The sequence below is a fragment of the Muntiacus reevesi genome, chromosome 16, assembly GCF_963930625.1.
Source record: "Muntiacus reevesi chromosome 16, mMunRee1.1, whole genome shotgun sequence".
Classification (NCBI taxonomy): domain Eukaryota; kingdom Metazoa; phylum Chordata; class Mammalia; order Artiodactyla; family Cervidae; genus Muntiacus; species Muntiacus reevesi.
In genome coordinates, this window is record NC_089264.1 from 14,535,183 (window position 1) to 14,607,271 (window position 72,089).

A 72,089-nucleotide genomic window follows, 5' to 3' on the forward strand; every position below is an offset into this window, starting at 1 on the left:
CAAAAAATAATGTCACAGTAAATAAATTCAAAATAAAAGATACAGAAATTACCTTTATCATTTAATTCATCTTTTCCAAATTTTCCCCCTATTTTCCATGGATTTTTTTTCCCCTTCTGTTCTAGCGATCAAATGTTAAAGTTTTCTGAGTGTTGGCCTCATGTACATGAGTTGCCTTTTGCTTTAATTGCATGAGACACATGTGAGCACAGAAATATGAGTTACAGATTTACATGTATTAATCTCTGTGAGAGAGCAGCATTCTCCAAGTAGCATGTAAGCCTCACGTGATGGTCCTGGGTGCCACAGGCAGGCATAAGTTGTTTACATTAGCAAATACATTTCAACAAAAACACATGTTGGCAGTTAGCACTCTCTCAGCTCCTCATAACAGTCACTCTGTGGGGAGCTAGACTTTGTGAGAAGAAGCTGAATTTGAAAAGTTTCCCTTTATATTTGGTTCCTAATGACCATCTGAAGATCTCAAAACATTTTGGATATGTTAGCTTTTCAACCCTCTCTACAACTACAAGGCGTCAATGTGACCAATCCCAAAATCATAGAATAAAGTAAGAAACACAATTCGTAAGCCAACAAGAACAGCCCAAGTTGTGGCAATAGCGACATAAACAGTCCAGATGAGGGCAATTCTGAAGAGCCAAAGTGAAAGTGAAAATGAAAGTCGCTCAGTCGTGTCCGACTCTTTGTGACCCCATGGACTATACAGTCCATGAACTTCTCCAGGCCAGAATACTGGAGTGCGTAGCCTTTCCCTTCTCCAGGGGATCTTCCCAACCCAAGGATCAAACCCAGGTCTCCCGCATTGCAGGCAGATTCTTTACCAGCTGAGCCACGAGGGAAGCCCCTGAAGAGCCAAGGGAGGTCATTAAAATGACACAAGCTAAAAACAAGCAAACAAGCCACCTCCAAGAGGAAGAATTAATACTCAGCCTGCAAGGCCAACCTGCTGGTACGAATTGGAAAGACTTTACATTGATCGGTAAACAGTTGATGCTTTGAGCCCGACAGGGTCATCTGCCTGCCCTGGGCACCTCTGACACTGCCCCCAGCCCTCCTGCCCACCCCATCTTAATCCTGCAGAGGCAGTGCCAGGCAGAGCAGGGAGCCCCTGGGCCCTGCTGACGCAAGCAGCAGTCTCCTCCGGCAGCCGTGCCCACGTCACAGACTCTGCTGAGCGTGTGGAATGTCACCCCTGCATCTGTCTAGGCATCAAAAAATGACTCCAGAGGGATGAAATAAAGTTCAGCTGGTTCACCACATTACTACAGTGTTTACCATTTTAGCTTCACATCAATATACTTCTGTTCTGAAATGAAATGCCCTGACCTGAAACACATACACATTTTTTAAAAGCAAGGATAGATTCCTGTGGATGAGGCCCTATTTCTAACAGTGACTTTGGCCTTGGCAGCGTACACAGGGGTCATTGTGGTCACAGTTGCGGTCATGCTTGCATTGACAGTCCTAGCCTTGCTTCTCTGGTTGCATGCCTCTCCTAACTAGAGACAATCGGGGCCCCCAGACTGCAGGTTCTTCTTCTTCCAGAGCAAGGATTTTAAAAGGCATGTAGTAGCTTGGAGGGGAGAGGGGGGACTCATAAAAATCACAAATTTTAGCATTTGAATATGAAATCTTTCACAGTCTCTTTTTTCACCCTTCTTTCAAAACATTTGCTTTGGCTATATTGAAAGAAAGTTGCTCCCAAGGCAAGTGTATGTCTATCAATGAAGGGCGCTGCAGATTCGAAGCAGGGAGTATCCTCCTGATTGATTATTCCCATCCTTCTTTTCAAGTTTTTTGACTAATCAAGAGAGGAAGGCTTGAGGAAGCTTGTAGCAGTCGAGCACTCCTGCCTGCCTATCTGAAGCAGGCTCAGACACAGTCACAGCCTCTAAAGCCTTTTTTCAAGCCCCCACCTTTCAAACTTGTTTGTTCAGTTTTGCTGTTGTGAGATCCGCACCCATCAATTCTCTGCAGCTCCGCGTTTTCATTCTCTGCCAGCTCCCTTACTGGACGGCTTTACCAGTTTACCAGTTCTCTACTTCCTGTTCTGCCCTTGACCCCAGTGTCCCACGGCATCATGTCCTGCGACTTTGGGACAGTCACTCCCACACAACCAGCCCCAGGTCCCCGAAGTCCAGATGGGCAGAGCCCCACGTCCCACCCACTGTCCCTGCCATTGTTTGCTGGCAGGGAGAAGAGCAGGAGGACATTTTCACAGGGGTGACCTGAAGATCATTCACTCGCCACCACCTTGTACTGACATTTAATCAGCTAACTACCTCTAAGCCCCAGCTCTTTACAAGTTACCTTCTCACTCTGGAATTAGAGCTTTACCAGGACTTAAATTATTCATAACATTAGTGGTGAGTCAGAATAAATATAAAAGAAAAAGACATTTTAAAATCTTTGAAGAAAAAAAGGATTCAAATAAATATGAATACCTAGTTTGCACACTTTATATACTTTCTCAGGTAGCTGCTAATAAAGAATTTCTATTCAAAATAAGCCCCACAGGCATGTATCCTGTGGAAAGTTTCATTTCCCTTTTTCAGGTTATTCATGTTAAGAAACTCTTGAAAATGATATTAATTTAGTGTCCAAGACTTTGCTTTAGCCTTGAGTCCTCTCATCCAATTCTGATAAGGTTTACTATGTAAAGAGGATTAACTTTAACATTTAATTTAAGCACTCTAAGGATTATATTATCCATAAATGTCAGTAAATAAGTATTATCTTTATCCTTTGGTATACAAGATGTAACACTCTTGTACTGCATTTGTTTTTCAACAATTGGAAAGTTTACTGTGGGGTGGGACTTTTTAAGAAACTGGTGTGTGAGCAGCAATACAGGTCAAAGATCCATCTGGCCCTTAAATGTCTTCATTTTCTCCCATTTACTCAAGCCTTATGTAACATCTGTTCTTTAATCAGCCCCACAGCAATATTGTTAATTCTTCCCCAAAGCAGACATCTCTGTCTTCAAACATATGTATTCAGATTTTAGTACTTCAAATACCTTCTTTATACAAAACCCTGCTAGTGAAAAAGAAACACTAAATTAGACCTACCTTTGTTGTTATTTAGTTGCTAAGTCATGTCCAACCAACTCTTTTGCAACCCCATGAACTGTAGCCTACCAGGTTCCTCTGTCTATGGGATTTTCCAGGCAAGAATATTGAAGTGAGTTGCCATTTCCTTCTCCAGGGGATCTTCCTGACCCAGGGATCGAACACGTGTCTCCTGCATTACAGGCAGATTCTTTCCTCCTGAGCCACCAGGGAAGCCCAGATCTACCTTAGCAGCGGGAATATTCAGTCTAAACAACTGTACTTACCAATGTGTTCTTTACTACAGACATTTTCATCTGGCTTCTTCCTGGTTTTATCATGATTCCTGGATATTATAACTCTGCTAAGAACCAATTATAAATTCACCAACTTTAGTGCTCTGGAGAAATTACCTATACAATTCATTATCTCAGGCCACAAGCCTAAATCTCACCTCTACTAAATTACCAACTCATTGAAAAGATCCTGATGTTGGGAAAGATTGAAGGCAAGAGAACGGAATGACAGAGGACGAGATGGTTGGATGGCATCACCGACTCGATGAACATGAGTTTGAGCAAACTCCAGGAGATGGTGAAGGACAGGGAAGCCTGGCGTGCTGCAGTCCATGGGGTCGCAAAGAGTTGGACATGACTGAGCAATTGAACAACTAAATTACAGTACAGAGAAAAGAAAGAAAACATTAGATTTCCAACATCACCCAAAGTTCTTACTTTGTCAAATATTTCATTTTGCAGTTATAGTACAATATTAACACCAGGCTTCTGCTTCACTTACAAAATGCTGGCAGAGCCTCCAGTGATCTTATGTAGAAATAGATTTACAAAGTCAGATAGCATGTTAAAGATGTTGCAAGGCAAAGAACTGGACTACCTAAAAGTAAAAGAAGAGAAAGAAAACAGCCAGGGCTCACTTTCCCAATGTCCCAAATCAAGATTTTTCACTTTTGAAAACAGCAGACTGTAAAGACCTGCTTTTCCATGAATTATCTTTAAAACTGAAAGATTTCAATCAGCTCCCCTAAAAATATATTAATAATAATGACCATTAATTACATCATGGTATCAGCCACCTCTTTCAAGTGTATTGTTTATGCTTCCTCCTGCCCCCACCTGTTCCCTCACTCCGGTTTCCCTAAGATTGTGCACCATTATTAAGTCTATTTAAAAGGGGCCGCCCTAGAGCTTTTGCTTCAGTCTGTCTGCTTTCTGGTAAAACTTGGTACATTAGTGAAGCATTCCTGTGTCACACAGCTATCGGATCTCGGCGGCAAAGGACACGTAGCATTGAGTTTTGACTCGCAGATCCGCCAGGTAGGAGCGCAGCTTCACTTCGGGGCGGGGCTGAGGAGGTGCCTCTGCCCAGAGCTGTGGTTCTGCCCAGGCTGGGCTCCATGTCCCGGGCTCGGCTCCAGTCTTCTGCGTAGATCCGTGCAACCCGGGAACTCAGACCGAAGGAGCAGCAGCCATTGGAGAAAGTTCCTTTCATATCAGTGGCTCAGAAGCAAGATGGAGATTACCCCTGCATGTGTCACATCTCATACACCAAAGCCAGACATGTGACTGAGCTCAGACGGAGACAGACTAACTGCAGGATTACAGGGCAAAGGATGCAGGGGTAGGGAGAGGTGAAGAAATTAGGCCAATGATTCAATCTACTCTACCGGGCCGACGCAATCACTCTTGTAATTTGAAAGGTTATCTCTCGTTCACAGATGAAGAAATAACCACTCAAGAGATAAAGGAATTTTTTCAAAGTCACAGTTAGGACTGAGCCAGAAAGTCAAGCTTATCAGGCACAAAAGTCCATTTATTCAGAAATTGCAAATGAGTGGCCACTGTGTCCCAGGAAGGATATGACAGACAGGGCCCCTTAGGCAGAACTCTTGATTCTTGCTCAGAACAGTCCTCATTTTTCACATTTCTCCACCAGAGCACATTCCTCTTTTCTCAACACAGCATGTTTCCTACCTAACCATCATGTTTGTTTCTCCAGAACATCTGTATAGTTAGAGCTAGGAAGTTCCTGCATGGTATTAATAATATCTCACTGTGTAGGAATAAATGCCTTAGACTCTGTTTATGGGAAGATAGAAATGGGTATTTTCCTTCTCCAACTGACATTAGTTTCTTGAATAAAGAACAAAAGATAAGGTAGACCTTTCTAACACACCCTCATTTTCCCAGAGTTTGGGCTTACATTACTGCTTGTAAGAACAGTCACCAAAGTTACTCTTTTTCAATCCAATGTATAATGTTATTAATTCTTAAGGTAAGGCATTATTATATTGCACAGCGCAAAATGTGCTGCAGATATTTACATCAAGAAAACTTACCAAATATCATGATTTATATTTTTAGCTCTCTTCCTTTCAATTATTGTCATATTTGTTCAGAATACTTAGAATGAAATTATTAATAGCAACAAAATGAAACAAGATATCAGAAGAAAAAGTATGTCCTATTACCAGTTACCAGAACATGCACCAGTGGTTTTTCTGTCCTTGGTCACATAGCAGAATCAGGATTTATAAAAATATTGATGTTCAAGCCCATTCCAGACCCTTGGAATGGGGTCTGGACATCATCATTTTATCAAAGTTCCTTAGGTGATTTTAATGACCAGCCAGAACTGAGAAACATGGTTCTTATATCATCAACCTACATTTTTCTTATTATGACTGCAGTTATTTCCTTAGTCTAAAGTTACAGTTTGAGCTACTAAGGTATATCCAGAACCCTTGTTAAAACTGTTGTTTTCATTCATTCATTCAACAAACATTTGCTAAGTGCCTGCTATTTTAATGGGGATGTAAAGAATACAGACCAAGAGCCACAGTCCCTTCTTTTAAGGAGACTATGAAGCAAAAAGCAAAAATTTAACAAGAAAACAAAGACAATTTAAAAAGTAAACTAAACTATTAGAAGTTATAATAAGTGCCATGAAGCAAATGCCTATCTGTGAGGGCATTGTACACAAGCTGAGACTTAAAGGATAAACAGAAACTCACCAGACAGAGTCGGCAAAAGAGTGCTTCAGGCAGAGGGAACAGCATGTGAGGGAGTCAGGTTCGTTCAGGGACCTGAAAAACGGCGCTTGTGACTGCTGCAACCTGGGGTGAGAGAGAGAGGTCAGACTGAGAGACAGGGGTCACATCATTAAAGCCTTTAAGTTTTATTTTAAAATATGTATTATATTCTTTGAGTGTCTGTGTGTATGAGAGTGTGTGAATGGCTCCATTTATTAAGTATCTTGTATTTCAACTGTTTTCACATATTGTTGTATGTAGTTATAGATTATTTATTCCCATTACCATATCATGTTTTGTTGTGTGAATGTACAATTAATTTATCTACTCTACTGTTGAAGAAAGGCAATGACAAAGAATGCTCAAACTACCGCACGATTGCACTCATCTCACACGCTAGTAAAGTAATGCTCAAAATTCTCCATGCCAGGCTTCAGCAATACATGAACCGTGAACTTTCAGATTTTCAAGCTGGTTTTAGAAAAGGCAGAGGAACCAGAGGTCAAATTGCCAACATCCGCAGGATCATTGAAAAAACAAGAGAGTTCCAGAAAAACATCTATTTCTGCTTTATTGACTATGCCAAAGCCTTTGACTGTGTGGATCACAATAAACTGTGGAAAATTCTGAAAGAGATGGGAATACCAGACCACCTAACCTGCCTCTTGAGAAAACTGTATGCAGGTCAGAAAGCAACAGTTAGAACTGGACATGGAACAACAGACTGGTTCCAAATAGGAAAAGGAGTACGTCAAGGCTGTATATTGTCACCCTGCTTATTTAACTTATATGCAGAGCACATCATGAGAAATGCTGGGCTGGAAGAAGTACAAGCTGGAATCAAGATTGCTGGGAGAAATATCAATAATCTCAGATATGCACATGACACCACCCTTATGGCAGAAAGTGAAGAGGAACTAAAAAGCCTCTTGATGAAAGTGAAAGAGGAGAGTGAAAAAGTTGTCTTAAAGCTCAACATTCAGAAAACTAAGATCATGGAATCTGGTCCCATCACTTCATGGCAAATAGATGGGGAAACAGTGGAAACAGTGGCTGACTTTATTTTGGGGGTTCCCAAATCACTACAGATGGTGATTGCAGCCATGAAATTAAAAGACCCTTACTCCTTGGAAAGAAAGTTATGACCAACCTAGATAGCATATTAAAAAGCAGAGACATTACTTTGCCAACAAAGGTCCATCTAGTCAAGGCTATGGTTTTTCCAGTGGTTATGTATGGATGTGAGAGTTGAACTGTGAGGAAAGCTGAATGCCAAAAAATTGATGCTTTTGAACTGTGGTGTTGGAGAAGACTCTTGAGAGTCCCTTGGACTGCAAGGAGATCCAACCAGTCCATCCTGAAGGAGATCAGTCCTGAGTGTTCATTGGAAGTACTGATGCTGAAGCTGAAACTCCAATACTTTGGCCACTTCATGTGAAAAGTTGACTCATTGGAAAAGACCCTGATGCTGGGAAAGATTGAGAGCAGGAGGAGAAGGGAATGGCAGAGGATGAGATGGCTGGATGGCATCACTGACTCGATGGGCATGAGTTTGAGTAAACTCCAGGAGTTGGTGATGGACAGGGAGGCCTGGTGTGCTTCGATTCATGGGGTCGCAAAGAGTCAGACACAACTGAGCAACTGAACTGAACTGACCTGAACTGATCTGGGCTTTGGGTCGTCTCCAGTCTGGGGGTGTTTCCTATAGTGCTGCTGTTCCTGTACAACCTTTTGTTTTGTTGCAGTTTTTTGCTGTTGTTGAAGCATCATTGATTTACAACATTGTGTTATCAAAGGGGAAAGAGAGAGAGGGATAAATTCGGAGTTTGGGATAAAATAGATAACCAACAAGGACCTACTGTATACCCCAGGGAGCTCTACTCAATATTTTGTAATAACCTATAAGGGAAAAGAATCTGAAAAAGAATGTATATACATATATATATATATATATATATATATATATTTGGCTTTCCAGGTAGCAAAGTGGTAAAGAATCCACCTGCCAATGCAGGAGAAACAGGAGATGTGGGTTCCCTGTTGGAAAGATGCCCTAGAGGAGGAAATGGCAACACACTCCAGTATCTTTGCCTGGGAAATCCCATGGACAGAGGAGCCTGACAGGCTACAGTCCATGGGGTCACAAAAAGTCAGACACAACTGAGTTACTGAGCATGCACACACATTTATGCATACATATACATATATATATATTCAGTTTATATATGTATTTTCTATATAGCTTATATATAACTTATTTATAACTTATGTATAGTATATATAGAATATTTATATATATAACTGAATCACTTTGCTGTACAACTGAAAAAAATATGTATTATAACCTAATACATACTAAATTCAAGTACTCTTGGCTGGAGAATCCTGTGGATGAAGGAGTCTGGCAGGTTACGTACAGTCTATGGGTCGCACAGAGTCAGACATGACTGACTAACACACACACACATATACTAAATACCATAGGAAGCAATTCAGATAGTGGGGAAAGGAGAAGAGAAAGGTTTATGAGATCCACTTCATCCCAGTTACCAGGGCAACAAGTCTTCCTCCCTAACCCTACAGGTGACATTTTGAGAGTAGAATCCTCACAAACTAGTGAGTCTCTAGTTGGTGGAATAATAGAGCGTTTATGAAAACAATGCACATATTTGTAAAACACAAGCACACGGAGCACCTAACTAAGGTTCATCCCTCCCAGTGGCAAGTCAGTTCAATATACTTATTGGCATGTCAATATTCAGCTATCCTGTTTCTTTTACTGTCTGTCTGTGCTCAGTCACTCAGGCGTATCCAACTCTTTGCAACCCCATGGATTGCAGCCCACCAGGCTCCTCTGTCCATGGAATTTCCCAGGCAAGAATACTGGAGCAGAGGGCTGCCATTTCCTACTCCAGGGGATCAAACCTGCGTCTCCTGCATTGACAGGCGGATTCTTTACCACTGCGCCAGTTGGAAAGCCTGTTTCTTTTAATAACTGACTCAATATAGTGTTTGCCATCCTGTAAGATTAATACATGATATTCATAACCATTCTCTTTACTGCCAAACCTGACTGTTGTTTCTTGTTGCTATAGAGCCTGAGTTCCTTCTGAAGACAGTGAAACACTTCATCCAGTGCCCAAAAAAAGCAGTATCATTTTAAGTGAAAGCTGTTAATTTGATTTTCATTGATGAACATTAGCCAGTTGATAAATCTTCAAAGACACACTTATACCTACATATAAGTACAATGGATTTTTGATGTGCTAACAGGAAGAATCCCAGTAAGGATAAATATACTAAGGGAGAAAATGACTTTTTTCTAAATGACAGATTAATGGCTTTAATGACTTCTTTCAAGTCTGGCATAAACACAATGTTCAAGAAGAAATATCAGGTCTGTGTTTAAATTTCATTTTATGACTTGGATGAATCTTCAATTTATTTATTCAAAAAAATGTGTTACATGAAGCATATAATGTTATAAACCAGTGGTCCCTCAATAAAAAATAAAATTGAATTCAATGTTTTAAAATCCTTATTCTTTGTATTAGTTTCTCAGGACTGTCATAATAAATCCTACAAACTTGGCAACTTAGAACAACAGGAATGCATTCTCACCCTATCAGCAGACTCGAGGGGAAAGTCCTTCTAGCCTCTTCCAGTCCCAGTGGCTCCTGGCTTTCCCTGTCGTGTGGCCGTGTGACTCCAGCGTCTGCCTCTCTGTGTATCTGGCCCCCTTCCCTGCGTCTCTCTGTGTCCCAAGTCCCCTCTCCTTCCTCTTATAAGGATACATCATGGGATTTAGGGCTCAACTTAATCCAACACAATCTCTTCTCGAGATCTGTAATTTGATTATATCTACAAAAACCCCATTTTCAAAATAAGGTCACATTCATAGGAACTATGGGTGGGACTTGGATATATGAATATCTTTTCAGAGGATACAGTTCAACCTACTGGGCTTCCCTAGTGGCTTAGGAGTGAAGAATTCGCCTGCCAGTGCAGGTGTGAGTTCGATCCCTGGGTTGGGAAGATCCCCTGGAGAAGGGAATGACAACCCACTCCAGTATTCTTGCCTGGGAAATCCCACGGACATGTAGCCTGCCAGGTTTGTCTATCTATGGGATTACAAAAGAGTCCGGTATGACTTAGCCACTAAACAATAACAATTCAGTCCACTACACCTGTGTAATCATCATTATTTATATTATGATTAGCTGCAAAAGAAAGAAATCTCAAAATCACAGTAGCTTAAACAAGAAAAGCTTATTTTTTGTCAAGGCAAATCTCAAGCAGAGAGGACAATGTTGATCTAGTTCCCCAAGTTGTCAGGGACCCAAACTGCTTTTATCTTATTAGTAAGAAGATGCCCTTGATCCTTAAACTTACCTCATGAACCAAGATAATTACTCTATCTCCAGCCATCACTTCTGCATCCCAGCCATCTGAAAGGTAAAAAAACAATAATAAGAAGGAAAAGAGTATATCCTCTTTCTTTAGCAAAACTTCCCAGAAAAGTTTCAGACTACTACTATTTACATCCATTGGCCAGAATTTGGCAAACCAAATCATATAGCAAACCTAGCTGCAAGAGAAGCTGGGAATTACAGTTTTTATTTTGGGCAGCCATTTGCCTTACTAAAATTCAAGAATTCTACTGCTGAAGAAGTGGAAAATAATATTGAAGGATACCTAAACATCTGTGCCCCAAGGGCAAAATAATCTTCCAGGATTTTTTTTCAAGAGCTGAATATCCTGAATTGCTAAATTCTAAAAAATCAGTGCCTGCATAGAACCTAATTTTACTCTAATCTTTGAGATAACCACACTTTCCCCCTTCACTACTTTTCTCTTCTTTAGTACTGTTTGTTTATTTGGTCTCTATAGACAACTGTGATGTCTATACCAAATGCTCCAGTTAAAAAGTTATTACATTTATTGACTATTACAAAGTCATCAATACCCTTGATTGCTAAGCTATTACTAAGATAAAATCCCACTATACCTTATCATTGAAGTTGCTCTAAAAGGGCTTCCCTGATAGCTCAGTTGGTAAAGAATCTGCCTGCAGTACAGGAGACCATGGTGGGGTTCCTGGGTCAGGAAGATCCACTGGAGAAGGGATAGGCTACCCACTCCAGTATTCTTAGGTTTCCCTTATGGTTCAGCTGGTAAAGAATCTGCCTGCAATGCAGGAGACCTGGTTAGATTTCTGGGTTGGTAAGATCCCCCGGAGAAGGAAAAGGCTACCTAGTCCAGTATTCTAGCCTAGAGAATTTCATGGACTGTATAGTCTATGGGGTCGCAAAGAATCGGACATGATTGAGCAACTTTCACTTTCACCTTATTTTAAAAAAATGTTATGAATGGAAGGTGCCACAAAAGCAAAGGAGCATGATTTGAGTAATAGCGGACTGCATCTAGAAGAAGGAAACGAGTAGACTTGGGAGGGTGGGGATGGAAACAGATAAGCATCACCAGCTTTCATTTCAGCAGGAATTGAGCAGTCCATTTCACCTCCAAATGTGCAAAAAGAACAGCCATTCAGAAAGAATAAAAACACAAGACCAGTCAGTAGTGATCAGAGGGCATCTCAGCTGAGCTGATGGAACAAAAAAATGCTTCAGGAGTTGCTATAGTGATAATTTTCAGAGACAATTACAGACCACAACCTTGACTAGAGGAGATACCTTAATGCAATATGAAGGAGATAGGGAAGGAAATTTAGGTCCAGGAAATAGAGATTATATAAATGAGACCAGGAAACAAGCCTCAAAAGTCAGTTGCCCCAACTTGCTATTAGAGACCAGAAAGCTAAGAAAAAGAAATTCAGAAATGAAAGAAGACCTGAGCAGAAGAATGATAGACTGTCAGATGACTTTACCAAGGACAGATTCAGAAAACCCTTATCAGATACTGCCAACCTCTACCACAGAACACTGTATCCTCTGGAATTATGCCCCAAGGAGCAAGCAAGCAGAAGATAATAGTCAAATACTAAGTGGGGGAAACATGTCTCAATACTTTGATAGGGGAAGTTCCAGCCCAACCTGCTGGTGACATCCATTTACCAACAATGAGGTAAGAAATTGACCACTACTTTCTAAAATACATGTACATTTGTGATATAAGCACCATATTAATTTATTTACTAACCCACACCTGAGGACTCCAGTGTAAATCCTGAAAACAAGATTATTTCTGTGATAAAACCCACAGCTAACTCATTTTAAGCCTTCAAATTTTCTGTTTCTAGTCATAACATCTTCCACCCTTAACAATGGAACCATTCTTTATAACACCCTTGAGTATAATTAACCAGACAATCCTCCTATTCTGAACCACTATATAAAAAGGAGTAAACCAAGTCTCTCGTTAATAAGCCAATAAAAGGAAGTCCTTTGAATTCAGGCACTGGTAGGAGAATTCATGTGTTTTCAAAATGGTAAACAATGAAAAGTTTTTTTCAATGTCATAAGAGTTGGCAGTCATACTCTCCAAGACAGTTAAAAAAAAAAAAAAGAGTAGCTTAAGTATTTTCCCAACCATCACCAAAAGTGGTAGGAACAGAAATGTGATAAAACACAGAGAACTGTCAAACTGTTATCGGATTAGACACCTATCATCTGACCAGCTATAAGTCAGATGATTTTTTTTCTACCTCTCAGAGTGTCCTCTTTTTCCCAACATTTGTTGTAATCCTCTACAAGCATCATATATTTCATACAAAACTCACATAAGGAAACGGATGTGAAGGCATTTTGTGCAGTATAAAGTAGTACGTAGATGCAAGATGTCTGTATTCCTCCCAGCATGAACACTTTTAAAGGAGTATTTTGCTCACTCTGACTCACCACAGGACCAGGGCAATTTCCTGAGTGTTGGGAGGATTTGCTCTATGTTCATTGTTATATAGTTTTTGTCCCCACTTCATCTCTGAGGTCTTTATCTTGATTCTTCAATTTGTTTGCTGAATTTTCATTTTGCTTACTAGAGAATAAAAATCTTCTGTTTATGATCCCTCCACTGTGCAACTTTCTTTTTCTGCAGTATGGAACTGTTGGTACATGCTTAAAGGCTTCTGTCCGGGGAGCACATGGGTTTGAAGAAGTGACTTCTGATGTTCTCTCATCACTGATTGACTTATGAAGTTTTAGAAAGACAAGAGAGCAAGTTAGCTCAGTGGGTGAATTAGAGGTAGAGGAGAGCATGGGTCCTAACCTTGCACTCTGCTTCCAACCCCTGGAAGCACCTGAGGTACCTACTTTTTCCTTAAGTAAGACTCCAGTGACTTCCCCGGTGGTCCAGTGGTTGAGACTCCATGCTCTCAATGCAGGGGACTTGGGTTCCATTCCTGGTCAGGGAGCTAGATACTATGGGCCTCAGGGAAGACCCTGTGTACTGCCAAAGGAATGAATAAAACACTCCATCCATTTTAGCCTAGGTTTTCCTGAACAATGATAGCCATGCTGATGTTTTCAAGGGTCTTCAACAAATAAGAAGCCTGGAACTAATTAGAAGACAAAAGGGTCAACCAATAAGCAAAGCCATCAACTTTATTACTGACACAGACCAGGTCAGAGGACTGAGCTTACTGGGAGAATCAAAACTGACCTGCTCACTCCTGACGTTCAGTCTACTCCTCAGACCAGCTCACTTGAGGGAAGGTTTGAAGACCACAAGGCAGACATACTTGCCAAGTCAGTGTCTCCATTTCTCTAATTGGAGTGTGAGAAAGAAAAATACCACATTCCTGCATGCCCATGGATTTTTCTCAGTCTAGCTCCCCACTATCAAGGAAACTGGAATAATGGCTGTCACTAGGCAAACATACCACCAAAAGAATTAAGAAATTGATCAAAAGGTTGGGAGTATGTAGGGGTGATCCTTCCTCATAGAAGTCAAGAAGCAAAGACATTTCTTTCTAACACATAATGATAGCTAACATTTATAGTCTAAGCTTCTCTTACGGCTCAGTGGTAAAGAATCCAAATGTAAGAGGTGCGGGTTCAGTCCCTGGGTTGAGAAGATTCCCTGGATAAAGAAATGACAACCCACTTCAGTATTCTTGCCTGGGAAATCCCATGGACAGAGGAACTTGGCAGGCTACAGTCTGTGGGGTCGCAGAGAGTCAGACATGACTTAGCAACTTGATAACATCAACGTTTATTGAGTTATCATTATGTCTCATGCACTGCTCTAAAAGCTTTACTCAGATAAACACATTTCATTCTCACAACAACTTTATGACGAAAGCACTATTATTACTCACATTCCAGTTGAGGAAATTGAGGCACAGAAAGGTTAAGTAATTGAATGAGAGAAAAGAAAATCATGTCCACGTATTAGTAGAAGGCTCTACAGGAGGTAAAGCAACGTTATATCACTTATAGAACTCATGAGAAAAATACAGCCATGATGGAAGAGTTTCTTTTCTTCTATATTTAGGATTTCTTCTCCCAATACATCTGGGACTTTAGGAAAACACCTACACAGAACGTTGCTCATGAACTTGGCTGGACTTGAGAGAATTCGCGACAGGAAGGGAAGGAGGAATGTCCCTCTATCTCCTGATGTCTCCCCCTTGGGCTAGCACGGAACCTGCATGAAATCCCCACTGACTTTGCTCCTGAAGTTAAGATCTAAGATGAGCAGTAAAAGATAAGTGTCATTGGGACTTCCCTGCTGGTCAAGTGGCTAAGACTCCAAGCTTCCACTGCAGGGGTATGGGTTTGGTTCCTCGTCAGAGGCCCCGCATGGCCTACAGCACAGCCAAAAATGAAACAAACAGTTGGGGTGGGGTGGAGATTAATATTACTAAATCAGAGAAAGGATGAGTTAGGGGCTTCCCAGATGGCACCATGGTAAAGAATCCACCTGCCAATGCAGGAGACACAAGAAAAACCAGTTCAATCCCTGGGTAGGGAGGATCCCCTGGAGTGGGAAATGGCAACCTGCTGCAATATTCTTCCATAGGAAATCCGCACGGACAGAGGGGCCTGGGGGCTACAGCCCATGGGGTCACAAAGTGTCAGACACGACTGAGCATGCACACACACAACAGAATTATAATCAGCTTATCTCCGTGCAACAAATTCATCTGGGGGTGGGAGTTAGGCCTAGGGAATAAGCCCCGAAGAGGTGAGACAGAGGTTGGAGAAGAATTAGTACAAGTGAGGGGAGTGGCTCAGTGAGAAGGGCTCACAGGTAACCAGTAAGCCCTGCGAGGACACCAGGTTCTGAAAGAGACTGAACACAAATCCAGGGAAGGGTCTCTCCCTCTCTCAGTCCTTCACTTTATCTGACCTGATGTTCCCAACTTTTCTTTGGGTTTTTTTTTTTTTTTAATAAAATCCCTATGTTTTGTGGAAAGATCATTATTGCCTGTCTGTATCACAACAAAAACATTCATCTTTCCCTGAAGCCCTTCCTCTGTCTCCTCCCATCAGCAGAAACCCACATCCCTTAGCGTGTGTCTAGTCAGGAATGATAGAAAGGACATCCATTCTACGATGTTATTTATATAATGTCAGGGCCAGAATATCAGCTCTTCCCCATGTATTTCCTGCGGCTGCTACAACAGATTATCACAGACTAGGTCACTGAACACAGAAATCTATTCTGTCACAGTCTGGGAGGCCAGAAGTCAGATATCAAGGTGTTGCACCTTCTCCAGAGGCTCTTGAATCTTTTCTTGCCTCTTCCAGCTTCGGTGGTTGTCTGCACTGCCTGCCTTCTTTGGCCTATGGCCATACCTTCCCAATCTCCACCTCCATCTTCACCTCGTCTTCTCCTCTGTGTTTACTTCAGTCAGCCTTTGCCCTTGATATTAAGATACTTGCCACTGGATCCAGATCTGCCCAGCTAATCCAGGATGACCTCATCATATCAAGATCTCAACTTAATTACAACTTCAAACACCTTTTTTCCAAATCAATTGACATCCACAGGTTCTAGAGATTAGGATGTGGAGGTGTATTTTAGGGGGCCACCATTCAACTATACTCCATCAGAAAGACAAGTGAGAACACATGGGACAATACAGGATGAAAAAATGGAGTTGCACACTATTTCAGAACTCACCTCGTCAAGAAAAATGCCAAAAGAAGAGGTTGCACAGTGATGCTCTAAAGAGCGTGCCAGAAAAGAGCACGCCAGAAAAGAGCACTGGGTACCTGTCCCAACAATGTGATAAGCATGCACGTGATCTTGGATGATTCTCTTATCCTTTCTGGGTCTCAGTTTTTTATCTAAAAATGAGGGATTGCTCAAATATTCTTTGAGGATTCTTCCAGCCTCAGCATCTTACAATTCTACAGAAAATTCCATGCATATCTGAAGGCCCAGAATGCCTAGTTAGAAAACAGACAAAAGTAATGTTATCACAGCTAGTCTTTCAATCAGCAAACGCTGCTGAGTGCCTTCCTTTTACCAGGAAAAGGAAGGGTATATCGATAAATAAGCCATCACATTAACTAAAAAAATTACATGATGCTGAAATTAACAAGCCTCGGAAATCAAGCTGGTTTATACAAATTCTATCCTGTAGAAAAGAAGAAAAAGGAGGAGAAAAAGGAGAAAGAAAGCTGGCATAACTAATCTGAAGCAGAGCTGCCTAGTTACCACTAGAGACGCTTGATTTTGTTCTGGGCTAGGGGGACACTGTGCTGGAAAAGAATGTGAGTTTTGCTTTCAGCTCAATCTGAGATTGATCCTAACTCTGTGAGATTGAACATCCACTTAACCTTCCAGAATCTGCTTGTTCATAGGGAAAATGAGGAAAAATAATGATAACGCACGACTTCACTGGAAAATGGTGAGGCTCCAACTTGACAAGGTATAGCAGGAATTTAGTAGCAGCTGTCTGGTATGTGTCATTTCCTTCTGTGTGCCCTGCCTGGGAGAAAGTAAACAGATCAGACCTTAAACAAGGTTGTAAAGTGTTTAAAGTTCACTTTTCACCTGCTTTCCAGTACTTTTCTTTTCCCTCTTGTTGGTTACCTTTCCAGGCAAGGAACTTGTCATTGACAGTTGTTTATTGGTTGAACTGAAGTGATTCATCCTAGTATGTTGCCTGAAGCAAATTTCCAATTATTTTGTCTCTAACTGCAAAATGTATGTCAAAGAATATTTGAATATAAACAGAAAGATGAGAGGCGATCGGGATGGGAGCAGAGAAGCTGATTCTGAAGTCCCCTGAAATAAGACGGGCCTCCTCTCCAGTTTCAGAAGAGGAATGTCATTAGACATTTGGGACGTGCGTGCAAAGACTGAATGCAATGGTACATAGACTCTTGTATTTCTCCCCAAAGCCAGGCTGAAAGCTAAACTCTCTCACTCTAAAGATGAGAGTGCTACTAAAGGTGATTTAAATAAAATAATGACAGTTAATGACAGTGCATATATTCAAAGCCTATTCCATTGTCACATTCACATTTACCTATTGTGACTACTTCCTATGTCCCCAAGATATTAAGATGCATAATGAATGTTTTCTGATGTAATTTGTGTTTTGTTAATATTTGATGTTTTTTTCATGCCCAAGCCTTTCCCATAGCTGTTATCCAAGAAAATACCCCCAAGGCTTCTAATTATAATTATGAAGTTCCTGAAAAGTGCGTGAGCTAAAATTACACTCTTCATTGACAGAGGCAGTTGGAGTGTGTACATTTGAATCTGGAGTCAGACAGGCATGTGGCTGGGTTTGCATCCCAGCTTGTAGCTATTTGCTCACTCTCTGTTTTTGCAAGAACTTAGGAAAGTTACTGTCCCTCTTTAAGTCTTAGTTTTCTTATCTGAAAAATGGGAACAATAGTACCAACATAATAAATTGCTTAGCAGAGTATACCCACTACATTTGAGTTATTATCATCATCCAAAGCATATACATGTGAAAAGGAAGGCTGATTACTGCAATCTTGAGGATGAGAGAAGCATTAATCTGAATTAATGAAATATTTAACTGAAAAATAATTAAGTTAAGGAAAAGGACATAAAAGAGTCCCACACTATTGCCTGGTATAAGCAAGACATATTTGGAGATCCGTATAACAGACCCAAGATGGGTAATTTGACTTCAGTGAAACATAAAGCTTAAAAAAAAAAAAAAAAAAAAGTTTTTTTAATGAACTAAGTTGCCAAAACAACAGCCCAATGCAGTTATTATTATCAAAATTGCCAGATAGGTCATTTTCAGTCCTGATTATTTTCATCACAAGGATGGTTTGTCAGTTTGATCCATTTATTCTTCTGTTCCACAACAGCAATTATTTATATCAGGGAATTGTGCTAGGAACACAGAGATTGATAATATTTAGCCCATGGCCTCCCAAAGCCTATAAGCATGTACTGGGCAGCAATAATCATGCAAGTAGTCTAGATAATCATTTGGAAATTTAGGTAATTTAATGTTTTTCATCTTTATAATAGAAATAGTTACATACATTCCTTATTTCTCAAGATTACTGGTAAAATTAAAGAATTTGTTAAACTAGATCTTTAAATCTTTGACCAAACAGCATATGAAGTATATGGTTTATTTTGATTATTTTTATTTTGACACTGTATTAGTATTAAAGCTATTTTGAAGACAATTAAAAATATAGGAAATTGATAAAAATATAAAAATTCTGACTAATTTGAATGAGCTCTCAGAGCTATTGATTAGACTCATGTATTTGCCTCTATCTGCTTATCTACATATTTATTTCTTCTCTGTTACAAAAATTAAGCTGAAGCGGCACAAGCAGCTCCAGGACACAGCCCTTAGAAGCCTAACCCAGGTTACCACATGTATACTTGAAAGAAAATAAAACAGCCTTTCTTTCAAAATATTCTTTAATTTAGACTTTCACTAATGGGCCCTCTCCTTCTACCTGGTGTTTTGTTGTTGTTTTTGTTCTGTTTTTTTACAAGATAGCCCACTTAGCAAGCTGTTGCCAAATCACTTAGGAATTTTCTCTTCATTATGACAGATGACAACAAATCATATTTTTAATTTCTCTTCACATAAATAGATTTTAAAAGCAAGTAGCAAAAAATAAAAAGGAAGAGTAAGTAGCAAAAGAATATAACCCAGAACAGTTAATGTTCTTAGGGAGAAATAAAATTTTTCATAAATTTCAAACTTGCTGCACTTTCAATACAGTTTCAGTACAATACAATAATTACCCAGCTCCTTTGACAGAGTGTTTGGATGAATGAAAAGGGACTATTTTTACCTTCCCAGAGCCAAAACAGTCTAGTGATTGAAACTGGCACATGGTACATCATCTAAAAATATTTCAACATATCATTTTATACTACCAAGACCATGTCACTTATTTTTTTAATTGGCCTGAGACAAGGAGGTTTTCATTACCTCTCACCAACATTATTCCAAAGAAAAGTCAGCTTCAGATTAAAGCCATATACTTTTTTAATTACGTGTAACTATGCCAAGGTGTTCTCGGGGAGGAAAAATAAAAAGCTCCCTTATAACCCTTACTAAGAATCTTACCATGGGGACTTTACTCTTATTTAAATTAAGAGTCAATCCTTTATTAAATATATCCTAACTAGTTATTACTATTATAGGAAAATCACCTCTATGAATGAAGAGATTAGGGGTAGGCGCTGCAGGGAGAGTCTGAACTGGACTGCTTGTTCCCTTACAGTTCATCAATACTTCACAATGCTTTGTAAAAATATAAGGCATTATTTTTACATTTAAGCATTATCCTCTACTAAATGAGGTATGCAGTTAAATTTTGTGCTAGAACTTAAACAAGCATTACACAAGTTCACTAGGGGGTGAGACAACATATTTGATAAATAAATTGTAAGTGATATAAAAGAATTTATATTTCAGTTCTTTGAATGAGTCAAAGAGCTTTCCCAATTTGATTATTATTTATCTCATTCTTTGTCTTTGTTGTCAAAATTATAAGCAGATAGGACTCAGAGGAAATGTTGATATATAATGTACGTATGTATGTACATAAATATTTAGACACACATTTATACAGGGTGGCCTATTTAAAATCATAATACTTTGCATGGACCTCTATTTAAAGGAGGGAATATTTAAACACATATTCATTTCTCTATGTATAGAACACAGAGTAAATACAGGGAGAATATATTCATAATCATGTGACCATTTTAAACCGTTTTTTTAATTAAAAAGGATAAAAATTAAATGAAGCAAAACTCTATCATAAAGTTTAATTGTTTTACTTCTAAGTAGAATAAAAATATCTGATTTAGCTTTCTTAAATGTTTTGTGACAGCTTAATTCTCCTAAGTGTTTTTATGTAGGTATGAACTCAAAAATAAAGGAAAAAAATTCTGACAAGAATAAAAAATTCAGAAAAATCCATAGTTCAAAATAATAATTAAAACCACAGTCAATGACTTCCAACAAGTGAGATCTTTTTCAGTTCAACTAAAACCTAATAGTAAAGAAAAAAAATGTGGCTATTATATCACAGCCTGGTTTTCAGTTGTTTTGAAGATCCAGAATAACATCAATTTCACAGTTTTTGAATATCTGCTTATCACCTGAAGTGGGAAATCAGACATAATGAATCAATTAAAGTCTATGAATTTTATCCAAATCAGTAGCCCATCCTATTTTAGAGATAATATATATATTTTTAAATTTTACAAGGAAATGGTGGCTTTTGCTGTTTTCTCCCACTCTTTGACTCCACATATCATATCTTTGCCTTCCACTGTCTATGGGACGTAGCCAGGCCTGCATAGGACAATGATCCCACCAGTAATAAATAGAATACAGAAGCAGGTTCTTGAGGGGGCAGCAAAGATTCCTGCACCTGGTAATAGAAGAGAAGGAGCCTTGAAGGTCCCTCTACTTCTATCCCAGCTTCCTTTCCCAAGCTCCTCTTTCCCAGAACACTCCTCATTCTACTGGGGCTGTATGACCTCCAGACTTGGAGCGTACAGGATGTACCCTTTTGGGAAGAACTCTCATAAATATCCATATCTGTGTAAGATTCAGGTTTGCTGGTCTGGTAATAAAGCAAAACAAGAGCAGGCTTGAACCCGATCCAAATCCTCCCGCTTGCCATTTTTCATACTCCAGGAGATTTCTGAGGTCAGGACTAGCTCAGCAAATGAACTGTAGCTTTTCAGTGAAATAATCCTTGGAAGGGTCTGGGAGTAGTGTACTTTCTTACTTTTTTTTTCAAATCTCCAAAAGATGTATTTAAAGGAAAAAAACTAAGATAGCAACATTTAAACTAAATCACGGTATTCCTTACAATACAAATAATGTTAAAGAGGTGAGATGTTAACTTCATCTGAAATTAGAAGTAAATTTTCTATTTTAAAATGTAATACTATTTAAATTTAATCTGGGAAGGGAAAGACTCAGCAGTCTCCTAAATCACTTTGCAAAGCAGCCGCCTCTAATATTCTCTCATCTTCGCCCAACCCTGCACCCTACCACATCTGTTTAGCCATCTCTCTTTTCTTTTTCTGTGATCATTTGCATATAATTAAAAGATTTGGTTGGCCTTTTTAAACTCAGTTTATGCCCATTAAAGATCTAGAAACACATTTCCATCATCCAGAGCTCAGCTTAGCAAATTACCACAAAATGAACCTACCAAATTAACTGAATCATCTTGTTGAACCACAATCTTAGATTCCTCCTCTCCTTTCTTTTCATTTTAGTTTAATCATTCCTTTTCCTCTTGTGATTTTTTTTTCTCTGTATTCCACATATTCTTGTCGATTTGGAAAAGGTGGAAGATGAGGAAAGAGTGTGATTTATGTCCTCTTTCTAAAATATAAGAAAGCAATAAATAAATTCTTCCAGATAAAAAGCATTATTTTCCTTTTCATTGACTTTTGTAGACCCTAATTGATTTCTGTAAATCAGAAACCAGTTGAATGACATTAATGTTTTGGAAAAAGAAGTATGAGTTGCCAACTGTGGCAAAGAGAATAAAGAACTGAGAGGAGGCAGCTTTAACCCATGCGATTCACAGCTGCTCTCTTGTGAGAGAGGAAGATGCTCTCTTCCAGGGAATCCATCTCTGAGATAAAGAAGAAATAATTCAGGGGAGAATAAGGAGAGCAGATATCAAAAAAGGAAAATGAAAGGACTTCTCTGGTGGTTCAGTGGTTGGGATTCCATGTTTCCAATGCAGGGAGCACAAGTCTCACCCCGGTCAGGGAACCAAGTTCCCACAGGCCACACAACACAGCCAAACAGAAAAGAAGGGAAAACAAAAGAAAATGAATAAGAATCCTGGTTACATTCAGGAAAAACAACTCCCCACCCCTCACCAAATTGTGGAATAGGTGAATTTAAAGAAAGAAAGAACATTTCTATCCAGATAAGGAAAATGCATAGAAAATCATACTTGGCCCAAAATACTCCAACATCTTCTTTCAGGAAATTTAAACATTATAAAATGAATCGGTGACTTCAGTATCTTGAAGTCAGGCTTGGGAAACAACACTAAATACATTTGTGAGAAAACACACATCCAAACAAAAGGGCAGTTGTTACAACATCACGAGTGACATGAACGAAACGATCAACATCCTCCCAAGGGATGGGATAAATATCAAACGTGCTAATAAGTGGAGACGGTCCCCTCGTGACAAAAGGTGCGGTGTGTGTACAGTTACCACATAAGAACAGAATCATGGCACTTGAACAGTGGCAGCACTGTTGGTTACATGTGATATTTGAAAAATATGACAACCATCTCAATCTACTCAAGTAGCACTCATGGTAAGGGTGAAATTTCATCAACATTGGTTAACTTATGGGGTATTAAAAAGCCAGCAAGGAGATAAATTGATGGATTAAAAGATAAACTACTCATAGGCAGACAAACAGAAGGACAGATAGAGTTACAAACAGACGTGTACTTTACTCAGATAGAAAGATAATAACCAGGCCCAAGACATGAGGTGCCTGCTAGGAAAGCCTTGAACGTAGAATTTTCTGACTCTCTCTTTAATTTAGTTCTTCCAGCTCCATGCCGCACAACCAGGGATAACTCTCTGAAAGTCTCTATGATAAAGTTATACATCAATTAAATGAAGCTAATAATATTTTCATATCATTTTTTGAGGATAAAAGACCCATGAAACATTTAGAAAGGTCCTCCATTCATGCCCTCTATTCATTGGAGCTACTTGACATGATGTCAGTCTCTTCAGACAGATGCACAGCGTATATGTCAAATTGTGAAGCATCCAAATGCATTACCAATGGACCTTAAAGTGCTCTATGCTGTAAAGAATAACTGCTTATCTTTCTGGGAGTAATTTAAACATCAGAGGAGGGCACCTTCTAGATCCTTTCTAATTCTTTATTCCTTTGAACCCCAATTTCTCTTCCCTGTTGAGGAAGAAAATACTGTGAGACCCACAGGATAGAGATGAAAAATAAGAGTGTGTGTCCTCAAATTTTTCTTTCAAAAATACCACGGCATTTACGGGAGATAGTCTGGATTCCTGTGACAGAGAATGAGTTGAGATCCCGCTTGAAAGGAACTCACATGCCACTTTCCTTTATATGAACTTACTCTTCATGCTTCTTTATTCTACACACATCCCAAAGGAATGAGACGTTCATTGCCAAAAAATAGGAAACTGGATTGATTCTTCCCTTTTTTTTTTTCCTTATATAAAATTGGGACTCCATGCATACACTTATATGTATGCATATCTCCCTTCTGGAAAAGGCCACATGGAACCAATGGTGGCTCATTTTTGACCAAGAGACAAACTTGAATTGGGAATAACCTTTGGGGTCAGTAACAGGCCTGAGGTGATGAAATGGTCCTGGTGGAAGGTTTCCGGGCATCCTCTCCTGGCTAATGTTCTACCAGCAACTGGTCCAGTGTTGTTCCCACAGACAGTGTCCTTGGGATTGTTATTTCTCCCCTTCATGTCTCCTGACACCCCTCCATTCAAGCTTTCTTCTTCAACACAGGAAGTCATTTCATTTAAAATTTCAAATGACTTGACTACAGTAATAGAGCTCTTAGGATACAAACCAGACAGAGGCAGGTAAAGATAGGTAGAAATCCACTTCTTTGAGCCTGGCACAGTTTAGCACATTAACCAGATTCCTAACAGGTTTTTCTAGATGTCACTCTCACCCCACTTGCATGCTGTTCTTATTCTTATTACAACATGGATGCTCTTATTACTCAATCCTTACATTCATCTCTCTTTGGTTCTGGGATAAAACTACTCAAACCTTAATTTAGATATTTTATACTCCCTTGGAACCTCCGGGGAAAGAGTTCTTATAAACTAGATTCCTAGATCTTATTAGGCTCAGACTAACCTAAGTATTAATTTTCCTACTGCTCACAAACATCCCTGAACTTCTTTCTCTTTCCTGGGATGACTTGCCCATGACAGATACTGGAGTTTGGCCTTCCTGCTGTCTTTTATTCCATCAATACTCTTTTCCTCCTCTCTCGTACTTCAGACATTTCTTTCTCTATCCCCCAGGTAATACATTTGCTTTCCTTGTTTCTGCAGTTTCCTTTTGTTTTCTGAAATATTCCACATGGAAGTTCTATATTTCTTTCCCTCAGAGGCTTCTGACTCTCCAGTTATGATTATCAGTGTACTTGTTAACATTTGGAACTCTGAAGACAGACAAATCTAGATTCAAATTCCCACTGTGCCACTTACCGCCTACGTGATATGAAGTATATTTCCTACTCACTCTGCACTCTGATGCTTAGATACTCTTGCTCTTTTCAGGTGGGTGACCTTGGGCCAATGATACAATCACTGCAAACTTCACTGTCCTCATTTGTAAAATGACAGTACATACCTTACAACATCAGTATGGAAAATAAATGTGATGATCAATACAGTGGCAAAATAAACTAATCACTCTATAAATATTAGCTATTACCATTATTAGCAATTCAATTTGCCAGACCCATTTGGTATGTATCAGGCTTCCTGACTTCATTTTGTTCTCAATACAAATGCTATTATTTCTTAAATGTGGAATTTATCAGCCCTCATTAGCCAGAGGCATTTTCTCATGGTCCACATGAAGTTTAGAGAGCTGGGAGAGCCAGAAGCTTTTACACAGTTAATACTATTTAAACGTGTCTGAGTCCTGGTGAGTCCTCACTTGTCCCATTTCTTCTGTGTGCTAGAGCTTACTAACAGAGCAGTTTTCACCCAAATGCATCAGAACCTAAATGTGGAGATTATGACAGTAAGTGTGAGAACTACAACCAAAGAATATCACTGAACCAGAGACCTATAAAACAACCAGCCTGGTGCAGACCACGACGCAGGACTCCACACACATACTGAGTGCTTTGGGATCCCAGAGTGAGCAACTCAGTGCTCCAGTTAAAGAGAAAGTCAGGGTGGGAGACCTGACCGCTGCATCAGTCACTCCACTTGACTCAGGCTTATTTCTGCTGAAGTGTCTGATGACCTCCAAAGCCCCCTTCTGCCTTCATTACTCTAAAGGCCACTCCTCCAGAAATGAGAACCCAGCAAACAGCATATCCTCTGTGAGAAAAGCTATTCCTGATGCTGCAAACTATAAGAAAGTTCACAAGGTACATTTGTAGGATGACACTAAGCCAGATGTATTTCAAGTACCAATTATTATACAAAAAAGAGCTTACTTTTTGTATCTGTGGTGGTGGTGGTGATAGTGGACACAATCCACTCCTCAAAAAGGAAAAGGAATGCATATAGTAATACTAATTATTATTACTTGCAAAATCAAAACAGAAGTTCTCAAGGAAGTAAAAACTGAGGGCTTTTTTATATTAAATTAAAGATTTCTGTTATTTGAAAACCAAGATTATCCTGGCAGGAAAGTCTACTTCAGAACAGTAATTGAACTTGCACTGCAGTGAAGGTAGATTCAAACAATGATGTGAAGTCTGGTGAGAACGAACAAACCCCAGCAGAGAGTCTCAAAAGACCATACGCAAACAATATTAAACCCCTGAGCTTACAGAAAGCATCAACTTAAGGGGTTTACCCCAGTTCACCATGTCATATGGCCCTACTTTCTAACGTTGCTATAAGAAATTAAATTCTGTATAGCTGCTTTAAATGGGGACTCACATCAGTAGGTGTACACAGAACACATAAGGCATTTTGTGTCTTATTTACTCCCACTATTATAAACAAAATCAAACCACTGAGATTTGTAGACTTTGGGGCATCTCTTTTTCACTGTTGAGCCCAAGGTTATTTCTCCTCTTTAACACCAATAATGATGTTGACATACTTTTCCTAACTCTGCATATATTGAAAATAGGTGGTTGCCAATAAAACTCAGAAACATCACTAGCATTCTAAGAAAATGACCCTGAAATTATTCTTTTCACTGTGGCTTTACCTGATGCTCCATGGTGCAGTCTCCTGAGGGTCTCCTGCTTGGAATGATTGAATGTAGATGATAACCAGAGTTGAATGAGGAATCCTGAAATTGGGGATTCTGACTCCTAATGCAATCTATACACCAATCTACAGCAGGAGTTCCTCTTTATTTACCATTCGGTAAAGACTGTAGGTGGAGATGTTGTGGGCACATGGACACAACCGTTCAAACTGCTTTGAAAGAGGAATGCGTAAGAGAGAGAGATCCAAGTGCAAATAGGCAGGCATTTCAGATTTCAAGAGAGAACTGAACAGGGAACATCTGTTGCATCCCCTGGGTTTGAGGGCAGTCTGTGTGACTCTTCCTATCTCTGAGAGTGTGCACAAAGTGGAGAGGGTGGAGACTTCCAACCTCAAATCTAAAAAAGATTGAGAGATTTCGGAAGGCCCAGAGGCGCCAAAGGTCAGGGGGATCAATATACAGACCCTACCGAGGGGGGCGGGAGGGGGAAGGGAAGACTCGTATTGAAAACCGCTGCAAAAGCGAAGCCAATGAGAGGGAAGGAAGTTTCTGAATAATTAAAAAGTTCAGAATAAGCAAACTCAGTTGCCACGGGGGAAGGAGGTGGGATGGGGGGATTTTAAAAAAGCGGTTGATGTGGTAATTAAGAATTTTGGTGAGAGCCTGGGCAGGTCACCTCCTTTCTCAGATCAGAGCCCCATCAGAAATTCTTTCAAGTGTCCTTCTGCGTCGCCAAAGATGACAACAGCAAATCAATAGCGCTTGAAATGAAAGGAGATGTTGGCGAGCCCCCAGGCTACAGATTTGCCGCCGCCAGCCTGTTCTGAACTCCTAGCATGCCTCTGCACCGCCGCTCTTAAGAAGAGCTACCTTTTATTCCAATTCTCAGGACGAAGGTAAGTGCTCAGTTAGCATATCTATTAAAAGTCGGCTCTATTTCCAGCTCTCTCTTCGGGCCGAGAGAGCGCTGCCTCAGTTCGCCAGCCGGCCGGCGAGGCGGGAGGAGACGAGCGGGCTGGCCAGGCCGCCGGCGGGGCCACACACGCCCGCGCGGGCCCAGCTGGCCCCAGGATGGAGCGCTTGTAGGTCCGAGCTGGAAAGTCCTGCCACAGCAAACGGCCTGAGCGACGGCGGCCTCCGGAGCGCTTCTTCCACTTCACTTATTTACAAATAAGCACAAAATCATTAACAACAGAGAAGGGCCCGTGCTCCAAAATTACAACTTGGAATCACCGGAAACTCCGTTCTGAGTTCCAGACCTTGGTCTGTTCCCCTTCCAATAACCATCTCTCCCCTAATATGCCTTGATTTAACAATCTTTCCAGAGCCCAACATCAGGAGACGTTTTAATTAGGTAATTCATTAGTGAGTCAATACAGACATTGATATATTCTTTTAGCTCAAGTGGTTAAGTACTAATTTCGAAATGATTATAAAACACCGGAATAGGCAACGCATTGTAATTTTAATTTATATGCAAATCAATTGGTTCATCTTTAACTCCCTTATAAAAAAAAAAAACAATTATTGTATTGTAGCATCCGAGGTAGGATCAGACCTCCTGAATAAATTTGGAAACAAGACCTGGACTGGGAAGAAAATTTAGAACCGCCAACAAATCAATAATGTTTGAGGCAGTTAAACATCTCTAGCCATTGGTATTTACATACTTGCTTGTTTTCAGATAAGGAGCTGGGGGAATTGCTTGCCAGAGCTGAAATCATAACCCAGAGTGAAAAAAGTAAATGGTAGCATGCAACCAGTCACCGCGGGCTTGAAAATAATACTGTACCTTTCCTAAATCCTAACTCCTGGGTGAGAGGAAGTTGGCAGAGGTCACCCCACACTTGTCCTCGGTTTTGCCCTGCTTTGATTACAAAATGCTATGTTCTCCCTGAGTTTCACAATATACTCTTTATTCTAACAGTTCTGTCACTTGCTTCAAAGTGTTAGAGGGAGGGGCATAATTCAGAATCTCACTAGAACTTTTCTGAACCCATGTAACCAGCACCACTTTTCCTATGCTGATTTATTGGGGGAAATTATGTCTAATTCTCTGTCCCCCCACACATTAACCCTGATCATCAAAAAAGACAGAAGGAATGGGTGGTGAAAAATGGTGCAGTGCACAGGTTTAATGGAAGGTTATTATCTTTAGTCATAGTTCAAAATTTTGGAAAATTGAAAAGAACATTTACCTCTGGGGGGGAAAAAATTTAGGATGTTCTACAACAGTGAATCTCACCAGGCGATCTGTACTGGAGTTGTTTATGTAAAAGTGTAACATCCTTGAAATTCACTGATACATAAGGTCAGTGTCTCCCCACCACTGCTCCCAGCCAGGCGATCTGGCCCTTAAGGAGCTGGTACCTTTGATGCTACAATCTTGTTTACATCTGCAGGGCAGGGAATTGCTTGCTTCGCTTGGATGCTCCCTCCACCCCCTTCTAATTTGAAGTAATCGGAATCTAAATACAATCGCCAAGGCCCACTCTTCCATTTCTGCTCCGATGAGAGAAAAACCTAAAATCCACGTCTTAGATTAGCTCGGTGGTTTGTAGCGTGCGCGCGCGCACGAACACACACACACACACACACACACACACACACACACACACACACACACACACACACACACACACACACACACACACACACACCAGCACCCTGCCTTTCCTCTGCATGCCTAATGTATTCCCTGGTGGTTCTGGGCATTAATTAGTTGTTTAATAGGAGTATGACTAAAAATGTAAAAGAAGGATTAGGAGCGTGAAACGTATGTCCAGCTCCTTCCACACACTCGAGGAGGGAATGAGAATCATTCTGTATCTTCTATTTCTCCAGGAGCCATTTGCATTTCCCACCAGCTGCTCACTTCAGCTGCACTGGCGCTGGGCAAGGCGAGGACCCAAAAGCTCGGCGCGGTGTCTGCGGCGGCCGGGACTGGGGTTAACCAGCCCCTGGCGGGCGAGACTCCAGACAGAAGGGGGGGCGAGGGATGTGTGAGCTTCCCAGAGCCCCTCCATCCCAGCCCCAGTTTGCAAACCTCGGAATACTGAAAGGGGGAGGGGGTGGCACGCGCTTATCTGCGCGTCTCTCCAGCGCAGTCCCTTTCTCTTTCCCTCCTCTCCCCGGGCGCCTCTGCCTCTGCCTCTGGTTTTCTCACTCTTTTCTCACTTTTCCGCGAGATTCTCCATCCTTGCCTCCAGATGAAGGCGAGGCTGTTCTGCTCTGAGCATCTCTTAATCTTTATAGAAATGAAAAGAAAAGAAGGAGGCAGACATTAACCCATAACTCAGGGGGCTGGGGAGGCGGCAAAAAATCTTTGATGGGTAGAGAGGAAAATGTCTTTCTTGGACTAAATTATATAGTATGTTGTGACCTTAGATTTCAGTCATGGGACTTGGAGAAATTTGATTTTCTTGCCTCAGCAAGATTTCAGAAATCAGAAATAGAAATCCTCCCAGACAGAGGGGAAATAAAAGTAAAAACAGCACGTGGGCATTTCCCCCTCATTTCTCTCCCCTTAAATAAAACTGTCTTGAATTTCCACCGGTAAAGAGAGAAAGTTTGAGTTTTCACGGATGTTATGTGGAGGTTAGAAATGGCTTAAAAATCTAGACCTCTCGTCAGTTTTCTTCCTGGCTGAAGAGGCTAACCCTTTCCATAAAATGAGTCCATCTGTCGACTGTTAGCTATTTCAAAGTGAAGGGATTTAGCACTCAAAACAAATTGAGCAAGTTTGTTTGCCTGTTTTTACTGCTAACTCAAATGAATTCAAAACACGGAGTAATTCAAGAAAACACATAACATATTCCAGACAGCTCCCAAATGTAGGGAAAGCCCAGCACCTATATGGTGACCTGGGTTATTTTAAACGCCACGTTTTCAAAGATGTACATATTTCACACACATTCTCCGGGCATCATTATATTTTCTTAAAATTGCAAGATTTGGTATATTGATGTAGGGAGAACAAAACAACTTTTAGAGGGGATTTTATCCTCTCCTGAAACCCAAAGATGGGGGGGCCTCTCTAATGCTGGGCCTGGTTGAGTTTTGCTCCTATGCAGGAAATAATATTGGTGAGAATGAATATAGGACCAGGAGCTGTGGTTATTTTCCCACACTTTCCAAAAACCTACATTAACAGGATGCCCTAGAGACTGAAAGAACTTTGTCCAATATGCCTGGCAGAGCCTTCCCACCTGGTCTTCCAGCGAATCATGTTTATAGTCCTACCACTCAAAGGCAGGGCACAGCGAAAATATCTTCTGGCCACCAAAACACAAGCCCTTGCTGAAGTCAAGAAATCGGAAAATCAGGGTTTAAAAGTAGGGCACGCTTCGGGGAGCGAGGGGCAAATGCCCCTTCTGTTTTCACACGTTCTTCGATTTTTAGGAGCAAATGTGGATTTGAGGGGAGCTTCCCTTCCCACCCCCACCGCCATCCCTTGCAATTTAATACCAAGCCCGCCAGGAACCTTAACCTCGTCATTTTAAAAAATGAGATAGCCGTGACCCGGAGTGAACTTGTTGAGTGTAAGTACAGCAGAGGAAATTCTAGACTCCACGAGCACCCGAGCCTGGCCCAGCGCAATGCCTTAGTGCACGCCGGCCGGTGCGCGGCCGTGGCCACCTGCGCGCAGACACCGGGCTCTGTGCGCCCGGCCCACTCGCCTTGACCTCGGCACGGTGTCGCCGCCGGCGGTGCCGGGCCAGGCGTCCTGGCCTTCCGCGGAGGACGAGCCGCTAGCTCCCTTCTAGCTGTCTCCCTCCTACCCTCTTCCCAGACCCAGTCATCCACCGACCCCCTGCTCATCCCACTTTTCCAGATTTCTCCTGTCATCCTCTCTCACCCCTCGCGCAACCTTCTCTGCAGCTTCCTGCCTTCCTCCGAAATCCCTGGTATCTAGGAACTCTTTCCTCACCCTTGCAGGCCTGAAAGAAGGTCACAGAGAGGCATATTCGAACTCACACCCTACAAGCCTCGCCCCCAAACAAACCCAGGCACAGTCCTTTGTTCCATTTCTTAGGCCACTTTCTCTGTCCCTCCCTCCCTCCCTGTCCGTGTTTACACACACACACACGCACGCACACGCACATACACACACACTCCAGGAGAGCGTTTCTCCCCGACGTCTCCCCGACGCCTCGCCCTTCCCCTCTGATTTATGAGAGCTCCTGATCTGGCGCAGGTTCCTTTTCCTTCTCCTCCTTCCCATCCTCCCTTCTCGTCCTCCTTTCCCCAGTGGGAGTGCTCGCGCCTGCTGCGCCGTCTGCTCCTGTCTAAGCGCCCTGCCCGGCTCCCTCGCCTGGTTTCCTTCCCCCGCTCCTCCTCGGGCTCCCGGCTCCCGGGCCCGCTGGCCTTCACCTCCCGCTCCCGCCGGGCTGCCCGTCGCCCCTGCGGGCTCCCCCCGCGCCCTCCCGAGCGCCGCGCTCGCTCCTTGATCGGCCGCCGCGCTGCCGGCTCGGCCGCCCGCCCGCCCGCGCGCCCGCCACTGTGCAGTGGAGTTTGGTGGAATCTCTGCTGACGTCACGTCACTCCCCACACGGAGTCGGAGCCGAGGCAAGAGAGAGGGATGAGAGCGAGGGAGGGGAGAGAGCGTGCGAGAGCGAGCGAGAAAGCTGGAGTAGAGCGGAAAGAAACTGCCAGTGACGGCTAGATTCCGGAGGCCGCTGCGCGCCCTTGGACCCCCCTCGGAACTTGGCACCCTCGGGAGCCCCGCAGTCCTCTCGGCCCGGGCTTCTCGGGCGCCGGCGGTGCAGTCCGCGTCTCGGTTCGCTGGAAATCTCTCCGGGACGCGGCGGGACGCGCAGACTGCAGCTCTCTCCCGGTAGCCGGTAAGTGGAGGCCGTCTCTCCCGCAGGGATGTGAGATAATGCGAGTTTGGAAATTTGTTCCACTTTGGAGAATCTTCACCGAAGGTGATTTGTGGCTCTTGGGGGCTGTCTTTCCCCCCGAGGTAACGCAGTTGGCAAACAGACCTCGCAAAGCCCTGCTCCTTTGGTCCCCAGCCACAGACACTAGCAATCTATGGGGTGCTGAAGTCGAGTGGGAAGCGAGACCATGGCTGGCATTTAAAAGGAGGTATCTTCCCTTAAATCTTGGTGCCAACACTGCAGGGACAAATCCTCAGACGGAGGATTAGCATTCTCAAGATAAAGGGCCGGGTACAAAGTTTCAGCTACTGGAAGATTAGCCCCCTTCCCATTGTTACCAATTGGAAAAAAGATTCCATCTTAACTGGCAGTTAGTGACCTCTCAGGCCCAAGCGAATTACCTGGGAGCCAGGCCTGAATGCCAAGCTCACACAATTACTTCGGATTATAAATCCTTTAAATTGATTACCAGTCAACTCCAATCTTGCACTTTGGGAGATATATTTTAAATGGATACAGGGGAGACGACTATTTTCCAACCATCCAGTAAGGAAAAAATTATGATTCTAAATCTGAGAAATATGTTCCTCTTTTTATGACAATTTGATGATTTTATTTTCCTTAGCAATTTAGAAGTCAAACCATCATAGGGTCCTGTGATTTTTATTTTATTTGTGCAAGCAATATGTCTTATTAAACTAAATTTTTTAAAAAACTTTTACTACCATGAATTAAAATAATATTGGAGTTCATACATTCTAAAATATTTTATGAAAAATTAATTTGATTTAGAGATATTTCCTCACATTCTTTTTAGGCCAGTAATAAGAATTAAAGTTGCTTTTAACATCATTTTGGAGGAAATCCATCTAAAAATACAAATACCAGTTATGTAAAGGAAACAAAGCACTTAAGCAATACAGGCTGAGGATTTCTGTTGATATCACATAAAATAAGCATACAAAGTTTCAATAATCAAACTTTGCCTAAAAATGAAATAGCTAATTCATGTATGGAATGTTCTGCTCTACCTCAGCAAAACAACACTTAAATTATTCAGGGGCTTTGTTCCTCAAGTTGAGTATGTTTGTCCCCAAGTGTTCCTAAATCACCAATATTAATTGGTTTAAAAGAAGGCTTAAACTGCTAAAATACAGAACTGTGTTAAGCAGTATTTTAATTTTCTTAAATGAGTACCCACTGCAAATTAATTTACTGACTAATCTCACTAATTTAGTTCATTTAAAACATATGTTCTTATCATGTTTATTTTTAAACTTTCAGTAAAGATTTTGCTATAGGATAACAATGTGAATGGAAAGAAGGGAAATGTGAAAGAATGTAGAATTATTAGGACGTTTCATTCCTACAATTTCATCTTATGGCAATCATCAGAAATTATTTTTAAGCAAATTGTTTTATTTCTTAGGACTTGCCTGCTTGTGTTAGCCAGTGTGGTTCAGGGTGTTCCCATTAGCTGTGTTGGGCTTTTTAGTGAGCTCACAATAGAAAACTCAAGTTGACCAAAACAAGATTGCCTGGCTTATACCTTCCAACCAGGACATGAACTTTTGGGGTGAGAACAACTTTCCAACAGGAAAAGTTGCTCATCTTAATTTGTGAGATTAGCCACTGAAGCCCATCTCTAAATCCTGCAGCCAAATTTGTCTTGTAAGACTTGTCTTGACAGGGCAAGTTTAAGGATCAGCAGGCAGGAGGGAATTGGAGGTCTCTTTTAAAAAATTACCTTCCCCAGTTATTTAGATTCAATTCATCTAGCAGGTTTGGTCATTATATGAAGGGAAAAAAGTGCAAATCTCAGGACTCATTTTGACTGCAAAATAAATCCCCAAGTCACAAGGACATGTAGGAGTGAGCTAAGGAACATGCCTTGACCTTCTTTTCAGTCTTTAGAGAGGAGTTCTTGAAGATTTGTTTTGTATTGCTTTGTTTGGTCTTCAGCACTGAAGCGTGGGAGTTGGGGGGGGGGGCGGAGAATGTGTAATAATCGACTGACTTTACACTGAGCAATCCGATCTTTTTCTTTTGTAGATTTTACTATTTTAAAAAATAAAAACTATCTGCGGTTACCATCTGCAAAGCTCTGACTACCGGCTAATAATGCAGCCAATTCAGAAGTTTAAAAAAAAAAAAAAAGATTATCGAAATGATGATGACATGCAAATTTCCCCCGAAATTATCATAAGTAAACATTTGAAGTCTGGACTAATAAAATCCCATCTGTGTTACTTCATATCGAGTTAGTAGAAAGCTGTGATAATGAATTTTGTAATATCTCACGAACAGACATCTCAATCAGGGACTAATCCTGTGATTTTACTGCAGAATCACTAAATCTGGAACCGCCAAACTGCTACTTCTGGGCCCCCGGGCCCGCCAGGATCCGCAGAGCCCCCGCCCGCGTCCATCCGCGTCCCCAGGCGGGTGGGGGAACCGCCTGGAGATCCCCACCCCTTGGATCCCCAGGCCGCTGCGCTAGGCAGCGACCTTGGCCCGAGGCCCCTGGGTCCCGGCTCCTTCCAGGAGAGGCCGAGGAACCTAGAAATGCGACTTAGGCCAGAGCCAGACCCCCAGCTCCCTGGCCAACCTATGCCCCTCGAACAACCCGGCAAACGCCCGCCCGAAGCCCCAGCCCTGGATCCGAGCGAGAGGTGCCCTCCCGCCGCCGGCGTACCCTGGTTAGCGTGGAGCGAGGCAGGCGCCGGGATCCGAGGGGCCTGGGGAGCTGGGACCTTCATTCTTTTCTTCTGTCGTTAAAGCAGCCGCCGCTCTTCTACCCACCCCGACAGAGCCCCCTCGCCACCCACCTCTCCCGGTTTGCCTGTGGCGGAGAAGGGGGCGCGCATTAAACGCCTGGCTCGCTGCGTTGTGGTTGGAAATTTAAAAAAAGATTTGGTTTGCCGGGGAGGAGAAGGGGGAGAACTGGGGGGAGCCGTTCTCTCAGAGCTATTTCCCTACCCTTGGCGGGCAGTAAACCCTCCGGGGACGTTTGCCCGCTCTCCCCAGTCTAACTCATTCCACCTCGGTTCCCCTACTCTGCGATCTTAAATCATACTTTAGGGTAAATAAATGACCGGGTGAGTATCTCCAGGGGAAAGTGTGGCTAAATATGGAAAAGTGGCTTCTGATAGAGGAGAGGCCCGAAGCCAGTCCGCTCTGGAGCATCCTAGGCCTTGGAGTCCTGTTTGAGTCAGAATTATAGAAAATCGAGGCGGGGGCTGTGTGTGTGTGTGTGGGGGGGGGTCTATCTAGGACAGGAGCAAGGTGACTGACACTAAATGTTTACTGAGCTTCAACCAACGGACAAGCACTGTGCTGGCCTTCGCACACAGCTCCCCACGGAGAAAGTCCTCTTCGCCCAGGTTTTGTATCTCCCCCCAAGGTTATCCTCGTGTTCAGGGCTTTTAACCCGTGACACGGGGACCCCTGTGAGGAGTTGCACAGCTTGGGTTCCCAGAACGCGGTGGCTTTATCGGCTACGAGCCCCTGGACCCATTGGCGGCAGCTCTGTAGAGAGATCCAGCCCCCCCACACGCTTTGGTAAACAGTCGGAAGTCCAGGAGCCGGGGCAAGGGCGGGGATGAGGCCGGGCTCGTGCTGCCGGAGACTGTCAGGTCCGAGAAACACTCCTGAACCCCAGTGCGGAGGGGCGCCTGATGGCTGCTGTTGAAGTCGTCTGCCCCGCAGGTCTGCCCCTGCGAGCCCCGTGCGCCCGCCCGCCGCCGCTTCTCACAGCCCTCCTTCTCTTGTTTTGCAGGTAACGGGGAATGGAGACCAACTGCCGCAAACTAGTGTCGGCGTGTGTGCAATTAGGTAAGAGGCGCTTCTTCCGCCAGGGTCACCCGACCTGAGACCGCGCCACGCGAGGGCGGCGAGAGGGCACGGGTCTTATGGCGAGGCCGCGCGAGGGGCGCTTCCCGGAGGGCCCGGCCAGGGCAGCAAGGAAATCGGAACCTGGACGCCGGGGGACTCTCCTAGTGGGGGGCTGTGGGTGGGGAGGGAGCCGCGCGCCGCGTCTCCAAGCCTCGGGCCTCCTTTTCGCCGGGGCCGCTGGTAGCCCGGGAGGCGCGGAGACAGAACCTCGCCCTGCGCCGGGTGGCCAGACGGTCCGGGAGACTGGCCCGTCCTCCGCTCTTTCCTCTAACTGGGTCTCTGCTCTTTGTCCCTCTCTCTCCTCGCTCCTGCCTCCCTCCCCACTCTCTTCGACACCCCGATACTTTCCCCCGCCGTCCGGGGCGTCTCTCTCCCTGCACGTGGGGCGGGCGCGCGTGGCCCAGGCGTGCAGCCGGCGGCCGTTGAATGCCTCTTCTCCAAAGACTCCGAAATCAAAAAGGTCGAGTTCACGGACTCTCCGGAGAGCCGGAAAGAGGCGGCCAGCAGCAAGCTCTTCCCGCGGCAGCATCCCGGCGCCAACGGTAAGACCTGGAGCGAGGCGCAGGCCGAGCGCTGGGCTCCCGCCTCCCGGCCTCCGGGGCTCGAGTGAGGCGCACGCGGGCGAGGCCGCCAGACCCGGCGCGCCTGCTCGGAACTTAAGACACTTGGCCTCCGGTTGGGACGGGAAGCAGCCGTCCAAGGAACGTTAATTCCTTTCCCCAAATTATACTGCACTCCTGAGACCCGTCACCTCTCCCTCTCCCTCGCTCTTTCCTGATGATCTCCTGATGTGTGGCCTGATCTGCGCACACCCCGAGCTGCCTCTGCGCCTCTAGCTGGCGTGGAAAAGTGGTCCAACAGCGACCTCTGTCGCTCACTACGTCCCACTGCACGCAGCACTTCGGGGCCCACCCCGTCCCGGCGGCCCTCGGCCGCGCCCCGCCCAGGCTTGTGGGTGCGGGGTTTACCGCGGGAGGCCGGCGCGCGAGGCTTGGGTTAGCGTAGGTTCGCCCCGGTGGCGAGGTGGAGGAGCTGACAACAGCCCTGCGGAGCCGGAGGGCAGCGACCGCGCGCAGCAGCTGAGGGTGGAATGGAGTGTGTGACCCCGTGGCACCGCCGACCTGCGGTGCTGGTGGCAGGGTCCGGGTTTTGGCGGTGCGATCGATGGTCTGGTTTCACTCTGGAAGAGTCGAGGGCTATTGCTGCTCGAAGTCTGCACGCTTGTGTAAAACTTAAAACGTCCTCTGCGCACAGACCTTGTTGGATTGAATCGTGGTCTTTAGGGGTGTGTGTGAGAGAAAGAGAGAGACAGAGAGGGGTTGAAGGGACAACCTTTCCTTAGGAATACAAGAAAAGCTCACCTTTGCCGTTCGTCTATTCTCCATGTTTTCCAGGCTCCTTAATAAGTAAGTGCCTATTCTTAGGAGGTTGTTGACCTTTGATTGTGTGAGGACATAACCACACACACACACACAGAGACCTCCGCCCCTAACCACCACTTTCTGGATTAAAATGTAAAGATACATATGTGATATGTGCTAGACGAGGACGAATTGGGACCCCCGCCAAGTAAACTTGCCAAGAAGAAAACAAAGGCTCCGCATTGGGCTTCCCAGTGAATCGGAGAGAAAAGCACCATTTGTTGGAATAAAACGCTCAAAGTGGTATGAAGCTAACCGGCCTCGACACCGCGAAATATCCCTAGTTCTCCTGCTGGGCCAGTTAAACGCTCACTTGTCCGGGATTAACCCCATGGGGTTAAATGGGGCCTTGCAGAGATAACGTCGGGTGATTTCTGTCATTAAGATTGTGTTAAATTCTTCTTCTGTTTGATAATCGGTCGTAAAAATAAATTATTACACCGGAGTATGTTTGGGATATGGTTAAAAATCAAGAGCAGCGATGCCTCCCGGAGAAAATGCTTTGTGCGGGTTGAGCCCTGCCTGGCTCCGGCCAGACTAGGGGAGCTTCCCAATGCGGCTTCGCACAGCGCGGGCTGGCCGCCGCCCAGCGAGGCTGACATTTCTCCTGCTTTAGGAGCCGAGAGATGTCTCCTCCTCTTCTCACCCGCATCTACCCGTTTCTTGCCCCCGGGAATGGTTTTCAGGACAGGTGGTTTCCACGGGAGTTTAGGACCTCTTAACCGAGAAGCCTGAGGTGGGCTTCCTAGGTGGGCAAGAAGTGGGGGACAGCCGGGGAGTCCAGTTTGCTGCCGTCACATCCTGGGCAGGTGGGCCTGGGTGTTTGCTTTTAATAATTAGCAAGTAAATAAAGAGCTAGAAATAATAAACAATTTTTCTTAACCCTTACATTCAGGCTTGGATTATTTTAGTGCTAGGAAAGGCTCTTCTCCACACAGTCAACACTGTGTTTTCTGCCTTTTGAACTTTAGAAGAAAATTGCTGCCCAAACATGTTTAATGCCATTAATTAAGAGACACGTGATAGGGAAAAATGCTGAAAATCTTGATGTTATTGGCTTTTAGGGAATTGGGTAGACCAAAAAATGTCACACGAGTGGGCAAAGCTATATAGTACCACTGAAGGAAGGTTGCCAGAGTCCCCTTACTGAATATAAGTAAATTTAACTTATGGAATATGCAAACTCCTAGCCACAGCTTCCTTTTAATAAAAAGAAAAGAAAAAAGAAAAGATTTTTTTCTCCTTAACTTTTTAATAGGTTTTATTTGCTTTTAAAAAGAAAAAAAAAATGTTTATAATGACATGCGATTTTCAAAAAGGGCCATGATATCCTATTATTGGCACTACCCTCTCATTTCCCCAAAACAGGCTGTCCTCACTGAAGACTGAAAACGTTCTCTGAGTTGACAGGGTCGACCTCCTGGAGGCCCCGACTCTGTGTCCCATCTCAGTTGAGTCCCCATTCTCTTGATGCCCCTAGGAATGACCCAATGTCTGGCTCGAACCCTTAAACGGGAGCGGGCAGGAAGTATGCTGGAGACCTCCTAAAGCCAGAGGTTTGAGAGAGGGTGGAGAGAGGAGTGGCTAGCTGTGCTAAGTGGAGAGAAGAAGAGTTGACAAGTTAAACAGGACCCTCCCCCCTTCCCCATCCCCACCCCGCTTACAGAAGGGGCAGAGGCCCGCTTGGAACGTCTCCCTAGGACAGACGCCCTTGGCTTTCCTTCCCTTTGGGTGTCCCAAAACGAGTTTCCGTTTGGAGGAACTCAAAAAGTCGTCTTGACCTTCAGGAAGAGGATGGGATGAATAAATTTCGGGGTAGTGACCCTGGATTGGGGGCTCTAATCCACCGACCTGCCGAGATCGGTCCCGGGGCCTGACTTCGAGACCAGACCTGGGGCGGGTATCTTCCCCGGGCCTCCCTCAGCGACTCGATTAATTTTTAAATCATTCTGGCAAAGCAATTGAGCTGAGAGTGTTCGCCCCGGGCCTCTGGTGCGCGCAGACTTCCTTCCCTAGGGACGAGGACTCCAAGGCCCCAACCGCGATACACCGCCTCCCGAGGCAGCAGCCGGGCCCGGTCTTCCTCGGAGCACCCGGGGTGACCCCGACGCCTCGACCGCCGCAGAGCCCCATTCATTCAATCACCAAGCGCTAGCCAAGCACATTCACCGCTGATTCCTAATGCCCCGCAAAGCAAATCACCCGATTTCTCTACGCCATTACCAAACGACTTTAATGCTAACAAGCAGACCCGCAAAAGCAGCCCAGACCACCTCTAGCAAAAAGCAAAATCCTGCTGCGTGGGGCGGCGCTTGAACCTGAGCTTGGTCGGAGAGAAAGGGGAATAATAAAAATGGGGGGGGGGGTAATCTTGGTGCTAACAGGGGGCAGGGGACCAGGACGCGCTGGAGGACAGTGAGGAGGAGCGGAGCTGGGGAGGGAGAGCATTCCTTTTTGTTTCTACTAACAACCCACCCCGCGCCAAATCTGCAGTTTATCCGCAGAGCTGCCTCTCCTTTGTGTATGTGGATGTGTTTTCCCCAAGAGGGGAAATTGTCCGAAAGTAGGCAGGCCCCAGCGGTAGGCAGCCTTGACGGGTCGCGTTCTTCGGTCCCGCCGCGGTGCGCGCTCCGAGGTGCGCGGGGCTGGCTCGGCAGTTAACCCGCACCGCCCGCCGGTAATATATGCAGGTTGTTAGAGACTCCGGGGAAAAGGAAATGTATAACGAAAGCTTATTCGTGAGCAGGAATATACTAATGGAACAATCTGATGTCTTCTTAATCCTATGTAAAAAGCTTTGTCGTCTTCCTAATATTGACTGAATGGGTAATTAATGGCTCTTCATCTAGGCGAATACCCTATAATCCAAAGATAGGCGAAAGACAACAAGCGCAAGGTAGAAGACAAAAGGCCCAACTGCGGTCGCCACCCTCCTCCCCCCCACCCTCCACTCAGGGTCTTCAAATGGGAAAGTTTCCTCTCAGGAGAAAAAGGCAAGAGTAGGAGAATATACATACCTTTTCCGGGCTAGACTGAACCACAGAACCTGGCTGCCCAGCTCCATACTCCACTACTCCTCTCTCCCCCACCAGCCCTTCCCTCTGCGTTTTTCTTCTCACTTCCTCTAGAAAGTCCCCCCTCATTGTGGCCCAATCCAGCACCTTTCCCCCCAAGGCACCCATTTTTCGTTTAGGGAAGCGATTGATCACGGAGGACCAATATACGAGGTCCTCTGACTCAGGCAAAGAATTGAGTGCCTTTCGGAAAAAGATAAGAGATTCCATTCTTTTACAACCCAAGGCAGACAATCAGTGAGGACTAAGGTAGTTGGGAGGGGAGGAAAGAAATGAACAGAAGGAGAGGTAGTAGGCAGAATTATGTATACATGCTAAAGAATGATCAGGAGTGATGGAGTCAACTCCACTGTGAGGCTTTGACATGAAGAATGTCCAAGATTCTCCCAGCGTGTTTTTAACAGGCTGACATTTTAATTTAAACCTTTAGAAGTAATATATTACTTGGGTTACTACAATGAGGTGGGTTCCTTTTTTTTTTCTTTCTTTTTTTTTTTTTTTTTTTTTGGTCAGCTGACAGCTTTTAAAATATTATTTCGCTAGGGAAATAAAAGCTTCATCTCAGATTATAGGTGGGTATTTTTGGATTTATGTGATTTATGGTCACCATGACAACTAATGCTGAATGTTAGCTACCAGCATGTCTGGGAGAGGGGAAGACAGAAAGAAGGGGAACAAGAGGAATAGAAAGGGATACAGACATGAGCAGGAGAGGGAAAAATAGAGAAAAAAATAAAGAGAGAAGCATTTCAATCCAGTTTTTTAAAAAGTGACTTTAGTTAGTCCCATGTCACTTCTGTCTCTCTGGACCTAGATATTGATGTTTATTCATTCCTTGTCTCTCTTATATCCCACACACAAGTATACCATTCTCTTTATTTTATTTTCCCACCCGTAGTTGTGTTCTGCGATTAAATGAGCACCTAATAAACCTGTAGCATTAACAGTCTGCTGTGGAAAGGCACCACAGCTTGTGGGTTTAGTGATTGCAGCATCCCCTCTATAACATAACCCAGAGCTTCCTCTAATCTCTGGCTCTTCTCTTCCCCTGCCAGTGTGGGGTGACGAGAACCCCCCAGCCAGTTGCCACAGACATGAAGTGGTTGTGTGGGGGACAGAAATATGGGTACCCTTTGCAGGGACCCAGAGAGGGTGGGTGTTACTCAGTACCTCTACAGACTTCTGATTCTGAAAGAATCTGCCACTTTTTGCAAACCTACACTTTTAAAAATTGCATTTAGGGAAGTGGGGTGGGGGGTGGATCCGCCACAATAAACCTTGAATTTCTGGGTGTTCCAGCTGCATGGCTCAGGTCAGGGAACAGCAAAGAGGCCCTTTCCAGCATGATTTGTGTGCAGAGAAAAGCCAGGCAGGGGAAGGAAGCGAGGCAGAGCCACTTCTCGGGCAAGGTGCAAGGTCTCCCTCTGAGCTCTGCACCTTACACTGAATGCTCATGCACACACACACACACACACACTCATGCCTGTCATGAGCCTTCCAGCTGAGTCCGGTAGGATCTCATCCTTGAGCTAACCTGGACCGTAGCAAGACTCCCACCCCTCTATGGCCTGACAGCACAAGGAGACATCTAATTTCACTATTTTCCAGATGAACTTTGAGGACAAACTCCCCCCTCCCCCCAAAGTCTCTAGTCACTCGCTTGGGTCCCAGTTCACATCTCTGCTGCCCGCTGCGGAGAGTTTAGTGGTGCTGCCTAACCCCTCTCGTCGCGATGGCCAGAGGGCCTTTGTGCAACTAACACTAAAGAGTGTGAAATTAAATAAGACCTTAAGACTGGTAATCGGTGGCAAATACCAGCTAGAAACATGCCTAACCCTGTGTCACACATCTCCCTCCTCAAGGGTCTTTCTTTGAAAGAAGAAGCAAGAAAACCTGATCAAAACGATATCTTCTGAGTGGAAAATCCAAACCCACACTAGGCTTCCTGTCCTCTCCCCACCCCAGCCGTGCAGCTTCCCTGAACCAACTATGCTGATTTTTTTTTTTTTTTCTGGAATAATTTCTGTGATGGCTGCTGAAGACATAGTCATTTCTTTTTAAAAAATGTTTATTTGTTTGGCTGCGCTGAGCCTTGCTTGTTGTATGTGGGATCCGGTTCCCTGACCAATGATCAAATCTCAGCCCCCCTGCACTGGGAGCACAGTCTTAGCCACTGGACAACCAGGGAAGTCCCACAGTAATTTCTAGAACCAGCTGAAGAGTGGGGTGGGGGATAAGTCATGTAATAATAGTGTTGAACTTGCAACATGCCTAAGATTCCCTTACTTCCAACTTCTTTGTTACCTATACTGCCCATACCTGTGCACCCACAAGCTTTTTGTAGACTAAATCTAAAAATTGCCCACCACCACTAGAGTTTTAACAGAAAAGTGTTTCTTGTACTACATACTTGCTTTTCCTCTTCTAGACTTTTCATGTTGGAGCACCCCTACCAACCATGGAGTGAATGTGTTGGGCCTGGAAGGGGTGTCACCCAGTATCAATGTGTAAAGTGATTTGAAGATTAGGAGGGAGTTGAAACTCTGGCTAGAAAAATGCAAAGAAAATACCTCCCCTGCTCCATTAGCGGGGAGGGGAGGATATATTTTGTACATTCATTTCTATCTGTAGAGAGGTATATGCATGATTTTGTTTTCACTTAACCAGAGTTATTCAAATAATTTATCTTTCTTTATTCTCCACTTGACTTTGCAGTGGATCAATACAGTTTAAGATTCCTTATCTTTTTAGGCTTTCAGGCTGATCACCAGCACTTGCAACATCTCCTACATTTTGGCACTATGAGGAGCTCTCACTCGCCCTTGGGTTTTTCACCCACTTTGGAGTCTAGGTTAGGTCCTTCATATGTGTGTATTTGCCTTGGGGAAAGTTCTGTCCATTGACAAAGCCAATGAGCTTAAATCAAAATTCCATGCATTTAATGAGAGATGGGCTTAGAAATCTACATGGCTTTGTGAAACCTCTCGGCTCTTCTGAGGAGTTTTGAAAACCATTCAGAGCCTTCACCAAAAACTGTAACTCCAGGATTTGAAACTTGAAGAAACAAGGAAGAGAGTATGTTCACTATGGAGGAGAATCTTTCATTCTCTGATGTGATGGAGTTTCTTTGTGATATGAAGGCATGAGCATGTGCTGTTGTGGGGACTGCAGTTATGCCGGGGTTTAAGAAAAGGTATTGGAATATGATTCGTAAACATATTGGGCAGAAAAGAGCTGGATTCATATTGACTTAGTTATAGGTCATCGGCTGTCAGTGCAGTGGGAGGAGATATTTACTTTACGCATATACTTTATGATCTTGAGGGAATTAGAGGAAATTCAATAAGAAAATGGCTAGAAACATTTAAAACCCTTATTTAAAAGACTTAAGCAAATTAGAGTCTTATCAGATTAAAAACCACTACAAATGTAAGAGCATTGTCTTCGGTGAAACACTGGGGGGTCTGAGGAGAGTCTACCAAATCTCAGGGATAAAACACGTCATTTAAGCACCCGATAATGAGCAGAATGTAAATTAATTTAACCTTCTTTACCAACAGGCTGCTTGTGTAATATGTATAATTTAGTGATAAGATTTAAGAACCTAATATAACTGGATGGATGAGCCTCAGCTAATGCAGACCTGTCACATGGGGATGTGTTCTGCTCTGAGCAGGTGTGTGTGTGTGCATGGAATGGGGTTAACCAGAATAAAAGGTTAAAAAACCAGAAATGCTGATTTAAAGCATCCTATGAAGAAAGCTCCTCCTGTTAGCTAAAATCTTCTTACCCTACAATGATACTTTGGGCAGAGATTAAAGAATTCTCATTTGGTCCTTTGGACTGCTCTCAAGTTTGTTTAAGATGGGGGAGGAGTTGCAGATACCATGAGGTGGGGGAGCAGGGCAAAGGAGAGACACATAAGTTACAAACATATTTGTTGTCCGCTTTATCCACTCCACCTCAAACTGAATGAGTTTCTCAATCTTGGGAACAAGGACAAGGAGGGAGTTTTTTGAAGATACCTCATACTGGCGTTGCAAATCATTGACTGTAATGTCAAACAAATACACATTCGGGGATGATAACACTAACTCCACAATAAAGCAATCGTCAATGCAGAAACCCAGGGGAGATTAGTTTGTGCTCTTCAGCTGACCTAAGCCAGAGGACAAAAGGACTTTCACAAATTATTTTGAATGATATCTTTGGATTTCTTTCTTTAATTTCTGTGGAAACAGTGCTATAAAGATTTACATGTCCCCAAAGGTGTTTTTTCCTTTTGTCTCAAATATATGAACAAGGCTTTATTTTTTCTTGCTGAGTGTCCTCCTAGGCTTTTGCCCTTCACACAGCCTACTGTCTCTGCCTGCTTGGACTCCAACAATTCAAGACAGCCTTGAGCTCCCTAGGAATAGAAAATGACTTCAAAATTATCCTTGAAATTGGTTATTTGGCAACATTCTTAATTGTATGGAAATTCATTAAAAGCATATTTTATATATAATTAGCTCAAAGTTGTTGATTCTACAGGCTTTATGGATTTGAATTTGATTGATAATAAAGTAAACAAGAGAGTCAAATTTAAAGCAAGATTCTCTGTTGCATTAGGAGGTGCTTAATACAGTGTACAAGGAATTTGAAAGCCCTAGGATATGTGTCTTAATCAACGTTAAGTAGAATGGATAAGCTTTCAGCATTTTGAAAATGCTGGGTTAGGGTTTCTATTCTATTGTGTGTTTTCTGTCTGGGGACTAATAAGCATTACAGAGAACGTGATCTGAGGCGACTTTTTATTCTTGTATAAATCCAGAGTGAACCACCAAACAGTTGTTCGTTTAAAGTCAAGGTAATTTTCTTTTGACGGGTCCATTTGCTTCTGATTTCTAATTTATTAGCCTCTCTTCTCAGGGCTCTGTCTTCTTTGCAATTAAAGTAAAGCTTCTTCAGATTAGCGCCGCAGCATTCACTTGACAGGTTGTTTGGAAAATTTAAGATCGGAGAGATGATTTGTTGGGGTTTTAAATTTTTTTTTCTGGTTTTAAGTAGTATGTCTCCTTTCCTTGCAGGGGGAGAAAAACACCTCTCGGTAGGGAAAGGATGTAGCGAGACAGAAGGGGAGGGGCGTGCTGGGTGCCTTGTTGATCCTTGTACCCATCAGCCTTCGACCTTTCCGCTTTTTTCCAACGAGCTTTTTACTCCCAGCCTCGTCTTTCCACCTCCCCGCCAGAACTAAAAGCCGGGTCGTCTTGGGCCGGGCCGGAGCAGAATTCCCGGGAGCCGGCGGGTGTAGACTCTGCGGGCGCACCGAGGTATTAGCCCGGCCCCGCACATCTGATAGGTGCAGAGAGGATGGGCCCTCCGTCACGGCTCGGGGGCTCCTGATTGGTGTGCAGCCACGTCACTCCAGCCGGCGGAGGGTCTGGGAGGAGGCGGAGGCGGGGAGGGTCGGGGAGGGTTGGGGAGGGCAGCGGCCGAGTGACGTCTCGGCACCAGGAAGCCCGCCTCTGGTTTTAAGATGTTAGGCCAACAGGGAAGCTTGGAGCCGCAGAACTGGTCCGTCGCTCGTCTGGGTGCTGGGAGCTGAGCTGCGGCGAGGCCAGGCTCGAGCTCTACTGCCCGAGGGGGTGTGCGTGTGAGCACCGCGGAGGGTGCGCCCAGAGGCCCGCGCCGCCGCCGCCGCCGCCGCCGCCGCCACGGGAGATCTAATATCAGCTACCTGTCCCTGTCACTCTTGACACTTCGCTGTCAGGGCTGCCGTGCGGGGGGCGGGCAGAGCGCGAACGGCGTTAGCTTTCCTTATTGGAGGGGTACGAGGGGGAGGGAGGGAGGGAAGAAAGGGGTCTTTGCCCACTCTTGTTTCGCTTTGGAGCTTGGAAGCTTGCTCCCCAAAGACGCTCCGAACCATTCTCTCCTACCCACATCCCCATGTCTCTCCACTGACCCGCTGACTTTCGGCCGCTGGATCCTTTCGCTTGAGCCTACGGAAGGAGTCGGGGGGCGGCTCTGCTCCAGGACTCCGCGCGGGTTGTGTTCCCGGCTCTGCCCGCGGCGGCCACCGCGAGGAAACTCCGCGCCTGGAGCGGGAAGCGGAGCAGGCGGCTGCGGCGGCCACGGGGCTTCGGCGGGGCAGCAACCCAGGACTCGTAGGGCGGCGCGCTCCTTCGTCCATGAACTGCATGAAAGGCCCGCTGCACTTGGAGCAACGAGCAGCAGGGACCAAGCTGTTGGCCGCCTCCGCGTCCTCCTCCTGTCACCATCCTCAGCCGCTGGCCATGGCTTCGGTCCTGGCTCCCGGTCAGGCCCGCTCCCTGGACTCTTCCAAGCACAGGCTGGAGGTGCACACCATCTCTGACACCCCCAGCCCCGAGGCCGCAGGTAAGGCGCCGCGCGGCCCCGAGGAAGTCGGCCCCTCCAGGGGGAGGCGTGGTGGGAGTGGTCGTTCGGCTCGCTCCCCGCAGAACTTCCGGAGCCAGGGTTGTCTGTATCCCGCGTCCCTTCGCTCTGCATCGACTGCCCGGCTGGGGTGGCGCGAACCACGGGAGTCGTTCTGCACCGCCCCTCCCCCCATTACGACCCTGACCTCCCTTCCTTTTTCTGGGTCACAAAAATCCCGGCATCTCCGTTCTAGACCTTCAGAGGCCGCCTTCCCCCCGCCCTCCCCAACTCTTACGCGGTCCCTGTTCTGCTCTCGGCTTTCAGCTCCCAAGAATCTCCGCTTGTTAGAAAAATAGTTGTGAGACTACGCCTCAGAACAACAGGCGTGTTTTGTTTTTTGTTTTTTGGTTTTTTCCTTCTTCTTCTTCTAAAGGGCCGAGGAACTTGGGTGCCTCGCCGAATCCCAAAGCGTACTTTTCCTAGCCTTTGGAAACCGCATCGATATCTAAGCTTTCTACCAGGGAGAGTTCTGTAAAACACGCGCGTGTGGGTGCCCCGAGAGGTTTGATGTGTCCGCGCAGAAGCGCATAAATACACTTGAAAGCACAGGCTATAAAAATGAATGTGCCTCGCAGTGAGATAAACATGTAAATAAAACGTGCGGCGCTGGGGGAGGGGAGGAGATGGGGCGCGCACACCCACACTCACGTCTGCACACCCCGCAGACGCAGCGCTTTCCGTGGCCCGGAGCGGCGGCTCGCACACTCCTCCCCCGCCAGACAGCCCGGCTCTGGCCTCTGCCGCCTGGTCCAGTTGGCGTTGGGGGCAGCAGGTGGGCATGCTGACGGGGACTTCTGTGTTTCGTTTTCAGAGAAAGATAAGAGCCAGCAGGGAAAGAATGAGGACGTGGGAGCCGAAGACCCGTCCAAGAAGAAGAGGCAACGGCGGCAGCGGACTCACTTCACCAGCCAGCAGCTGCAGGAACTGGAGGCCACTTTCCAGAGGAACCGCTACCCGGACATGTCCACGCGCGAAGAAATCGCCGTGTGGACCAACCTAACGGAAGCGCGAGTCCGGGTAGGAGCCCGCGCGGAGCCGGGGAGGGCGTTGCTGGGACGCCGGCCTGTAGATCGGGAGGGAGGGTGAAAGGCAGAGCCGTCCGGGAGGGCTCGGGTGGGTGCCTTTTCAAAGGCAGAAGGCCTCGCGGCGGCCCCGTTGCGAGGTCACAGCTCCCCCTTCCGAGACCAGCCGCAGGCCGGGAGCAGGCGCCGGGAGCGGCCCCGGCTCACCGCTCCACCACACACCGCTCTCCCAAAGGGGGCCGCGTGCATTCCGCTGCACAGGGCATTGTGTTCCCGGCTTGCATTCGCCAGACGAGCTCTAATAAAATCCCTCCCAGGCCAGCAGCTGAGGACAGGCTCCGACCTGCGCGCGTTTAACAAGGAAAACCCGCCTGAGACACGCAAGGGTTGGCCCTCCCTGGAAAACTTTCGCGCCCGGCCCAGCCGAGCCTTTTCTTTACTCGGCTCATCCTCATCACAAGGTCTTTGCGGTTTTTCTGCAACTCAGTTCTCTCCCACACCCTATCCTCTGGTTTTGTGATCTGCGGAAGCAGTTTTAATACAGAACTGCTATCCTGCCAGTCCTCTTAGAAAGAAAGGAAAAAAGAAGAAAGACTTTTCTATTTGGTTTATTTATCTTCTCTTTGGAGACTGCTACTCACACCCTTCCTCCCAATTATAATAGTTTTATTAAAGAAAAGGCTTACCTTTGTAGCAAATCTGTACTTAAGGAATTGGCAAAAATGAACTTAAATAAATTACACGGTAGCAATATCCTGGTTTGTGCTGGTCGGTGGAAAACTCCAAGTTTGTTAGGATTCTGAAAGTAGAAAACACATAGCAGGATCCAGAGGTTTTGCTGTTAAAAAAAAAAAAAAAAAAAAGCTCTGGATGGAAAAAGAGCCCCCAATTAGAACCGAGAAAGCGCTGTATAGCACTAATGATGAAAAGAATAAAGACCTAAATGGGCTCCCAAAGCAGAGAGAAGAAGGCACTCTCTGAGTGGCATCTGTGTAGGGAATGAGGCTAAGCTAGTGGATAAAGGAACCAGGACGAAGTTGGAAATGGTTTTAGTTTAACAGCGGAGACCTATGTTCAGGCCCGGGCCGCGTGGTTTTTGCGCAAGGTCAGTTTCTCGTTAGCTCTCCTGCGCTCCTGGGGAACGGGCCTCGCACGTACTCTTCTCGCCTGGGCAAAGTTTAGGCGGCCAGAGTAGAAAAAGCAAGTAATTTAAATGAAAACAATCTATGGGGTCTCCGGAACCCTGCGGAAAAGCCCTACCCCACCCTCTTCGGCTTTTCAGCCGTCCCTCGCTAGTCCCCTGCTGCCGCCGCGCTGGGCTCTCGCTCCCTCCGCCTGCCTCCTTCCAGGCCCGCTGCTTGTCCAGCCAAGTGGGGGATGAAGCTTGCTTTTTATAGCTGTCGGGTGCAAAGAGCAAGGGGGATAAAAAGGAAATCGAGAATGAAAAGGAAAAAGAAAAAAAAAAAGCGGATTAGGCGTCTGGGCCTGGCTGAGATGTGTAATGTGAAACATCACCGGTGTCAGCTCGGAAATCTCGGGCCAGGCCTCGCTCCAATACACAAAAGCCGCCGTCTGGGGCGACGGGCGGGCCCGATGTGGATTGAGAACGGGGTTGCGTCTGGGCCATTGGAGGCGGGTGGGGGCTGGCCGGGCTGGGCGACCGCCCGCAAAGCCCTGCAACTAGGCTGGGCCGGGCCGGGCCGGGCCGGGCCGGAGCAGCGCCGGGCGCGCGGGCCTGGCCTGGGTGGGCGGAGAGTATGAAGGAGCGGAGCGAGGGCTGGGGAAGGCTGTAGAAGCGCAGGGTTCCCGGAGATGTACACGCCAAACTCTTGGAGTTTACTGAGCTGTCGGGGAGGTGGGCTTTTGCTTTTTATTTGGTTCTTTTGGCTAGGCGAGGAAGGGGGTCGCGGCCGGGCGCCTGATGAGGGCGCTCGTTCTGTGGAGTAGCGGGGCGGCAGTGAAGATCCGAGAGGGGAGGAGGGCTTGTGGGAGAGAGCGCGGGCCTCCCAGCCCCTTGTCCTCATCCCTGGGTCTGTGGCTTTGAAATGCAAGCAAGTTTGCAAGGTGGCCGGGGAAGGGTTGGGCAGAGAGCCCGCTGCTCCGCATTCATTTTGCAGTGAGTGTTTTTGGCCCCTGAGGAGGACCGGGGTTAGTGAACACGCCACCCGCAGGCCGCCGGGCGTTGGGCTGGGGTTTGTGACGCGACTCTGAGCCCAGACTCGCAAGCCTGAACTGGTCGGGGCCTCTTCGCTGGGACGGGGCTCTGGCAGCTTGGGGCGCGGGGCAGGGGAGGACGGCTGGGGGAAATTGTGGCGGCGAGAGTGTACACTTATGTGTCGCAGGTGGGGATCGCTAGTGCTGTCCGGGATCAATGTTTTACTAATCCGATCTGTGGCGTCTGTTCACTCCTTGCCCTCCATCCCCAGGTTTGGTTCAAAAATCGCCGGGCCAAATGGAGAAAGCGGGAGCGCAACCAGCAGGCCGAGCTGTGCAAAAATGGCTTTGGGCCGCAGTTCAACGGGCTTATGCAGCCCTACGACGACATGTACCCGGGATATTCATACAATAACTGGGCCGCCAAGGGCCTCACTTCGGCCTCCCTGTCCACCAAGAGCTTTCCTTTCTTCAACTCTATGAACGTCAACCCCCTGTCGTCGCAGAGCATGTTCTCCCCGCCCAATTCCATCTCGTCCATGAGCATGTCGTCCAGTATGGTACCCTCAGCGGTGACCGGCGTCCCGGGCTCCAGCCTCAACAGCCTGAATAACTTGAACAACTTGAGCAGCCCTTCGCTGAATTCCGCGGTGCCGACGCCCGCCTGCCCTTACGCGCCGCCGACTCCTCCGTACGTTTATAGGGACACGTGTAACTCGAGCCTGGCCAGCCTGAGACTGAAAGCAAAGCAGCACTCCAGCTTCGGCTACGCCAGCGTGCAGAACCCGGCATCCAACCTGAGTGCTTGCCAGTACGCCGTGGACCGGCCCGTGTGAGCCGCGCCCCACTGCACGGGGATCCTAGGACCGTGGATGGGGCAGCTCTGCCCTTGAAAGACTGGGAACTATGCTAGAAGGTCGTGGGCACTAAAGAAAGGGGGAGAGAGAAGATATAGGGAGAAAAGGAAACCACTGAATTAAGGAGAGCTCCTTTGATTTCAAAGGAATTTTCTCAACGTCTGACATCTTTCACTAAAAGTATTTCCAACAGTTGCGAGGACACACAAATGTTTGACTGGATATGACATTTTAACATTACTATAAGCTTGTTATTTTTTAAGTTTAGCATTGTTAACATTAAAATGACTGAAAGGATGTATATATATCGAAATGTCAAATTAATTTTATAAAAAGCAGTTGTTAGTAATATCACAACAGTGTTTTTAAAGGTTAGGCTTTAAAATAAAGCATGTTATACAGAAGCGATTAGGATTTTTCGCTTGCGAGCAAAGGAATGTATATACTAAATGCCACACTGTATGTTTCTAACATATTATTATTATAAAAAATGTGTGAATATCAGTTTTAGAATAGTTTCTCTGGTGGATGCAATGATGTTTCTGAAACTGCTATGTACAACCTACCCTGTGTATAACATTTCGTACAATATTATTGTTTTACTTTTCAGCAAATATGAAAAAAAATGTGTTTTATTTCATGGGAGTAAAATATACTGCATACAAATTGGTCTGGATTCTTTCTGCCCTCTTCTGTTGCCTGGCCAGGGTTTCTCAGTCACTACTTCCTAAACCAACCAGTTCCCTCTGCCTGCCTAGTTAAATACAGAAGGCAGCAGTACTTATTTAAATTTGGTAGAAATAAATTATAGTCATTCATCAGAAATTCAAAAAAGAGGCACTCAGGGGAAAAAAAAAAGCTGCAAAGTCTGTTCTCTCTCAGATTTTTCTTTGGCTTAAACCCAAGGGATTCCATTATTGCTAGCTAGCAAATAATAGAGGAGAGAAAGAAGAAAGGAGAAAGAAATGTAGAAAGTACCTTAGCTTGGAATGACTCTCAGCTTTGCTCTTTTGGGGAGGGAACCAGCACACCCAGTAAATTGTTCTGGAGAAGTATGTGTGTATGTATACATGTACAGTTTATATACATTCCTCTCAAGAGGAATAGGTCTATAAGTTTACAAGGAAACACCTCCAGTTCAAAATATTTAGGCCTCCACGTTTATCTTTCAGGCTTAAGTAGAGAGATTCTTCATGTTATATTACATTACTATTTCCAAATCCTTTTGAGACATTAAAAGAAACAAAGCCCATTTCTAATAACCACAGCCCTTTAGTTTCTCAAAGAGCCCAGGGGTTGAGAGGTTAGAGTGGAGTTTCCTGAGTCTTGTCGAGCAATATGTAGTTGAGGCAAAGGTCATGCTCCCCGTGTTTTGTTTTAAATAATATTGACCCATTAATTCTAAACCTGCTTGTTCCTGAAATTATACAGGATTATAGTTTGCAAACTGCGGGACAATGAAGCAAATCAAGATGAATTACAGCCCTGGCCCTCCCTCCCATCCTCTGACATCTAAACGGGGAATGAGGTCGGTGTGTTTAAAAGAGCGTTAAGCACCCACTCTTCTTTTGTTGGTGATTTTCAGCTTTTTTTTTTTAATGTGAAATTTAATTTTGTCACAAATAGTAGCAAATACGACTTAGTCCCAAAGACTTCAGAACCGTGGCGCAAGGGAGGTCGGTGTGTTGGGGGCGGGGGGGGGTGGGGGGCAAGTTCTGAAGTCTTTGCTCTTCGAATCTCCGCCCCTCCTGCCCCCGCGGTGGGCGACGACGACAAACATCACCCTGGGGAATCCGGAGCGAAAAGTAGCCGCCGGTTTTCTGGGGCCGAGAAAACCTGTGTTTTTGCGCTTAGGTTGCTTTTATCTGACCGAGACTCTACCTATAAGCTTTTGGAGCTCAGACACCGAGTCTTTGTTCTGCATGCGACTGCTGCTGCCACTTAAAGAGATCGCAGATAATGTCCCCGATTTAAGATCAGTGCTTAATGCACATTAACTTTCTTTCTTTTTTAAGCTCTGCCTCCGACCTGCGGAGGGATCACGCGGCAGTGGAGGGCAGATAAAAGCCCTTTGGCCGAGGTTCACCGCAGTCCTTGTTGTTCACTTGGGAGCAGTGGAGAGGAAAACGGTCCCCACGGGCGGACTTTGGCTTCTGGAGGCGCGGGGCTGGTCGGTCTCGGCCTCGCGGAGCCTCCGCCGGGCTCGGCGCGGGGGAGGGCCGGCGGGGGAGGGGCCGGGGAGCCGGGATGTGGGGCTGGGGGGCTGGATGCGCTAACAAGACCTGCTGGGAGGACTGGCGTCTGCAGGCCCTAGAGTGACTTGGGAGCTCGGGGCGAGGAGGTGGATCTCGGCCTAGTCGGCTTGTGCTGAAACTGAACTCTTATTTCGAGGAAATCAATCAATCCGCAGGAAACAAAAATGGAAGTCGAGGTTGGGGAAGACTTGTCACTTCCCCGACTTGAGTGGTGCGGGCTGGGGGCGGAGACTTGGGAGACTGAAGAGAGGCCCTTACTCCCACCTCAGCGCCTTTCCCAGGACTCCCAGAAGGGAGAATGACCCTCCTCACCTCGCTTTCCCAACCCACCCTGGCTCGCCTTTCAGCCCCTTTTTGCACCTCCTTTTCCCTTCAAGTGAGAAAAGCCTAGTTCCCGAGCTGCCGGAGTCGGTTCCCTCGCCCCTCCCGCTTCCACGCGGGTCTCCCCCCATCCCCCCAGACATCGTTACTGCCACCACCTCGGTTCCACTCAATCGATTTTTGCTGCAGGTCAACATTTATTACCGGTGAGTGTGAGGGTATTTTTTCTCCTTCTCTAGGTCTCTTAATGATTTCTGAGCTAGTTGTGTATTAAAGTGCTTAAAGGAACCTTTAACGTAATCTATAGCATGAACACCAGCCTCCTCCTCTTGAGATCAAAGATGGCGAGCTGGAGGTCGGGGCCCCCAGGAGCCCAGGCATCTCGAGCCTTCAGCCCTGGTCGCCCATCTCTGGGCCCCTGAGGCTGGGGAGGGCTGGGGCAGGAACCCCGCGCAGACAGTTCGCGGTCCAGGGGCTTTTCCTTCCCGCCCCCCTCACCTGTTACTCTAATCCTTTCTCTGGTCTGTCCACCTTTTTTAAACTTAAATTTTTAAGGCCCCAAACTCTTCTTCTCCTAATACTGAATTCAAATTGGTGGAGACCTGGGAAAAGGTAGATAGAGCCCACATTTGTTTCAATTTCCCCCCACTTCCTAAATCTGAGTTTTACGGCCCACAGCATGATTAGAAATTTAATTTTTAAAAATACGTTGTGCAGCCTGGGCCCTATAGGCGGTTTGGTTAGGAGGCTCATCCTCCCCTTTTCCTCCTGGCCCTGTTCTTTCTCCCACCCCCACCCTCTTTCTGCGAGGTGCTGAAACCCGGGAGTCACTTTAGGAGAACCAAGAAAAAAAAAAAATTAATGGGGGGAAAAAAAAAGTCTTAAAAGTCCCAATATTCCTCGAAAGCCCCATAAATTAACCCTAGGAAGAGCGGCGAGTTCTTTTAAAGCTAGTCTATAAAAATCTAGCGCGATCTCGAAGGAGAACGACCCTCCCCCGCACCCCCGTCGAGAATGTGACCAAACAAAGGTCTGTCCTGCAATCCACACCCTAATCCACGGGCGCCCTCGCCGCCGTCGCCAGGGCTCCCCAGCCTCCGGCCGCTCACAGAAGCTGCAAAACTGGAAGTCCCCGGGTCGCTGCTTAAATTTTTGAGAGGAATGAAAAATAAGGGGGGGGGGGGGTGTAATCAGATCAGAGGCATTTATGAATATAGAGTCCCCATTGATTGTCTAATAAAACCCCTTTGCAAGCTGCAGTTAATCTGAGCCCAAGGAGCACAGCCAGAATCATGGCTGATGGAGGAAAGAGAGGTCTGGAAGTAAACGGGAGAAATTTCTTATAGCAGATTTTCAGAAGGAAATTTTAAAAGCTCTCCTTTCTCTCCCAGCCTTCCTAATCTGAAAGTTGCATTTTAACTGAAATTGAAAAAAAAATAATTGAAGATGAGATTAAAAAAAAAATGGGTTGTGAGGAAATCCGATTTTAGACAATTCCTAATTTACTTTTTCAGGTTTTTACTTTGATCTTAAGTTCATTTATCACTGGCCCCACCCCACCCCTAAAAGGAATACTTCTCATAGTCTTTCTAACTGAAAAGATAGAAAACAGAATTTATTGTGCGTGGGATGCATAACTCCATTCACTTCCGTGCTGAGCATTTTATGCATTTTATATAAATGTTGATTTTAGATTTTGTTTGAAGATTAGAGAAGGCCTGGAAGAAATAAAATAGCCCATTAAAGATGTATTTAATTCTACTTAATTACCTTTAAAAAAAATAATTGCTACTCCTGTTGTAACAGTGCGCTGTTAACAATTCAATGGCAGTTGTAGAAAACTGGAGATAGTGGAAACTAAAGTTACTCAGTCAAAGAATGATTGAAAGAACCATCTCCTTTTAAAAGAAAAAATTTAGAAACATTAATGAGTATACGGTAAAGGTGTTTACTTTTAGGGGGCTGGGTGGGGGGCTGCATTTTCTTTCTCCTCTCAGAAGGGCTAAGAGAAGTTCAGACTCACTGGGCCCTCCCTGAGCAGGGTGTGTGTCACCATCCCCTGACATTGATGGATCTTTCCTGAGCTATTTCTCCTATTCTGTTGTTCCTGCAAAAATGTTTAAGGTGTTTGCCCCACCCCTTGCTTTCTATCTTTTTCTCCCCCTATCTTTTCCCTCTTCTGTTTTCTTTATCCACTCCAAAGTGGGCTTTTTGTTTATATGCTTGCTTGCTTGTTCTCTAACAGCTTAGAAAATGACCCGCTCACTTGTACCAGGACTAAGGCTTGGGGTAGTTTCCTTTGAGCTCCGAGACTCCCACTCCCAATGCTTCCTCTGTCCAGGAGCAGCGAAGTCTTTCTGACTCCTTGAATAATTTGCAGCAGTCCCCCCTGCAGGCAGTCCTGGGCAGGAAGCTTTATCTTCGTTCCTTTGGGGAGATGAGACCTGGAGTCATTTGTGCTGTCCCTGAAAAGTCGGTGGAACAGCATATGGAACGTGACTTGGAACCACGACTAATGGTAACCTGGTTTGGGGGCCCTTTCTCCGTTCTGCTTAGTATCAACAACCCAGCCCACTCAACCCTGCTTCTCTGGGCGGATATCTGGGTGGGGTTACTGCACCCAGATGAAACTTGATGGCATCTTTCTCGGTCCTCCCGGATGAACTGGCACAGGCTTCTCCAATGTCACTTCACGCGGCCGCCCGTGTTGGATGGACCGTGAGTCTGACTGATACACCCCTGCATGTGGGCACGGCAGAGGTGGAGACCCTGCCGGCTGTCCCCAGCGCAACAGAAAGGGATTTGCCAACTGCCAGAGCCCAGGGCGACAGAGGACAGGTCACTTTGTTAGGAAATAAGATAATATCCAACAAAAGAAAGTAAAATAAAACCCTTCTTAGGCGGGCGCTGGGCCTCCGGGCGATGTTCATTCACAGGGCTCTCCTAACCTCAATGCCTCCACCCCAGCCTAAAACCCGTGAAATCATAGGAGCCACTCTTATCTGATGAGGCAGGATCTTGTTTGTCAGTTTCTCCGACAGGGGCGAAAAACTCCCGTCTGCAAATTCAGGGCTGCAGCTCCCGGCGCGAAGCTCCCCTCCCCAGCCCGGAGCCTGCTTGCCTCAAGCGCCCCGCGCCCGGAGTGCCAGCCTGGACAGCTGGCCCGGGCGTTCTGGACCCCTGGGTTCTGCAGGGCCACGCGGCCCAGCCCTGCGGGGGACCCGCGGAGCCGCCGCTCCACCCGAACGCGCGCCCGGGGGGCGGCATCACCCTGGGCCTCCCTGCCGCCCGAACTGTGGCTCCGGCACCACTTGCTATTGACCACAACAGCTGCTTTATCTCGATGTTCCACTTTTTTGGCCGGCGACGTGGGAGAAGGGCGGTGGCCAGACGTGCCGCCTCGCACGATCCTGACGGTATTTTCAGAGGCACCCGGAGAAGCGGCGGCCCAGAGGGCAACCTACGCACCTCCGGGGACTCTTCTCGGGTCCCTCCGGACAACAAAACCGGAATCTAATCCGCAGCTGCCGCCGCCCCCCACCCCCACCCCGCCTCCCGCGGCGTGCCTAGCCTGCCTGCCGCCCCGGGCGAGCGTCGGACCCAGGCGGCCCGGGAGCCGCAGCTTTGCCCTCAGAGTCCCGCTGGGCCGAAGCGCCCGCCGCCCCTGCACGCGCCGCTAGGGCCTGGGCGGCGGCGTCGTGGGCGGTCGGGCCGGCCAGGGCGCGGCCTCCTGGCTGCGCTTCCAGGGAGCGCGCTGGGCTCTGACCGCGGATCCGCCTGCTTGTCTGCCCTCTGGGAGTCGGCTTAGCGAGGCCCTGGCCGGAGGAGAGCCCCCCGACCCCGCCACACCGCATCCCCCTCACCCTCTCTGGGGCTTCTTCGCCTTCGCTCCCAAGCGGCCATATACCTTGAATGGGTCTTCCCTGGCTGCCTCCTTCCAAGCTGCCCCTCGAAGCCCCGGGGTTGAACATTAACCCGTCGGAGCTATAGAGTGGGGTAAAACATTACGTATAAAAATGAATCATCTATCCGATCCTGGGAAAGAGCACCTATAGCGAGCTCGGCGTCCAGTGCTGCCTCGGCCATGTTACCGGTCCGACGCACCGACCCTCCTGGCGGCCACTTCCCCAAGGACGGCTGCCGGCGGCCGGGGTCTAGTGGGGGCTGCAGGGCTCAGAGTTCCCGGATCAGTCTTTCTCCTTGAGGAGCCCAATGTCTACACCTTCTAACACAAGCTCACGTCCTTTCCTCCCACACTTGAGGTACACAGAAAGGTCTGGAACAGTTTTTTCTCTCTTCCAAAGGTTAGTGGGAGCAGCTACGGTTCCAGGAGGAGCCGCAGCCCAGGGGATCTGGACCGCCCAGGCTGAGCGGTTGATTCCGGAGATCAAGCCCCAGCTCCGGCGCCTCCAGGTGGACCCCGGAGGCAGGGCTGGGTGTGCAGGGAGCTGAGCGGGAGCTGGGCCCGAGTGGAGGCGTGCAGTGGGCGGCGCAAGGGGCGGGTGTCCGTCCCGAGTCTTGAATCCGCGCAAGCCCTGGCCAGAGGTTTCGGGCTGAAATCCCAAGTTCCGGTCCCACCGCAAGCCGCACTCGCCCGGTCCTGCCGTTTTCCTACTCAGACCTCTTGTTTCTTTAAACATAAATAATAGCAAGTTACAAGGATACTGACTTGCGTGTTAGATCCACGTGCCCAGTCCAATGTACAGAACTTACAAGAAGATAACAAGAGCTGAAGCAGTGCACCTCCTGAGTTCTTGTGCCCTCACCTGAAAACGTTAGCAAATCCCTGAATGCAAAGGTGATTCCCTTTCTGTATGTCTGTCTCTGCCTCTCTGACTCCTTCTTTCCCTCTCCCCCATTCAAGGAAAGAGATAAAGTGGGTACAAACAGGAGAAAGATGTGATGTTACAAAAGCTTTCAGGAATCGCCAACCAACGTGCACAACAGTTCTTGAACCTCTTAAGAAGATTGGTTTCTTTCTATGTAAAATAGCTGCTTTACTCAAAATAGAGTGCCTGACCCATAATAACCTCTCAGAAAATATTTTTTGAACAGGTAAACCTCCCTCCCCTCCCCACCTCCACCGTATGAGCTCATAATTTTTACTGAGAGCATTCACCCAAATCTTTGTGTTTGGGTGTGTGATAAGGTGGCAGTGGTGGTTTGGATGTCTGGGGTGAACTCTGCATCATTCCATTATTCTCATGGTCATGTCCTAGCTTCTTGAAAGGCCACTGCTTCTCCTTCAGTGTGTTCATAGTGATCCAGAGAGTTTCCAGGGATGGGGAAGGGTGGCAGCTGAGACATGGGTGAACAAGGTTTTTCAGAGAGTCAGCAGGCATCAAGCATGTGGGAGTATTATTATGTGTATGTATTAGTTGGGTGCTAATCAGTTCCAGAAGAAATGGTTTTGAATTTAAGATGTGGTTGCAGGATGTCCATTGCTTCATGCAGTGTCACAGCTCTAACTTCAGTGCACACGACATTCTTTGTGATGCCCATCGAGCAATACAGCCCACTTTATCATCACCCAGCTTTGTGTTACTCCTCTTCCCCCAAGACAAAGAGAATTGACTCAAATGTTCTAGCCATTAGCTTCCCAGAGAGAATGAACAGATCAAAGGAAATGAATTTTTTAAAAGATAGGAATCACACTCAATTGCCCTCTGGTGACTTGGAGATACAGAGAAACATAGATGGATAAAGGACATTTATTGATACTTTAAAGGATGCATATGGTTGGGGAAAGGGGCATTACTGTGCTCCAACTGTCTCCTCCCTCACCAAATTACCATGTTATCTGACACCCTCAATCTATTTGTGTCCTGGGTAACAGACAGTTTGACCAAGAGGTCATAGACTACAGGGCTTGGGTGATTGGATACAAGTTTGACAAGAAAGGAATCTGGGTGAGGGCCACAGTGATGGCGGAGAGAAGATGAGGCCACAGTGGCTGGAGCAGCCTGGCAGCACCAAATCTCTGCTGGGCCTTGCATCACATGCAGGGCTTTGTCAGAGAACAGGGAAGTAGGAAGAGCTAACAGTACAGCCTCATCCATGGAATTTCAGTACCTCTCCACATCCCTTTCTTTGCCTTCCTATTATTTCCTGCCTTCTTCATGTATTCCTGTTTTGCTCTGGAGCCTCTCCCCAGAATTCTAGCTGCTACTGGAGCAAGTAACCTCTGCTTGTCCCCATTTGAATTAAGGCTTCAGATTGTTTGTAGTATTTACTCTTCCAGATAGGAAATGTTTTATTTAATTGAGAGTCTTCTTGTAAACCATTTGTATTTATAAATATGGAGTGCTTGGAAAAACAGTAAATGTGTCAGAGCCAATAGGTAAAGCACGTGAGTCTGTCTTTTCCTAGCATCAGAGGCCCTGTGCACATTCTTTTAAAAAGCCGCGTTGCATCCTGGGTATCCTGGAAGGTTCACTGAGCACACTCCTTTCATCCCAGGCAGCATTAACCTCAGCATTATGACTACCAAAGTAGTAAATTCAGTTTACTATTCTCATTTTGGAAGTACCTTCTCTGCCTTAAACTATCACTTGTGGGTTTGTACACATTGTAAAAATTATACATTGCAGGAGAAAACATAATAGCCCTGTGTAGAGTTTATATGCTACTGTGAGTTCTCTGAATTTTTCCACTTAAAAAAGCATTTAATTTTCTTGTGTTATATCCTATTGTTATTATCTTGGCAGTATTTGTGCTGCAAAAGATGCTTAGCAGTGTTTTTTTAAAAATAGTAGTGTGTATATGTTAATCCCAAACTCCTAAGTTATCCCCCGACTTTCTCCTGTGGTAACCATAAGTTTGTTGTCTATGCCTGTGGTTCTACTTCCGTTTTGTAAATTAGTTCATTTGTATCACTTTTTTTTAGACCCCACATATAAGCAATATCACATGACTTTTTGTCTTTGTTTGTCTGGCTTACCTCACTTAGTGTGACAAATTCTAGTCCATCCATGTTACTGAAAATGGCATTATTTCATTATTTTTATGGCTGAGTAATATTCCATTGTAGAAAACTTTTTTTCCCCACATTATGCCTTTGTCAATTACTTTGTGGGATGTTTTAATGTGAGTTAAGATTTCAGGGGTCATTTCTTTTAAGCTTTTTGTGGGAGCCTGGTATAGTACTTGCTATATAGTAGATGTTCAATAAATGCAAATTGATCAAACAGTATAATTAAAACTTTGTTCACAAAATTAAAGTTCAAAGATATTAAAATGTTAAATTGTCATAAATTAAATCTCAGAGTAATTCTAATTGATCTCTAATCTTTTCTCAACAGATCAAATATGTAAAGGAATTCTATAGAAGAAATTTCATCTTAATCTTTTTTATCATCACTACTATCATATTTATGTCAGCATTTTTAGGATGATGATGAATCATATTTCTTACCAGGGTTCATAAGATACTTTAATGTAATGTTTAATGTAGATATTTTAATGTTTAATATATCTTTATTAAAATAAAAATTAAAAAATATATAGCTTGGGACATGTGTGTGGTGATGGAGACAGAAAGGAGATGTGTGTGTGAGTGTGGAGGGGTCTATGGAGACACACAGATGACAGAATTTTCCAGCTTACAATGTCAAAACCTAGGATCACTTTACTAGTAACGAGATTATGATCTCCAGCTCTAACAATTATTTTATACTTTTAACAGTTTCACTATTCACAAATATACAGTAAAATTCAATGCATCAAAATATACTTGGAATAAATTGTTTTTTCACTTTTATAGTAAGAGATGAAATTTGAGAAGTTAAGAATGTTAGTCGACCTAAAAACAACAAAAAAGTGTTAACCCAATTAGACACTGATTAAAGACATAAGTTAAACAAACCATAGCTATTTTTATCTCTGTTAATTGTTGCCCAGTAAGCTTCAAATATTTTTTATTAGTTTATTGGTGACAAAATATCCCTTAGATCACTTATCCCATCCACTCCCACTTTCCAGCTGCTACTGTAAAAAATAAACATGCTTTAGTATACCAATGGGAGAGTGGCATTACTTTTGATAAGACACTTCTGAAGCACTTAATATTTTTTATTATACCAGAAAATAAATGTTTTGCCTTATCATGCCAAATAAATGAACAAATACCTACATGAACAAACAAGTAAAAGTAAAGATTGGACTGGTAGGGAGTTACAGTGAAGTTGGTTTTGCAGTGCCTGTAGAGTTTTCAAAGACCCCAGTTTCTCCTGGAGAATCACTAGCCCTGGCCTGGCTGTTTCTTAGAAGGCACCCTAAGGAGGGTTAGATTACTGAGGATTAAAAAAATCAAGAAGGAGGATGATTGGGAACTTACAAAATGTGACAGAGTAGACAAATATCTCTGATTGGTCCAGGCACTATAAGCATCATTAAAAAAAAAAACAAAACTATCTACACACTCATAAAATAATGGGCCAACATTATCTTGATAGCAGTCTACATACATGTTTACCATTGTATTTTGATCTTATTTTACTAGAAGTTTTTCTAAATGTATATAAAGAGTGATACAGAAGATCTGAATTATTGAGTTCTTTCTCTGAGTCACTGAGCAATATGATTTTCATATAGTATCTCAATCAGTTCTCACAACAATCCTATAAATTAAGTACTATTACTTTCTTACTTGACAGATGAGAAAAATTAAGCTCAAAAGTAACTTGCCTCAGGCTACCTGGTTAATGAATGGCAGAATTGAGCCTAGAACAGGACTCAAATCAGGCACAATCTGACAAGAGGCTGGTTCTCCTAACCACTTAGCAAACTGCCGCCGTGAAAGAATTTAGTCTTCCGCATCATTTCCTGTTGATGTGATCAGAAAACACCCTTCATAAAAGGTGCATGTGTTAAGGAAATATATGAAATGTGCTATGAGAATGATATTGCTCAGTTTTTGAGATGAATAGTGTTTGAAAAAATGATGATTACAGTGACTAAGGCAATCAAAGGTAAAGTTGTTCTACACTTTTCACATGTGTTTCAAGGTACATTTCTTTTTTTTTTTTTTTTTAAATATTATTTTATTAGTTGGAGGCCAATCACTTTACAACATTTCAGTGGGTTTTGTCATACATTGACATGAATCAGCCATAGAGTTACACGTATTCCCCATCCCGATCACCCCTCCCACCTCCCTCTCCACCAGACTCCTCAGGGTCCTCCCAGTGCACCAGGCCCGAGCACCTGACTCATGTATCCCACCTGGGCTGGTGGTCCGTTTCACCATAGATAATATACATGCTGTTCTTTCAAAACATCCCACCCTCACGTTCTCCCCCAGAGTTCAAAAGTCTGTTCTGTATTTCTGTGTCTCTTTTTCTGCTTTGCATATAGGGTTATCGCCACCATCTTCAAGGTACATTTCTTAGACTAAAGCAATAGACACAACCTAAGATATTTTGAAATGTGATATTTTAGGTATGATAGGAAGAGGCGCAAACTTGCTGGTATTAAAGAAAGGATACATACACAGAGAGACATCAGTTGGCATACGATCAAGTGACTTTTTTCATGGTCTTTAGACTAAAACCTGCTTCCTTCTTTCTCACCTCTCACTTCCATTGCCTCTTTGGAGACTGACTCTAGATCTCAGCCTAGACATCCTTAGTCTGGAAAAGGCCTCACTGACATCTTGGCATTGAATCAGGTTAAGGTGCTCCTCTTGTGTGTTCCCACACCCATACCAAAGTGTATAACACACTTCCATGAATTAACACCTTTGAAGATTATAGGCCAGTTATTTTGAAAAATGTTTCAATTTTTTGTGTATGTGCATGATATTTTCAGGTGATTGGATTCAGATTGCGTATCTTCCTGTTATTGAAGTGATGCTGTGTCCGTAGGCACGCAATAGCCACTTAGACAATATTTGGTGATGTTACATTGATACTGTAATGAAGGTGGGGTCTGTTAGTTTCTCTACTGTATTGTTACACTTCCCCCATTGTAGTTAGTATTTCATGAGCAGCTTTATGGTGAGGAACTGAAAACTCCTGCTAACAACCATGTATGTGAGTTTGGAAGAGGATTCACCAGTTCTTCAAATGTCCGCAGCCCTGGCCAACTTGACGGCAACCTAAACTCCTTCCAGATTCCTGACCCTCAAAACTGTGTGAAATAATAAATGTGTATTGCTTTAACATGCTAAGTTTTGGAATAATTTGTTACATTGCTACAGATAAGTGATGCAGGCTATCTACCTCCTGTCTTCTGAAAGTCTGTCACTTTTCATCTGTTACAGTCTTTTCCCTTCTCCTTTATCCTATTTTTTTATTTTATTCTATTTTATTTTATTTTATTCTATTCTATTTTATTCTATTTTGTTTTATTCTATTTTTTCCTTTTCTGCTTCCATTTTAATTGTATTTGGGGGAAAATAAAGATAAACAAATGTGTTCAATTCTCCATATTTTATCAGAAGTTCAAGGAGGTGAATCTTAAGTACAGATTTGAAGGGAAGAAAGGGTTGGACTTAACAATGCTGAATAAAAAAAAAAAAATTGAGACAGAAGACATATGAGATAAATACTAAGAGGCAGAAAAATATTTTTATAGAAAATAAGCAACTGGAAAATTTTTAATTTCATATTTAGTAAACACAATTCTGATTTTTAAATATATAATTTTAAGAATACTTTCTTTGTCTGTCCAGCATCATACTCCTGGAAACAGAGCTGACTGCCTTCAGGAGGAACTGCCTCTTCTCTTCACTCAAACTCTGTCCTTCTAGTTGGGCTGCCAGTTATAGAACTGGTCATTCTGTTCATGCATATGACCCAAAGGCTGGTAACTCTGGTCCTATCCTGAGAGTTTTAAAATGAGATATAAAGAAGAAAAGCAGTCTTTTTCACAATGAAGAGATGAGACATCAAAAGTCAGGTTCTTCAGGACAGAAGGTTGCAGTGTCTAGTAAGAGAAAGCTGACTCAGAGGAGCAGAAATGAGAGCTGGCTGGAGAGAGTTTAGCGGTGTCTGTGTTCCTGTGATCCTGGAAGTCCAGCTGAATCCACGCCTTTCCTGATATTTTCCTGCTCAGGTCAGCATATTACTTGTTTTGCCCATGGTAGTTCAAATTTGGTTTCTGCTATGTGTAAGCCAAGTTCTTACTTCAGCAGTGCCCACCCCACCCCCATAAAGAGTCATCTCCCCTAATGAGAGTGGAAGAAAGTGCCTTTGGAGTTGGGATTTGAGATAGACTGTTCAGGTCCCCAGGGGCTCCACAGTTATACTTATGTAGAAAGTTAGTATAACTTACTTAGAAGAAAGTATTTACATAGAAAGTATGTATAAAGTGTATATACTTTCTACTCATGTAGAAAATCTCATCTTCCAGTGGCTTTTTGCTAACACTGCCTGAGAAGTATTGAGGGGGTGAAGGAGAGTTGTGTACATAAACACACACACTCACACCTGTCCAGCTTTTTTGCCAACACAATAATATTTATTGAAGGTCTATTATATTTCAGGCACTATCACAAACATCTGTTCTGCATTAGTCTAAGAAACCAGATTTTCAGACTGTTTCTAATTATAGATGAGATAATACATTTCATGTAAAAGATGTTAAATATTAGTCTTTATGAATTAGGAAAATTATGAGCAAAGACTCTTTCTATGCACCTTTCTATACCTTCTCCAGGTTTAAGCACCATGTGGGTGTCTCTTTTGCTTTCATAATAAAAGGTTATCCCAAGAAACTTGAAGCAAGGCTTCAAATGTAACTGCTATTTCAATATTACTATCTGAATGACTTGTTTCTAAAGACATTTTTAAAAAGGCGATGAAAAATGAACAAAAAGTCCAAATTGAACTATAACTAAATAGCGTGACTTGCCTTGAAATTCTAGCTTTATTCATGTAAGTCTGTATCCTCCAACGAAGCGGACTGAAACAAGTCAGTCCAAATCTATATAAACAGACTTAAGTTTGGGAGAGCTGCAGTGTTAAAGGCATTAATTCCACCTTTGACTATTACTTTGAAACTTGGACAAGTAGTGTCTGTCCAGTAATTTCTCATGTGTTTTTCCCCACCTCGGTCTTCCTGGGGGAAAATAATTGTGACAACTTAGAGCTCTCTTCTGAAGAAATTTCCACGCTGGCAAAGGTACCAACTTTTCACTTTCGCAGTGGGTGGTCCAGCAGAGAAATTCCTCAGTGACTGAGATTCTGGAGTCTGACTGGGCCTCCCATAAGCTACAGTATTTAAACATAAATTTTATATGTAATTTAAGATGTGAACTGTTTTAATTATAAATGGGTAATTAGATTTTTCCCACTGGAAAATTTAAAGGTGTTCCAAGCATATTCTGTAGAGTTAAGACTATAAGTCTGCATCAAAAATTAAAATTTTCTTGCTTACTTTGTAAAAAAATGTAATTTCTTGAATTTTTACTTTGCTTTTCCAGTTTTTATTCTGTATTCTCTACCTTTCTAATATTTTTCTTAATTGTGAAATATACACATATATTTAAAATATTTATTAAGTTCATAATGTTTTGTTTTCTAAATAATTCATTTAATAAAGAGTTATCAAATACTGTTGTAAGATTCTGTGCTAGAAACAACAGAGGTTACAAAGCTAATAATAATTTATTAAGGCAAGTGTTCTATATCCAACATCATTTATGATAACAAATCTATGAAATAGGTACTGTTATTCCCATTTTGGGGCTTCCTTGGTGGCTCAGTGGTAAAGAATCCAGCTGCCAATGCAGGAGATGTAGGTTTGATCCCTGGGTCAGGAATATCTCCTGGAGAAGGAAATGTCCACCCACTCCAGTATTCTTGCCTGAGAATCCCCTTGGACAGAGGATCCTGATCAGCTAGTCGCTGGGGTTGCAAAAGAGTTGGAAACAACTTAATGCCTAAGCAACAACAAATTCCCATTTTACTAATGAGGAAATTGAGATGCCAAGAGATTAATTTGCCTAAAGTCACCTAGCTAGAAACTGGTAAAACTAAATTTAAATCTGGGCTTGTTTGACCTCCAAAGGTTTTTCTCTTAACCATACTATTTTGTTTCTACTCGTTAACCTGAATCAATTTATAACACTTACTCAACTCATTCCATGAAGGTTCTAACTCAGAAACACCTCTAAGTAATGTAGACGTGCTAACTATGACACATAGAATGATGCAACCTATGTAGGTAGAAAGTTTAAGATATATAAGAAGAGATAAATCACATAAGCATATAACTGAAACCTAAGTTAGAACTGAGTAAGTACCTTATGAGTGATACAAAGTACCTTGGACTTTCAGAAGAGTGAGTGTACTTCTGGTTGGGAGGATAAAGAAAGCATGTTTGAGATTTTTTTTTTTTTTCATTTTGACTTTGAAAAAATGGGCAGGGTTTTAATAGAAATGGAGGAAGAGCATTTCAGGCAAGGATACAGCATGATAAAGATTTAATAGCAGCTATGGGATGAGCTTCGTGAACCAAGAATAATCCAACCTGGGGAAGTGGTGGAAGATTTAAACTGTGATATTGATAGTGAGAAAAGATAGAGCTAAGAAAGGTAACCAAAAAACTACATTGGATGAGAGGGTTTAGGGAAAGGACAAATTCAGATAAACTTCAAGTATCTGAGTTACAAGCTTCAGTTATTCTGACTGAATGATGATGCCATTAGCAGAAATATGGAAATGCTATTCATTTGAAGAGTAATTTCTTAAGTTGGGTGAATAAGAAAAGGAACCATGGCAAGGCAGATAGGGAGAAATACATTTTTGGAATCCCAACATCAGGAAGTCTAGGTTTTCCTGCTAAAAATTCCCTAACTGACATGTTCAACCAAGACTGATTTTACTGAGAAGTCAAGTTGGTGGCAACCTATTATGACTTCTAAGGCAGCCAAAATTTGATAAAAACTTTTCATTTATTTGTCAACTGTATAAGAAAATCCACACCATTAGATAGCTTGATATGGATTCAGACTTCAAAAACAAAAGCTCCCTGAATGTCATTAGATTGTCCAACTTCTTTTAAAAATCAAAAATAGTCAAAAGCTGATAGAGCTTGAAAAAAGCTCTCTTATCTTGGAACACTGGGGCAGACTTTGGTAAGGTGTTGATACAGACAAGAAGAAGTGGGTACCAAGAAACTTGAGGGAGGGAAATTCATGATTTCTTAATAATTTATTAATCAAAAACTATTTTTAAGGATCAGCTGGGCATAGGGCATCTTGCTATATACAGGGGAAGAAAACAATGACAAAGCAGTTTAGTGGGCAAAGGATCATGAATTTATCTTACCTCATAATTTTGCCAAAGGCTAATATTTTGTGTACATCCATAGCAAATAGGTTACATGTTTTGGGTTTCCAAATTAGAAATTTTAAAACACTATAATCTTTAGTATTTATTTCTTGAGGGCTTTGTCTATCTGATTCATCAGTCTTTCAAAATATATTAGAGTTTACTGATGAAGTTGGAGCTGCCCACTATTTAGCATAGTATATTGTCATGGTCCATGGAAGGACTGGACCCCTATTTATAGAAAATTAACTTAATAATGTATGTGTTATTTCTATAATGGTGCAGGCAAAGATATATGTACTTACTTTATCAACTTTAAAAGTCTAAATAGGCCTCAGTTCAGTTCAGTTCAGTTCAGTTTAGTCGCTCAGTCGTGTCCAACTCTTTGTGACCCCATGAATCGCAGCACACCAGGCCTCCTTGTCCATCACCAACTCCCAGAGTTTACCCAAACTCATGTCCATGGAGTCGGTGATGCCATCCAACCATCTCATCCTCTGTTGTCCCCTTCTTCTCCTGCCCCCAGTCCCTCCCAGCATCAAGATCTTTTCCAATGAAAGGTCTTTTCCAATTAAAGGTCTTTTCCAACTCTTCGCATAAGGTGGCCAAAGTATTGGAGTTTCAGCTTCAGCATCAGTCCTTCCAATGAACACCCAGGACTGATCTCCTCTAGGATGGACTGGTTGGATCTCCTTGCAGTCCAAGGGACTCTCAAGAATCTTCTCCAACACCACAGTTCAAAAGTATCAATTTTTCGGTGCTCAGCTTTCCTCACAGTCCACCTCTCACATCCATACATAACCACTGGAAAAACCAAGCCTTGACTAGATAGACTTTGTTGGCAATGTAATGTCTCTGCTTTTTAATACGCTGTCTAGGTTGGTCATAACTTTCCTTCCAAGGAGTAAGCGTCTTTTAATTTCATGGCTGTAATCACCATCTGCAGTGATTTTGGAGCCCCCAAAAATAAAGTCTGACACTGTTTCCACTGTTTCCCCATCTATTTGCCATAAAGTGATGAGACCAGATACCATGATCTTAGTTTTCTGAATGATGAGCTTTAAGCCAACTTTTTGACTCTCCTCTTTCACTTTCATCAAGAGGCCTTTTAGTTCCTCTTCACTTTCTGCCATAAGGGTGGTGTCATCTGCATATCTGAGGTTATTGATATTTCTCCTGGCAATCTTGATTCCAGCTTGTGCCTAGAGGCACAAGTATTTAGTAAGTTCTTTTATCAATAAGTTGCACTTTTAGAATTCCACAATATAACCCACTTATCAATAATTCAAAGCTGAGGAGTCTTGCTGATATGACAGAACTAACTTTCAAAAAGATCTGAATAGGTTGAAATATAGAATTGAAACTACTATTGGAATTTAATGATAGATATAAGTAATTTTTATAGTTAAAAAAAATCAATAAATACCCAAAGTAATGAAGTTGGCTTAATAGAAACTCCTAAAAGCTAAATTATCAGGGATTTTAGTGGATAGAGTAACCAGCTTTCATGGTGTTTCCAATTATTCCAGGCTCCTATAATTCACATCTTGCAGTCCCCTTTCACATTAAGTAAAATTAATCCATGTAACTAATAGGATTTGTGGAAATGATAATGTGTGGCTTCCAAAGTTGGGGCATAAAGGATAAAGCAGCTTTTCTTTGGATCACTTTCTCTCAGGGAGAACTAGCTGCCATCTCAGGAGGACACTTAGGCAGCCTTATGAAGAAACCCACGTGGTGAGGTTCTGAGGCTGCCTGCCAACACCCAGTCTGAACTTCCCAACCATGTGAGCGAGCATCTCTCAAGCAGAACCTACAGCCCCAGTCAAACTTTCAGATGGCTACAACCTCAGCAACTCTCTTGAATCCAACCTCACAGTAGACTCTGAACTAGGAACCACTTAGCTAAGCTGCTCGCAAATTCCTAACTCACGGGAACTGAGATATTGTTGTTTTCAGCCAGTGAATTTTGTAGTAATTTGCTACATGTTAATAGATTTGGAAGTGGGTTGCTGCCATACCAAATCCTAAAAATGAGGGAGAGGCATTGGAATGAGGCAGTAGCAGAAGTGAAAAGATGTTGAAGAAAGTACCAGTGCAAATTGAAAATATTTGAACAGACTGTTTTTACAAGTCTGATGGCTTTTGAGGAGACTGTTAGTGAGGAAAATGTTATCGGAAACTGGAAGAGGATAGTTTTTAATTCAGTGACAAAAAGTTGAGCAACACTGTTGCCTGCAGTGATGTAGGAACTAGAAAAATGGATCTAGTAAAATATATGATAAAGTGTTCTTTCTGAGTGCTAAAGGTGTTCCTTGATTTCTTCTCGCTATTTATGGTCAAAGGAAAGAGGGGGAAGATAAGCTAAAAGAACAACTGTTAAACCAAAAAATGCCAAGACTTGTTAGTCTTGAAAATTCCCAGCCTCTCAAGATGGGAACCAATGGGAAACAAAGAATTGGCTTCTGAGCAAAGATCAACTCCAGGCAGTCAGACAATCACTATAAAAATGAAGTTGAGGACAGGACTATAAAATCCTTTGCTAAGATTTTAGAAAGAGTCAAGATTACCACTCACGAGAGTTGGCCAGACAGACATTAGGGCTTCTAGGAAGCTTAAGGGTACTGTCCATCAGTAATCTCAGTAGAAACTCTACATAGATAAGGGATTATCTCAATCAGCTATATAGATGTGACTTTTGCATAATGAAATACAGTAAGATTCACAGGAAACGCATTTTAAAAAGTATTTAATTGTTAGAAACATCAGCAGCTTGGACTGAAAGGAACAGAAACAGAACAAAAGGCAAAGAGTCTTTGGACCTACAGGCAGGAACCAGACTGAGAAAACTACACAGATCCAAACCTAGGCTACCTTTCATGGAAAAATCAGTGGAATCAGAAGGCAGAAACCAAGAGCTTAAAAGTCAGAGCAAAGAGTCATGGAAAGTCATTCCCAGAGAGCAGTAGGAATAAGTTCTAATGAAAGAACTTTCAACATTTGCCTAGCTAGACTATAGAATTACTATGAACCAGGGATTCCTATATTTCTCTTGCTTTTTGCCCTTTGAACAGGAACGTATATAATGGTTATGGCTACCCAGGTGGCCCTAGTGGTAAAGAACCCGCCTGCCAATGCAAGAGATATAAGAGATGCTATCCTATCTTCCATCATTGTATGCTGGCGGGGGGAGGGGGTGGTGGTGGTGGAGGTGCATGGACAGATATCTTATCTCTTTAATTCACAGGTTTTTCAGACCAATGAACTGTTCTCAAGGAACCATACCCAGAGAACTTCATCCATATCTGGGCCTCACTGAGAGCAACAAAGATTCTAGATTTTAAGATGATGATGTAATGGGATAAAATGTCTGGTGGTCTTGAGAAGGTGTGAGTACAACTTGTCTGTGGAAGGGAGATTAGTCAGTGAGGGATAGAGGATGGACTCAAGGGTCAACCCCCAACATGGCCCCAAGTAATTCTTGCTGCCTGATATTAATGCCCCTGTTTAGCCCCTCCCCTCTCACACTGGATAGGACTGACTTGTGTAACCAGTAGTATATTAATATTATGGAAATGACAATATGTGGCTGCCAAGACTAGGACATAAAGGATATTGTGACTTCTGCCTTTGCTCTCTCTTAGATCACTCACTCTCAGGGAAGTCAGAAATCACATCATTTCATGAGGACACTTAAGCAACCCTAAGGACACATCCATGGTAAAGAACTGAGCCAGCATGAATTTGACTGCTATATAAGCAAGCCATCTTAGAAGCAGATCCTCCAACCCTAGTCAAGCTTTCAGAGGATTGTAGACCTAGCTAAGATTTTAACTGTAGCCTCATGAAAGACACTAAACCAGGATTACCCAGCTAAGTAGCTCTCAAATTCTTGAGCCATAGAAACTGTGAAAGATAATAACTGCTCATTGCTGTTTTCAGCCACTAAAATTTGGGGTAATTTTAATGAAATAACAGGGTAACTAAATCAGTGA

At 44.2% G+C, this 72,089-nt stretch overlaps 1 protein-coding gene across 3 annotated transcripts; it reads left to right on the top strand.

Moving 5' to 3' along the window:
* The first annotated feature begins 31,839 nt into the window (after positions 1 to 31,839).
* On the top strand, positions 31,840 to 51,912 carry PITX2 (paired like homeodomain 2). Of its 3 annotated transcripts, XM_065907194.1 has the most exons (5): positions 31,840 to 32,343; positions 36,161 to 36,216; positions 36,681 to 36,818; positions 48,021 to 48,226; positions 50,658 to 51,912. In XM_065907194.1, exons 2-5 carry the CDS (start codon positions 36,171 to 36,173, stop codon positions 51,219 to 51,221), a joined length of 954 nt encoding a protein of 317 aa, XP_065763266.1. In that variant the 5' UTR covers positions 31,840 to 32,343; positions 36,161 to 36,170; the 3' UTR covers positions 51,222 to 51,912. The 3 variants fall into 3 exon arrangements, with proteins under 3 accessions (XP_065763266.1, XP_065763267.1, XP_065763265.1); XM_065907195.1 differs by lacking the exon at positions 36,681 to 36,818 and having other exon boundaries at positions 31,841 to 32,343; XM_065907193.1 differs by lacking the exons at positions 31,840 to 32,343; positions 36,161 to 36,216; positions 36,681 to 36,818 and adding an exon at positions 46,252 to 47,149.
* Positions 51,913 to 72,089: the final 20,177 nt, after the last annotated feature.

Coding starts and splice junctions, on each gene's coding strand:
- PITX2 (XM_065907193.1), top strand. CDS start 46,942: ATGAACTGCATGAAAGGCCCGCTGCACTTGGAGCAACGAGCAGCAGGG. Junction 47,150..48,020: donor CCCCAGCCCCGAGGCCGCAG/GTAAGGCGCCGC, acceptor TTTCGTTTTCAG/AGAAAGATAAGAGCCAGCAG. Junction 48,227..50,657: donor TAACGGAAGCGCGAGTCCGG/GTAGGAGCCCGC, acceptor CTCCATCCCCAG/GTTTGGTTCAAAAATCGCCG.